Source organism: Micromys minutus (genome assembly GCF_963924665.1).
Source record: "Micromys minutus genome assembly, chromosome: 2".
NCBI lineage: Eukaryota > Metazoa > Chordata > Mammalia > Rodentia > Muridae > Micromys > Micromys minutus.
Genome location: NC_137971.1, coordinates 21,628,599 through 21,700,687, shown reverse-complemented (window position 1 = coordinate 21,700,687; position 72,089 = coordinate 21,628,599). Strand labels below are relative to the sequence as shown.

Below are 72,089 nucleotides of genomic sequence, written 5' to 3'. Positions count from 1 at the left end.
TTCTCCAACATACCAGAAACACAAGATATGGACTTAAAATCATACTTCATAACAGTGATGAAGGTCCTCAAGAAGCACTCGAATTAACATATAAAGGGAGACCAATCAGAACCACATGAAACTTCTCAACAGAGACTATGAAAGCTAGAAGACCAAGGACAGACATCATGCAGATCCTAAGAGAACACAAGTGTCAGCCCAAGCTGCTATACCCAGTAAAACTTTGAATCACCATAGATGGAGAGACCAATATATTCCAAGACAAAACTAAATTTACAGAATATCTGACCACAAACCCAGCAGTACAACAAATTATAGGTGGAAAACCCAATACAAGGAGGGAAACTACATTCTAGTAAAAACAAGAAAATACCTAAGCAAGAACACCAAAAGAAGAAAGACACACAGGCACAATTTTACCTCTAAAAGCAAAAAAGACAGGAAGCATCACCCACTATTTCTCAATATCTGTTAACATAAATGAACTCAATTCCCCAATAAAAAGACATAGGCTGTCAGACTAGATACATAAACAGAATCCAGCATTCTGCTGCATACAGGAAACTCATTTCAGAGACAAAGACAGACTCTTTCTCAGAATAAAAGGTTGGGAAAAAACCTTCCAAGCAAACGCCCCCAAGGAAAAAGGTGGAGTAGCCATTATAATATCAAATAAAGCAGACTTTTAACCAAAAGTCATCAAAAAAGATAAGGAAGGACACTTTTTACTCATTACAGGGAAATTATATCAGGAGAAATGTCGTGCACCCCACTTCCCCCCGGCAGGAAAGGGGTGCAACAACAGGATTCTTCTGCGAACAACCTTTATTGTACAATACTCTGAGCAGGGGACCCACGTGGAAGGAAAATGCACTGCTTAAATATGCCCAGGAGAATCGTGTCGCTACCTGATTGGTGCGCCCTCCAGTAACTCATTGGCATGCCCCAAGAGCAGGCTGTGACATCTGTGGCACATGCGCACTACATTCATCGGGCTGGACAACAGCTCTGATTGCTGAGTCATTGGTGGGAAGCCAGCGCCATGCCATGTTTGGGTGCGGCACAAACGGCTCTCAACATAGAAACTCTCAATCCTTAACATATATGCTCCAAATACAAGGGCATCTATATTCATAAAAGAAACCCTAATAAAGCTCAAAAATACATTGCACCCTACACAATAATAGTGGAAGACCTCAACACCTAACTCTCATCAAGGGACAGATCATGGAAAAAGATTCTGAACAAGGACGCAGTGAAACTAGCAGAGGTTATGAATCAAGTGGAATTAATAGACATCCACAGAACATTTCATCCTAAAACAAAAGAATACATCTTCTTCTCAGCACCTCATGGCACCTTCTCCAAAATTGACCATATAATCGGTCACAAAACAAGCCTCAATAGATATAAGAAGATTGAAATACTTCCATGCATCCTATCAGATCACCATGGTTTATGGCTGGTCTTTAATAACAACAAAGACAACAAAAAGCCCATATACACAAGGAAACTAAACAATGCTCTATTAAATGATAGCATGGTCAAAGAAGAAATAAAGAAATTAAAGATTTTCTAGAATTTAACGAAATGAAAACATAACATACTGAAGGCTATGGGATGCAATGAAAGTGACAATGAGAGGAAAACTCATAGTTCTGAGGGCTTCCAAAAAGACACTGGAGAGCACATACACTTGCAACCTGACAGCACATTTGAAAGCTCTAGAAAAAAAGAAAGTTGGTATACCCAAGAAGAATAGACAGCAAGAAATAATCAAACTCAGAGCAGAAATTGACCAAATATAAACAAAAAGAACCATTCAAAGAATCAAAAAAACCAAGAGCTGGTTCTTTGAGAAAATTAACAAGATTGATAAACCCTTAGCCAGACTAACTAGAGGGCAAAGAAAGAGAGAGTATCCAAATTAACAAATCAGAAAGGAATGTGGAGACAGAACAAGTGAAATTGAGGAAATTCAAGAAATCATCAGATTCTACTACAAAAGCCTATACTCAACAAAGCTGGAAAATCTGGAGGAAATGGACGAATTCCTAGACAGATACCAGATACTAAAGTTAAACCAGGACCATGTAAAACATCTAAATAGTCCCATACCATCTAAAGAAATGGCAACAGTCATCAAAAGCCTGCCTACCAAAAATCCCAGGTCCAGATGGGTTCAGTGCCGAATTCTATCAGATATTTATTGACTACCTATAACCAATACTCTCCAAACTGTTCCACAAAATAGAGTCAGATGGAACACTACCTAACTCATTTTTCGATGCCAAAATATCCTTCATTCCTAAGACACACAAAGACCCTACAAAGAAAGCAAACTTCAGACTAATCTCATCTATGAACGTTGATGTAAAAATACTCAAAAAAAATCCTTGCAAACAGAATCCAAGAACACATCGAAATGATCATTCACCTTAATCAAGTAGGCTTCATCCTGTGGATGCATGGATGGCTTAATATACAGAAATCCATCAATGAAACCCATCGTATAAACAAACTTAAAGAAAAAAATAACATATGGTCATCTCACTAGATGCTGAGAAAGCATTTGACAAAATTCATCACCCCTTCATGTTAAACCTCTTGGAAAGAACAGGAATCCAAAGCCCATATATAAATATAATAAAAGCAATATACAGCAAACCAATAGCCAACATCAAACTTAACGGTGATAAAGTTGAAGCAATCCCACTAATATCAGGGACTATACATGGCAGCCCACTCTTCTTCTACCTATTCAACATAGTACTGGAAGTCCTGGCCAGAGCAATTTGACAGCAAAAGATAATCAAAGGGATAAGAATTGGAAAGGAAGAAGTAAAAATATTACTATTTGCAGATGACCTGATAGTGTACATAAGTGATCCCAAAAATTCTACTGGAGAACTTCTAGAGCTGAGAAACTAGTTAAGCAAAGTGGCTTTATATAAAATTAACTCAAGTAAACCAGGAGCCTTCCTCTACTCGAAGGACAAATATGTAGAGAATAAAATTAGGGAAGAGATACCTTTCACAATAGTCACAAACAATATGAAATACCTTGTTGTGGCTCTAAGCAAGTGAAGGACCTGTATGATAAGAACTTCAATTCTATGAAGAAGGAATTTAGGGGTAGATCTCAGAAATTGGAAAGGTCTACCACACTCATGGATTGGAAGGATCAACATTATAAAAATGGCCATTTTACCAAAAGCAATCTACAGACTCAGTGCAATTCCCATCAAAATTACAACCCAATTCTTCATATAGTTGGAAAGAACAATGTGCAATTTCATCTGGAATAACAAAAAACCTAGAACAGCAAAATCCATTCTCAATGACAAGAAAACATTTCCAGGAATCACTATCCCTGACCTCAAGCTATATTTTAAGGAAATTGTGTTAAAAACTGCATGGTACTGCTAGAAGGATAGGCACGTGAAACAATGGAATAGAATAGAAGTTCCAGTAATGAGCCCTCACATATATGGTCACTTGATTTTTGACAAAGGAGCTGTAAACATTCAATGGAAAAAGGACAGCCTCTTCAACAAATAATGTTGGTTCAACTGTCACTCAGCATGCAGAAGAATGAAAACAGACACTTTCTTATCTACTTGTACAAAGCTCACGTGCAAGTGGATCAAAGATCTCCACATTAAACCAGGTACACTGAAACTATTGGAAGAGAAAGTAGGAAAAACCTTAGAACACATAGGCACAGGGGAAAATTTCTTGAACAGAACACCAATAGCTTGTGCTCTAAGGTTAAAGATTGACAAATGGGACTAAATGAGATTGCAAAGTTTCTGTAAGGTTATCAGAACTATCAAGAAAAGAAAATGGCAGGCAACAGATTGGGGAAAGATCTTTACCAATCCCACATATGATAGAGGCCTAATATCCAAGGTATAAAAAGAACTCAAGAAGTTAGACACCAGGGAATCGAACAATCCTATTAAAAAATCGGATAAAGTGCTAAACAAAAAGTTCTCAATTGAGGAATATCGAATGGCTGAGAAACATCTAAGGAAGTGCTCGACATCCTTAGTTATCAGGAAAATGCAAATCAAAACAACCATGAGATTCCACCTCAAACCAGTCAGAGTGGCTATAATCAAAAATTCAGATTGTAGCGAATGCTAGACAGCATTCGGAGAAAGAGGAACACTTCTCCACTGTTCGTGGGGTTGTAAACTGGTACAACCACTCTGGAAATCAGTCTGGCAGTTCCTCAGAAAATTGGACATCATACTACCTGAAGACCCAGTTATTCCACTTCTGGGCATATACCCTAAAGACACTCTAACATACAACAAAGACACATGCACCACAATGTTCATAGCAGCCCTATTTTTAATAGTCAGAAGTTGGAAAGAACCCAGATATCCTTCAGTAGATGAATGGATACAAAAATTGTGTTATATATTTGCAATGGATTACTCAGCTATCAGAAACAATTACTTTATGAAATTCTTAAGAAAATGGTTTCATCTAGAGAATATCATCCTGAGTGAGGTAACCCAGTCACAAAATAATAGACATAGTATGCATTCACTGACAATTGAATACTAACCTCAGAAAGCTCAGAACACCCCAGAAACAACTCACAGACTATATGAAGCTCAAGAAAACAAAGGCCAAAAAATAAAAAAATAAATAAAAAAGAAAGCCTCTGTCCTTTTATAGAAAAAAAATAAATGAATATCACTCTCAGAGTGTGGTACACCTGGACCTCAAATCATTAATAAGCCAAGAGCTAAGATAATAATATCCTTGTAGCAATTTTTGGTATTCACAGATCATTATGCTTAATTTAGACCGAACAAGTACATGTTCTGTCCTACATTTACTTCATGCTCATGGTAAATAGTGAGATTTCAATGCAAGCAATCAAACCTCTAAAGGAATTAAGTAATGACAATAATTATTCATATAATTTCAATGCAAGCTCTCAATCCTCTAAAGAAAATAAGTACTGAAAAAATATTCATATAATGTTATGCCAAAATGCCTTTAAAAATCTGTATATGTATCCCTCTTTTTTAAAAATAAAGCGGTAAGAAAAAAAATTAACTTGTATTTCCACAAACAAGCATCACTATATCATATTTTTTTTCATATATTTCTTGAGTAATGAACACACTCAAGAGTTTGTGTGAATTTATAAATGTGCATATTGGCATACAGTTCTATTTCTCTATGATGTCTTTGCTGTGATTGGTGTTACAGTAATACTGATGTTTGACATTAAACTCGAAGATATTCTACTTTCTGAAAAAAAGTGCTTTCTGTTTTTTTCACAAGTCTAACATTGCTCTTTCCATTTGACAAAATTCACAAAGATTGCCATATGATCTAGGGGATAATTTTAATTATACAACTTACTTCTCTTACTGTAGCTGCTTGTATTCTCATGCTAATTATGTTCCCCCAAATCCTGTTTGCTGTATGCTGCATACTGCACTAAGATTAAGGGACCCTGACCTCAGTTGGTTCTGATTGGTAAATGAAGATTCTGACAGCAAGTGTTTGGGCAGAGAAGACAGGGGCAGGACTTTTAGAATTCCTGGGAAGAGAACAAGGGAAGAGAAAGAAGAAGAGGTGCATCATGGTGAGAGGAGGTGGAGGAGAGGAGAAACCACTCTTGAGAATTTACTAGACAGATAGCTGCCATATAAGAGCTGGGGAAGAGCTGCTCCAAGAGGGCCCTCATGAGTGGGTGAAGGGCTACAAACATAGAATATAGATGTTAGTAAGTAATAACTTGGAAATACCAGAGGAAGGTAGATTAGCCACATGCAGTTTAGGAAGTGGCTCAGCCTTTGAGATGTTTAAGGCATAGCAAAATACAAAGGCTGTGTGTATAGTTCGATCTTTGGGGAATCCAGAACATTGGAACAGATTGTGAGGAATGTGCCAACTCCACCAGAATCAATTGAGTAGGATAAATGGGTACTGCTACTTCTTATTAGTATGACTTTAAAGATATTCTATTTGGTACTATTTTATTTGTATGATATTTGGTGCACAGTGCATTTTGTGTTCTATCCTAGGTAGAAAAATTGTAGTCTTAGAGATCAGGTTCTCTAAAGTTCCTGTTCTTATGTAATCTCCTTTTATTTATTTTTATTTTTTTTTTAGCCAAGAAACAAATACCACTTTATTATTTTAACTTAATACTCATTTAAAGTATGATAAAAGAATACAGTTCTTTTTCAAAGTAGAATTAATTTCATTAACTGACCAGGAAACAAAATTTTCTAGGAAGATTATAGAAAATGTCATGCAGAATATGTGTTTGTCAAGTGCAATAAACCTTTAGCTTTAAAGAAAACCTTCTCAGAATTTACCCACTGTGAAAGATAAAGACTCTCTCTTACCAATGACAAGAAGTCGAGATAAACATGAAAAACACATTTTAGATGGTAATTGTAGGAAACATATAAGTAAGATAAAGCAATTCAAACCAAAGCATTAAAATAAAAAGGAAATTTCCATGAGAAATTTTGCATTGGATTTACATTAAAGTAAGTGCGCTTTATACATTCTCATGACGTTTATAATTCTTTGTCAATGCCTGTTGTAAAAATACATAAATATTTTTTTTTTCAAGATTTTTTTAACGACTTTATTTTACAAAACAAAGATAAATGTACAGATTTTAAACAGTTTTTGCTTAAAATTATACATTCTTGTCAGTACTGTTTTTTCAGACATTGAAATAAATTTTTACATAAAACCACGTGAATATATTTTTTTAGTCAGTACTTGATTTTTTTCAAGGGCTTGACAGTATGCATTGAAAACCTATTAGTTACAATAAGTGTAAAGTACATGCAAAACAAAACGCAACATGGAAATAGTCTTCTTGTTTTGTAAATATATGTATATTTTTTGTTTTCTTTATTTCTTGGACTTCATACAGTCTGTGAGTTGTTTCTGGGGGAGTGCAAGCCTCTGGGGTTAGCATCCCACTATCAGTGACTGCATATTATGTCTGTTCTTTTGTGACTGGGTTATCTCACTCAGGATGATCTTCTCCAGATGCAGCCATTTTCTTAAGAATTTGGTTAAGTCATTGTTTCTGGTGGCTGAGTAGTATTCCATTGTGTATATGTACCACAATTTTTGTATCCATTCATCTTCTGAAGGACATCTGGGTTCCTTCCAGCTTCTGGCTATTATAAATAGAGCTGCTATGAACATTGTGGTGCATATATCTTTGTTGTGTATTAAAGTGTCTCTGGGGTATATGCCCCGAAGTGGAATAGCTGGGTCTTCAAGTAGTACTATATCCAATTTTCTGAGGTATCGCCAGACAGATTTCCAGAGTGGTTGTATTAGCTTGCAACCCCACCAACAGTGGAGAAGTGTTCCTCTTTCTCCACAGCCTCGCCAGCATCTGCTGTCATCTGAGTTTTGGATCTTGGCCAATCTGACTGGTGTGAGGTGGAATCTCAGGGTTGTTTTGATTTGCATTTCCCTGATGGCTAAGGATGTTGAGCACTTCCTTAGATGATTCTCGGCCATTCTGTGTTCCTCAACTGAAAACATTTTGTTTAGCTCTGTACCCCATTTTTTAATAGGGTTATTTGATTCTCTGGTGTCTAGCTTTTTGAGTTCCTTGTACACCTTGGATATTAGGCCTCTATCTGACGTGGTGTTGGTAAAGATCTTTTCCCATTCTGTTGGTTGCCTTTTTGTTTTCTTGACGATGTCTTTAGCCTTAGAGAAAGTTTGCAATCTCATTAAGTCCCATTTGTTAATCTTTGATCTTAGAGTTTGAGCCATTGGTGTTTTGTTCAGGAAATTTTCTCCTGTACCTATGTGTTCTAAGGTTTTCCCTACTTTCTCATCTAATAGTTTCAGTGTATCTGGTTTAATGTGGAGGTCTTTGATCCACTTACACTTGAGCTTTGTACAAGTAGATAAGAATGGGTCTATTTTCATTCTTTTGCATGCTGAGTGCCAGTTGGACCAGCACCATTTGTTGAATATGCTGTCCTTTTTCCATTGAATGTTTACTGCTCCTTTGTCAAAAATCAGGTGACCATATATGTGAGGGCTCATTTCTGGATCTTCTATTCTATTCCGTTGATCCACATGCCTATTTCTGTACCAGTACCATGCAGTTTTCAGCACAATTGCCTTGTAATATAGCTTGAGGTCAGGGATAGTGATTCCCGCAAATGTTTTTTTGTTGTTGAGGATGGATTTCGCTATTCTAGGTCTTTTGTTATTCCATATAAAATTGCACATTGATCTTTCCAATTCCATGAAGAACTGTGTTGGAATTTTGATGGGGATTGCATTGAATCTGTAGATTTCTTTTGGTAGGATGGCCATTTTTAAGATGTTGATTTTTCCAATCCATGAGCATGGGAGATCTTTCCATTTTCTGAGATCCTCCTCAATTTCTTTCTTTAGAGGTTTGAAGTTCTTGTCATACAGGTCCTTCACTTGCTTAGTTAGAGTCACACCAAGGTATTTCATAGTTTTTGTAACGATTCTGAAGGGTACCTTTTCCCTAATTTCTTTCTCCACATGTTTGTCCTTTGAGTACAGGAAGGCTACTGATTTGTTTGAGTTAATTTTGTATCCAGCCACTTTGCTGAACTTGTTTATCAGCTGTAGGAGTTCTCTGGTGGAATTTTTGGGGTCACTCAAGTACACTAGTATTCTTTCATTACTTTGGGCGCTTGATGTTTTTACTATTATGTGTCGGGAGGTATTTCTTTTCTGGTCCAACCTATTTGGAGTTCTGAAGGCTTCTTTTATGCTCATGGTCATCTCATTCTTGAGGGTAGGGAAGTTTTCTTCTATGATTTTGTTGAACATATTTACTGTGCCCCTTAGTTGATACTCTTCTCCCTCTTCTATTCCTATTATCCTTAGATTCGGTCTTCTCATTGTGTCTTGGATTTCCTGGACATTTTGGGTTAGGAGCTTTTTGTTTTTTGCATCTTCTCTGGCTGTTTTGTCTATGTTTGCAATGTTGTCTTCATCCCCCGAGATTCTCTCTTCGATCTCTTGTAATCTATTGGAAATGCTTGCTTCTGTGACTCCTGATTTACATTTTTGTAAATGTTTTTAGCAATGAAACCAACTTTAAGGGAGAAGCATACAAGCAACAGCCATGGTGGGGTTCAGTCTGCCTTTGTCTTTTTAGAAAAGTTGAACTGTCCCTATCTATCTCTTAATTAATTATTTCATCAGTCATGTCATTCATTTACATCTCAAACCATATCCCAATCCCCAGTTACCCCTCCACAAGCCCCCATCCTACAAACTACCTCTCTTTCTTCCCCTTTGCCTCTTTGAGATTACTCCCACACCAACCCACACTCTCCTGCCTCACCCCTACAGCAGGACTAAGGGTCTCCCCTCCAATTGATGTCAGACAGGCTATCCTTTGTTACATATGCATCTGGATGCATGGATTTGTCTGTTTAAACTCCTTGAATGGTGATCTAGTCCCAGTGACCACTGGGTGTTCTGTCCAGCTGATATTGTTCTCTCTGTGGGGTTGCAATCCTCCTCATCTCATACAGTTCTTCAACTAGATCCCCACATGTGCCCCTGTGCACATTCTGATCCCTGGCTCCAAGCATCTACATTTGCAGTGATCAGCTGCTGGCTGTACTACCCAAGGAACAGCCTCACCAGGTATCTCTTGATAATAGCAACAATGTCAGGTTTGGTGTAGACAATTAAAATGAAGTCCCTGGTTAGCCCTTCCTTTAGTCTCTATTCACTTTTTGCCCCTGTTCTTCTTTGGAAAGGAACATTTTTAAATTAAAGACCTTGAGATGTGTAGGTGGCCTAATTCCTTGACTGGGAGTTGTGCCTATCTACTGGAGGTGTCTCTAGAGGTTATATCTTCCATTTTCTGCTAAAATCATTCTCATTGAGTCCTGGGAGCCTCTCCTTTTAAATCTGTCTGATTTGTTTTGTTGTCTAATACATACCTTTAACTATCTCCTTGTGAATGAATGATTCAGATTACATCAATATTCAGTGAGAATATGTATTTGGATTAGCTATTTCATCACTATTAAGCATTCTTTTGATCTTAATACAATACTTGCTCTAGAATGAGTCACTGGGAACAGGACTGAGCAGCTTCAGCTTTTGTCTTCTTCATTCCCATGACTCAGCTCATGTCTGAAGCTTCCTAGGACCACTGCTTTGCAGTTCCTCATGTCATATGCATGGACAGAAGGGGAAGCTGAAATTCAGTACAATGTTTCCAGCTCATCATCAACTCTCATCTGTTTGACACCAAGGCTCTGCCACAGTTTCCTTGACATCTGACGACTGCTTTATCTAGAATATTTGTGGCTCTGGAAAAGTCTCAGGATTGACACACCCTGGTCTGTTGTTTGTATTATGTGACCCTTTGTTTGTATTATGGATCTTAAGCTAAAAGCAGCTGGAGACTTTCTCAGACTAACACCCTTATGATTCATTCTAGTGCACCTTGCCTCCTCTTTTTCAGTATATTGGTATAGAATATACCCCTCAAGTCCCATGTTGAGAAATTTCCATGACTTTAGGCTTTCTTTCTGTTTCTGTATTCTTTGATTGTTATCTATGTCTTCTATATTGCCTGAATCCATGTTAACAACCAGGTTCTCTTTCCTTGGGGACATTTCTCGGCCTTTGTTCTGCAGCAAGTGCAAACTCTTATACAGCACTAGTGATCATGGTATCTGATTCCATGTTTTGGTTTCTATTATATCTTCCATAGTACCTATTTCAGTTTTTCATGCTCATTCTTTTTATTGACACGTGTTAATTATACATAGTAATATGTTTTATTGTGATATTTTCTTTTCAAAAATTTTTATCACTATTGTGTGCTTGTGTATGTGAATGGTGTGTGCGTGTTATAATGTATGATTCCATGTCAATGTGCATGTCAGTGTCTCTCCTTTCATCTTTTAATTGGCTTCTGGAAATCAATCTCAAGTTTCCAGGTTCTTCGAGTGTTGTACTGTTAGAAACACTTTGCAAGCTCTGACATTTTATACTTGAATTTGGGCATACTCATCCAATGGCCTTTTCTTGTTTCTCTTTCTTGATTGTGAATTAAAGAATCAAAATGATCCCCATGGTGGGTTGTATTTAATTTATCATCTGATAGGATGGAATGAGAAATCAAAGTGCCTTCTGTTATATTCCTGCCCAAATTTCATAAGCAGATGACTTAGTTAGGATTTTATTGATCTGAAGCAACACCATGACAGAATGATGGCAACTATTATAAAGTAGAACATATAACTGGGGTTACCATACAGTTTAAGACTCTTAGTCCACTATCATCAAAATAAGAAGCATGGCAGCATGCATGCAGAACTTGGTGCTGAGGAGCTAAGAGTTGTACATCTTGATTTACATGCAGCGGAAAGAAACTGTGTGCCACATTGTGTATAGCTTGAACAAAGGAGAACTCAAAGCTCACCTAAACATTGAAAAACTTCTTTTAACAAGACCATACAAACTCCAAAAAGGCCACCCTTTCTAATAGTGTCATCTTATGGGACATTCATTCAAACACAGTTTGTGGGAGACATACCTATCCAAACCACTATATCAGAGTCTAAGTATAATGAAATTGGGTAATCTCAAGTCTTAAAACATTTTGTACAATCCTTGGCTCTTTACTGTCAAAGTAGCTAGGTCAAAGAAAGACAGTAGAGTAAGAAGAAATAAGAGTTAGTTGTGAAGAGCATATTAAGATTTACTACTGACATAATAATGTGAATGATAATTAGATGTCCCAATGCATTAATTTTAATTTCTTGATTTTGAGTATTATATTAGAATTATTTATAAAAGTTGATTTTTTGACAAGAATTTTAATAGATATAATATTTTAAATTTAGATTTTTTTGTTTTTTCAATTGAAAAACATTATTTTAAAAACAGAGATAAATGTACACATTTTAAAAGCATTTTTGCATAAAAGTATATAAATATGTTTTTATTAGTACTTGATTTATTAAAGGTTTGATAGTATGAATTAAAGTCTTTCTAGTTACAATGAGCATAAAGTACATGTAAAACAAGATGTAACCTGGAAATTGTCAAAGTTTTCTTGGTGTGTAAAGATTAAACATGATGATTTTTCTTTCTTTTTTTGGCCTTTGTTTTTCTTGAACTTCATATAGTGTGTGAGTTGTTTCTGGGGTGTTCAGAGCTTTCTTTGGTTAGTATTCAATTATCAGGGAATGCATATTGTGTCTGTTCTTTTGTGACTGGGTTATCTAACTCAGGATGATATTCTCTAGATGCATTCATTTTCTTCAGAATTTCATAAAGTCATTGCTTCTGATAGCTGAGTAGTACTCCATTGTGTAAATATACCACCATATTTGTATCCATTCATCTACTGAAGGACATCTGGGTTCTTTCAAGCTTCTGGCTATTGTAAATAGGGCTGCTATAAACATTGTGGTGCATGTGTCTTTGTTGTATGTTAGAGTGTCTTTAGGGTATATGCCCAGAAGTAGAATAACCGGCTCTTCAGGTAGCATTATGTCCAATATTCTGAGTAACTGCCAGACTGATTTTCAGAGTGGTTGTACCAGTTTATACCCAACCAACAGTGGAATGCTTATCTTTCTCTGCATTCTCGCCAGGATCTGCTGTCATCTGAATTTTTGATCTTAGAAATTCTGACTGGTGTGAGGTGGAATCTCATGGTTGTTTTGATTTGCATTTTCCTGATGACTAGAGATTTCGACATTTCCTTAGATGCTTCTCAGCCATTCGGTATTCCTCAATTGGGAACATTTTGTTTAGCTCTGTTCCTCATTTTTTAATAGGATTGTGCATATTTGTGTACCAGTACCATGAAGTTTTTAGCACTATTGCTTTGTAAAATAGCTTGAGGTCAGGGATCATGATTCCTGCAGATGTTTTCTTGTTGTTTAGGATGGATTTCGCTATTCTAGGTTTTTCGTTATTCCAGATGAAATTGCACATTGTTCTTTCCAACACTATGAAGAATAGCGTTAGAATTTTGATGGGGATTGCATTGAATCTGTAGATTGCTTTTGGTAAGATGGCTATTTTTACCATGTTGATCCTTATAATCCTTGAGAATGGGAGATCTTTCCATCTTCTGAGATCTTTCCTGATTTCCTTCTTCAGAGATTTGAAGGTTTTGTCATATAGGTTCTTCACTTGCTTAGTCAGAGTCACACCAAGGTATTTCATATTGTTTGTGACTATTGTGAAAGGTATCTTTTCCTTGATTTTAGTGGGATTGCTTCAAGCTTCCCACCGTTAAGGTTGATGTTGGTTATTGGTTTGCTGTACATTGCTTTTATTATGTTTAAGTATGGGCCTTTGATTCCTGTTCTTTCCATCCAAGACTTTTAACATGAAGGTGTGTTGAATTTTGTCAAATGCTTTCTCAGAATTTAGTGAGATGACCATGTGGCTTTTTTCTTTGAGTTTGTTTTTATGGTGGATTACATTAATGGATTTCCATACATTAAACCATTCCTGAATCCTGGGGATGAAGCCTACTGGATCATGGTGAAATACTTTTTTATTTGTTCTTGGATTCAGTTTGCAAACATTTTGTTGAGTATTCTTACATCAGTGTTCATAGGTGAGATTGGTCTGAAGTTCTCTTTTCTTGTAGGATCTTTGCGTGGTTTAGGAATGAGGGTTATTGTGTCCTTGAAAATGAGTTAGGTAGTGTTCCATCTGAATCTATTTTGTAGAACAGTTGCAGAGTATTTTTATTAGGTCATCAATAAATGTCTGATAGAATTCTGCACTGAACCCACCTGTACCTGGGATTTTTTTGGTTCGGAGGTTTTGATGAATGATACTATTTCTTTAGGTGGTATGGTACTATTTAGATGGCTTACCTGGTCCTGGTTTAGCTTTAGTATCTGGTATCTGTCTAGGAATTCATCCATTTAATCCAGATTTTCCAGTTTTGTTGAGTATAGCATTTTATAGTAGGATCTGATGATTTTTTGAATTTCCGCAGTTTCAGTTGTTATGTCTCCACTTTCCTTTCTGATTTTGTTCATTTGGATACTTTCTCTTTGCCCTCTAGTTAGTCTGGCTAAGGGTTTATTAATCTTGTTAATTTTCTCAAAGAACCAGCTCTTAGGTTTGTTGATTCTTTGAATGGTTCTTTTTGATTCTATTTGGTCATTTCTGCTCTTAGTTTGATTATTTTTTGCTGACTTCTCCTCTTGGGTGTATTTGCTTTTTTTGTTCTAGACCTTTCAACTGTGCTGTGAAGTTGCTAGTGTATGCTCTCTCCAGTTTCTTTTTGGGAGCACTCAGAGATATGAGTTTTTCTCTCAGTACTTATTTCATTGCATAACATAGGTTTGGGTATGTTGGGTTTTCATTTTATTATTTTTTTCTAGATAATCCTTAATATCTTTATTTATTTCTTCTTTGACCATGGTACAGTTTAGTTTCCATTTGTATATCTGCTTCTTGTTGTCTTTGTTGTTATTAAAGACCAGCTTTAGACCATGGTGATCTGATAAAATGCTTAGGAGAATTTCAGTCTTTTTATATTTATTGAGGCTTGTTTTGTGACCAGCTATATTGTTAATTTTAGAGAATATGCTGTGAGGTGCTAAGAAGATGTTGTATTCTTTTATTTTAGGAAGAAGTGTTCTGTAGCTTCCTATTAATTTCAATTGGTTCATAACCTCTGCTAGTTTCTCTGCATTCTTGTTTTGTTTATGTTTCCATGATCTGTTCATTGATGAGAGTGAGGTGTTAAGGTCTCCCACTATTATTGTGTGGAGTGCAAAGTTTTTATTTGAGCTTAGTAGGGTTCCTTTTATGAGTATGGGTGCTTTTGTATTTGGAGCATATATGTTAAGGATTGAGAGTTCCTCCTGATAAATTTTTCTTGTAATGAGTAAAAAAGTGTTCTTTCTTATCTTTTTTGATAACTTCTAGTTGAAAATCTCCTTTATTTGATATAAAAATGTGTACTCTATCTTGTTTCTTTTGACCATTTGCTTGGAAGTTTTTTTTTTTCCCAACATTTTACTCTGAGATAGTGTTTCTCTTTGTTTCTGAGATAAGTTTCCAGTATGCATTAAAATGCTGGATTCTGTTTATGTATCTAGTCTTATAGCCTATGTCTTTTTATTGGGGCATTGAGTCTATTTATGTTCACAGATACTAAGGAACAGTGGTTGGTGTTTCCTGCTATTTTTGCTTTTAGAACTAGAATTGTGCCTGTGTAATTTTTCTTTTGGTTTTCTTGTTTTGGCATTTTCTTTTTTATACTAGGATGTAGTTTCCCTTCTTGTATTGGGTTTTCCACCTATAATTTGTTGTACTGCTGGGTTTGTGAACAGATATTGTGTAAATTTAATTTTTGTCTTGGAATATCTTGGTCTTTTCACCTATGGTGATTGAGAGTTTTGCTAAGTATAGCAGCTTGGGCTGACACATATATTCTCTTAGGGTCTGCATGATGTTTGTCCAGGATCTTCTAGCTTTCATAGTCCCTGTTGAGAAATCCTGTTTGATTCTGTTTGGTCTGCCTTTATATGTTACATGACCCTTTTCTCTTCCTGCTTTTAGTATTCTTTGCTTTGTCCACTTGGCCTTTTGAATATTATGTGTCAAGAAGAATTTCTTTTCTGATCCTCTCTATTTGGAGATTTGTAGGCTTCTTTTATGCTCATGGTCATCTCATTTTTATGGTTAGGGAAGTTTTCTTCTACAATTTTGTTGAAGATATTTACTGTCCCTCTTAGTTGATATTCTTCGCCCTCTTCTATTCCTATTATCCTTAGGTTTGCTCTTCTAATTGTGTCCTGAATCTCATGGACATTTTGTGTTAGGAGCTTTTTGACTTTTGCATCTTCTCTGCCTGTTTTGTTTATGTTTTCAAAGTTGCCTTTGGCTCCTGAGATTCTCTCTTCCTTCTCTTGTAGTCTATCGGAGATGTTTGCATCTGTGACTCCTGATTTCTTTTTTAGGTTTTCTACCTCCAGGGATGTCTCTTTTAGTGTTTTCTTTATTGTGTTTCTTTCCATTTTAAATTCCTTCTTCAATTCCTTCTTCTCTTTGGTTCTGTTTTTCTCTAGATCTTTGATTTTTTTGATTGTTTTTGTATTTTCTCTTTAAATCTTCCATTTCTTCAAGCTTTTCCCACTGTTCTTGTTTAAGTGAGTTATTCATGTTCTTCTCAAAGATCTCCATCATCATTTTGAGGTATAATTTCAGGTCTGAGTCTTCCTTTTTTGGAGTTTTTTGCATCTGGCTCTTTGTTGTGATGGGAGAGCTGGGTTCTGTTGTTGCCAGGTTGTCTTTGTTTCCACTGGGTAACTCCTTTGCTTTCCTCTTTCCATCTTGTTGTCTGTAATTTTATGTGGTCTTGTTGTCAGTAATGGTTCCTATCACTCCTGTGTACCTGGCCTTTGTCCCTGGATCTCTGCTGTTTTAGGTGGCAAATGGCATGAGCATTTGTTCTGCATGCAAGGGCCTCCACAGTTGACCAGAGTCTCTACAGCAGAGTTCCTTCTCCCCTGAACCAATCGGGAGGCCACACTTTCCACTTGCCAGGCCTAGCCCTCTCTACCGCCCTGGCTACACACAGCACAGTGTCACTGGACCTGCGTCCCTGGATCTCCACTGTTCCTGGTGGCAAATATCTTCAAAGTTGCTTTTTAAAACAGGAAATATATGCTTAAATATTTCTGGTTGGGACATGCAGACCTCTAACTTATTCTTAAATATTTAAAAAATTGTATGGTCTTTTACATTTTCCCAATATCTATGGTTGAAAAGAATTACAGAAATAGAAAACAATAAATAGTATTATCTATGCACCTGCATTTATAATACAACCATGAAAACATACATATTGGAGTCTATGAAATGCTTCATAAAAAGTTTCTAGTCTCTGTGTACAAATACACATAGTTTGAATGAAAAAAAATTTCATTTCGACTGCAAATAACCCCCTCAAAGACCATATATTCTCTAACAAAAATCCTAACACCAGACATTAGTGATGTTTAGCGATGTGCCCAAGAGACCATCAAAACATTAATATTGCCTTTAGTTGCCTCTAAGATGTGAGGGCAAGTTTTATTGTAGAACACATAAACTTTGGAAACGGGATACCAAGAATCTGAGCTTGAAATGATCTAAAAGTCTCTTCTTTGAAGATTAGCTTTCATGGTATCTGATGACACTATGCAAGATACTAAGTGCGGGAAATAATAGTCCTAACTAAATCTGATGCCTTCGGATCCCCTTCCCCTAACTGGACTGCCTTGTTGGGCCTCAGTTGGAGGGGATCGGCTCAGATCTGCTTTGACTGTATATCCCAGGACAGGTGGTATACAAAGGGGCCTCCAACTTCTCTGAGAAGGGGAGGAAGTAATGAGGAGTGGGATTTTTAAGGGCAGGGCTGTGAGGAGAGGAAGGAGGGATAAGGATGTAAAGCGAATAAAAATAAATAATTGAAATAAACAAACACAAACAAACAAAAGCCAAAAATGTGAAATTTGCAGGCATATTAATAGAACTAGAAAATATTCTGAGTCAGGTATCCCAGTTACAGAAAGATACATATGGCATGCATTCAGGTACAAGTAGACATTAGCCATAAAGTGCAGGATAACCATGCTGTAATCTACAGACCCAAAAAAGCTAAGTAATAAGAAGGTCCCAAGGGACCAAATGTGAATCTCACTCAGAGGAGAAACCAAATAGTCACAATAGGTGAATGGATAGAGGGACCTGCCTACAATGGATGTTGAGAATAGACATGGGGATCGGGATCATGTATGTTTAGAGTAGGGAAAGAGGCAGGCGAGGGCTGGGAGTGAAAATGAAAATTGGTGTGTTATTGGGGGCATCACTGGGACTAGTTAGAGGCATGAGAGGAGAAGGCTTTTAGTCTATGGGGGTGACCCTAGATACTGAATAGTAGGGGATATGGAGTGGTCACCTCTTGTAGCCAGGCAAGACTTCCAGTGGAAAAAGAGGGACATCAAGCCATCCACAAAACCTTCAACTCAAAATTTTTATTGCCCACATGATACTTAAGGATAAAAATGAAACAGAGTTTGAAGGAACAGTTAACCAATGACTGGTCCAACCTGACTGTACTTTTAAGACCTACACTATGCTCAGTAATGAAAAACTAGACATCTACACTGGAACATGGATCTTGGAAAAAAACACAAAACCATCATTTTTCTAATCTAGCACAATTCATTACTACATTATAAATATTTATAAGTGTATTTGTGTGTGTGTGTGTGTGTGTGTGTGTGTGTGTGTGTGAAAGAGAGAGACAGAGAGAGACAGAGAGAGAAAGAAAAGGAAGGGTCAGAAGGAGTAAAAGAATTTAGTATTCTTGTTTAATATAAAAAATATCAATGTTTTGTATTACTATTTGACATTCCAAAAACTGATTATACTTCTGCAGCTTCATGGAAATGTGAATTTAAACTGGTAATGTATTACATACTCATAAAAGTGGTTAAAATCAAAACAGAACAATGTTCAACATAAATATGCATTAAAATGAAGTGTTACCAGAAAACATTACTTCTGTTTTTTAGAAACACATTGCTTCTTATGTTAACTAAAGAATGACTAAAGAATATCTGTTAGTGGTGTTGCTGTTATTCTGTTATCTTGCACTCACAGAGGGGTGAAAGTTAACCTTTGCCCAAAAAGGCTTTGAAGGATGTTGAATGGCAAAGGTGTGTTTATGAACTGAGATGATTACCACGCCTTACCTGGTGATTAATCAAATCTAATGATACTATAACACACTAAAGCAATTATCCTAGTCCCTAGGAAGCTTTATTGAGTAAACTTTACTTTATATACAAGTATATGATTTACCTTCAATACCATAAATCCCCAGTGATCATGAGTCTAATAATGCATAAATTTGATCAATCTTTGGATAAAATGGTTTGATTCTTAAACCCTTCACTTAGATTGCATGTTGAAACTACTTGAGTTTTTTTTTTTTTTTTTTTTTTTTTTTTTTTTTTTTTTTTAAAGTACATCAGTCCCACCCTGGGCTAGTTACAACAGGTTTTCAGGGTGGAGCAGTTGTAAGAGTGACGAATAGCTTCCATTTGTGTGTTTTAACAGGCCAGAGTCCACAAAGAAGAAAGATTAAAGCGTTTTAGCTTATTGGATATTTAGGCCTCAGAAGCACATGTTGAATTGGCAGCTAGCATTATAAAAGCTCTGGGCTGCAAGCTCACAGGAGTCTCCCTGAGAAGAGAAGGCTGCCATGGATCCAGTCATGGTCCTGGTGCTCACGTTCTCCTGTCTGCTTCTCCTCTCACTGTGGAAACAAAACTCTGGGAGAGGGAATCTCCCTCCTGGCCCCACTCCTCTCCCACTTGTTGGAAACATCTTTCAGATAGACGTGAAGGACATCAGCAAGTCTATTACTAAAGTAAGTGTTTTTTTTTATTAATTTATTATATGTAAGTACACTGTAGCTGTCCTCAGACACACCAGAAGAGGGAATCGGATCTTATTACAGATGGTTTTGAGCCATCATGTGGTTGCCAGGATTTGAACTTAGGACTTCTGGAAGAGCAGTCAGTGCTCTTAACCACTGAGTCAAAAGTAAGTGTTTAAAAAACTTCTTCCTTATGTTAAAAAGGAAAATTAATTACTGCTATTATTAGCTGTTTTATTGTAATGTAAATATTCCCATAGCTTCTTATATTTAGAGTGTCATTGTCAGAAACAGTGGGAATCTATAGTGTATACAAAGTCTTTGAGCTTGTGTTTGTGTGTGTATGTGTGTATGTGTGTGTGTGTGTGTGTGTGTGTGTGTGTGTGTAGGTATTTTCATGTGTGGGTAAAGATGTCACACTTACAAGGTAATATGTTTTGTAAATCTACCCATGTATTCCATATATAGCCCCAGTTCTCATTAAAGAAATTTCTTTTTCCAGTGGATAGTGGTTGTCACAGAAATTCACAACTGGTCAAAATGCAAAGAGTAAGAGACTGTAGGGTGCTCTGCCACAAATGTGACATCTATATCACCTGTGACTGCAGAGAGTAAGAGACTGTAGTGTGCTTTGCCACAAATGTGACATCTATATCATCTGTGACTAGTAGGGGATACCCTTAAAAATTTGCTCTTTCTCTTAGGAGTTACCAGTTGCCAATAGCTCCTTGGATAGGTGCAAACTCTATGCTTGGAACTTCTCTGGCTAGAGACCTGCCCATGCCTTCTTCATGCTGCCACAACTGCTCTCATTTACTATGTTCAACTGCCCTGCTATGTCTGAAAAGCACAGTTTCCCTGTAAATATTGATAGTGTTTGGGTTTTAGAATCTTTCTACAACAGTCCCTAAACTTTGGGAGGAGGGAAGTGTGATATAGATGTCCTATTTCTGGATGAGCACTCCATACTCTCTTATCTTCTTTCACTTCAACCAGCTGTGGGTCTTTGTGTTAATCATCTTGTATTGACAAAAGAAATTTCTCGATAAGGGTTGAAAGATACATTGACTTATGGGTATAAACATAAGTCTTTAAGTGTCAATCAAATTATGTACCCATTTCTCATAATCATAGTAGCCTTTTTTTTTTTTTTTTGCAAATATGTCTTGTCTAGCTACAGATTCATGCTGAGTATGGTAGTTTGTATATGCTTGACCATTGAGAAGTGGCATTACTAGGAGGTGTTATTAGGCATTATAAGGCTCTGCTTAGCATGGAAGAGTCTCCTCCTGGCTGTCTGTTGAAGACAGTTTCTTCCTGGCTGCTTTCAGATCAAGATGTAGAATTCTCAGTTCCTTCAGCAACACCATGTCTGCCTGCCAGCTGTTATGCTTCCTGCATGATGATAATGGATTAACTTCTGAAAGTATAAGTCAGCCCCAATTAAATGTCCTTATAAGAGATGCCTTGGTCAGTAAGCCTATTCACAGGAATAAAACACAAACTAAGACACCAAGATAACAGTATAAGACATGGATTCCGGGTTCTGGATCCAAGCAGAAAGTGGTTGGTTATTCTCATGATGTTTGTGCCACTTTTGCTCCATTGGGCATGTCTTGTAAAACTGATTGCGAATATATCTTGTAAAGTGTAGATTTATGTTGAGTTGATACATAATTGGAGGTAGTCAGAGAAAAGGTAAGAAAAGATATTCAGGAGGAAGCAAAATGGAGCTGGAAAAAGCAGATGCAGATCTAAGTGGACTTAATCAACAAAAGGTAGATATGAATATTTAAAGGGTTTCTGTAGAGTCATATTTTAATTTTAAAAACAAAGATAAATGTACAAATTTTCAGCATTTTTGCATAAAAGTATACAAATACATTTTTAGGGTTGTAATTAAGTATTTGTGGGTACCTATACATACACATATGTATATATGTAACAATAATATAGGAAAAGAGGTTATTAATTTGAGGAGATAGGAGAGAAACTGGGAGGGGCTGTAGGAAGGAAAGGGGGATGTGATACAGTTCTATTTTAATTAAAATATATTCTTTTTATTTGTTGAACTTCAAACAGTTTGTGAGTTGTTCTGGGGTGTTCAGAGCTTTCTGGGGTTAGTCCCCCATTATCAGTGACTGCATATTATGTCTGTTCTTTTGTGATGGGGTTATCTCACTCGGGATGATATTTTTTAGATGCATCCATTTTCTTAAGAATTTTGTTAAGTCATTGTTTCTGATAGCTGAGTAATACTCCATTGTGTAAATGTACCACAATTTCTGTATCCATTCATTTACTGAAGGACATCAGGGTTCTTTCCAGCTTCTGGCTATTATAAATAGAGCTGCAATGAACATTGTGGTCCATGTAACTTTGTTGTATGTTGGAGCGTCTCTGGGGTAAATGCCCAGAAGTGGAATTCTTCAGGTAGTACTATGTCCATTTTTCTGAAGAACTGCCAGACTGATTTCCAGAGTATTTGTATCAGTTTCCAACCCCAGCAGCAGTGAAGAAGTGTTCCTCTTTCTCCACATCCTCTCCAGCATCTGTTGTCATCTGAGTTTTGGATCTTGGCCAATCTGACTGGTGTGAGGTGGAATCTCAGGGTTGTTTTGATTTGCATTTCCCTGATGGCTAAGGATGTTGAGCACTTCCTTAGATGTTTCTCAGCCATTTGATATTCCTCCATTGAGAACTTTTTGTTTAAGTCTGTACCCTAGTTTTTAATAGGGTTGTTTAATTCTCTGGTGTTTAGCTTTTTGAGTTCTTTGTATACCTTGGATATTAGGCCTCTATCTGATGTGGGGCTGGTAAAGATCTTTTCCCACTTTGCTGGCTGCTGTTTTGTTTCCTTGGCAGTGTCTTTAGCCTTACAGAAACTTTGCAATCTCATTAAGTTCCATTTGTCAATCTTTGACCTTAGAGCATGAGCCATTGGTGTTCTGTTCACGAAATTTTCTCCTGTGCCTACATGTTCTAAGGTTTTTCCTAGTTTCTCATTTAATAGTTTCAGTGTACCTGGTTTAATAAGATCTTTGATCCACTTGCACTTGAGCTTTGTACAAGGAGATAAGAAAGGGTCTATTTTCATTCTTCTGTATGCTGAGTGCCAGTTGGACCAACACAATTTATTGAATAGGCTGTCCTTTTCCATTGAATATTACAGCACCTTTGTCAAAAATCAAGTGACCATATCTGTGAGGGCTCATTTCTGGATATTCTATTCTATTCCGTTTATCCACGTGCCTATTTGAGTACCATGCAGTTTTCAGCACAATTGCCTTGTAATATAGCTTGAGGTCAGGGATAGTGATTCCCATAGATGTTTTCTTGTTGTTGAGTATGGATTTCACTATTATAGGTCTTTTGTTATTTCAGATGAAATTGCACATTGCTCTTTCCAACTCAATGAAGAACTGGGTTGGAATTTTATTTTAATGGGGATTGCATTGAATCTGTAGATTGCTTTTGGTAAGATGACCATTTTTAGAATGTTGATCCTTTCAATCTATAAGCATGGGAGATATTTCCATTTTCTGAGATCTTCCTCCATTTCCTTCTTTAGAAGTTTGAAATTCTTGTCATAAAGTTCCTTCACTTGCTTAGTTAGAGTCACACCAAGGTATTTCATAATTTTTGTGACTATTGTGAAGGGTATCTCTTCTCTAATTTTTTTCTCCACATGTTTGTCCTTTGAGTACAGGAAGGCTACTGATTTGTTTGTGTTAATTTTATATCCATCCACTTTGCTGAACTTGTTTATCAGCTGTAGGAGTTCTCCGGTGGAAGTTGTTGGGTCGCTTAAGTACACTATCATGCCATCTGCAAAGAGTTATGTTTTTACTTCTTCCTTTCGGATTTGTATCCCTTTGATGTCTTCTGTAGAGTCATTTTATCTCATACAGAAGGACAGTTTGCATCTTTGTCCATCTGATGTAATCATATGGTATGGAATGTTTGTGGATTGAGAATGTGATATACAAGCCTGCATGAAAAGCTATCAGGCTTGGAGTAATGATTGTGCTAGGCAGTGGAGGAAAAGAAAATGCTGGGGGCAATAACCTCTACCTAAGATAGAAACAACAGGGCAGGCAGAGTGAACTGCCTGGGAAGGGAGTCGTATGGAGAGGGTGGCTTGGACCCTGTGACAGAGTTCATGGATTTGGTTCTATACTAAAGCAGTGCCTGCAGAGTGAGACCATGGGCAACGATAAAGGGATAAGCCATTTCCTTTTAATATTTACTGCAAGAGTAGGGTACCACTTGGGTGAGATTGATGATTTCTTTCCTCTTTCATACTTGTCCATAGTAATTTTCAACACTATAGAGGCCATTATTTATAATGAAATAGATTAATGTTGTTTGTCACCTAGAAAAGCAAAGAACTCATTTTGGAATCTATCTACCAGAGCTATTTAAGATTAGCTTGATTACTTGGAAACATCAAATAAGCTTGCATCAATGCATATTTTTACAAACACTGGGGGGAGGGTATTCTTTTAGTTAATGTTAAAGTCATAGAATTTTGGAAAGTTAGTATGAAGTTATATGACAAATTTTGTAATATGATGATGGATTCTGAACTAAGTGGAGCAAGATGACATCTTTGGGGTTTACTGATAGAACAACATTGAGAATGAGGAACTACCAACGTTATTTCTTTTCCATGCCTGCTTGAGAAATGTTTCATAGGAATGCAACTTTGAATGTGATATGACTAGGAGTTTGAATTTCCTTTCTTAACATACCCATTAGAATGAACTGCAATCTGGGCTAGCCAGAGCTCTCCATTCAGCCTTCCCACTCCTGGATAGAATCAGCCCCTGGGGTAGATCCAGTCCTAACTTCATTCTCAGCTATTTCTTGACTCCTAAGTGGTGACTAGATGTCCAAGAGTCTGAGAACCACACAACTCCTGCCTTGTCAAATGCCCAGGGAACCCTGAATTAGCTCTGGCTTTCCCACATCTCACACTATGCATGCCTTACCACCCTTGGAGCAGTACCTCAGTGTTCTCTTATGGCCCAGCACTCCCTCCCACCCCCACCCCCTCCCTCTTCACACCTCATGGAGGCTTGGGGTAAGTTTAGTTAAACTCTGTGTGTTCTGCCTCTTTAAGTGGTCACAACCTGAGGCAGGGAGGATGTAAGACCACAACCTTATACCTTTGAAGCATTTTTAAATTTATATTTCTAAATTATTTTTCTTGTACCAATCAAGTTTTATTTTTCACATACTCTAACTTTTATCACTTGCATTTGTCAATTTTTCTAGCTCTACAAACATATTTTTAGATCCTCAGACCCTAAATTAATTTTACATCTTTTATTTAATTATTTATTCTGAGACACAGGTCGTGATTTTTGAGAGCAGTCATGTAAATGGAGGAAAAAGTTACATCTTTTAACATAAAGCTTGAGAGCAAGGCAAACTTGCTTTACTTTCTCAGTAAGAGACCTAGTAGCTTTAACAAACTAGAGAACTGACTAATGAACGAACACAATGGTGAATTACCTTGAGGTAAGGAGCTAGTTGCCTGTTGTTTACTAGCTGTTAACCTACAATTATTAGCTCAGCTGTCAGTATGATCAGAGACCTGAGAAGGATAAATCATAATCTAAATAGCTATGTGTCAGTTAAAATAATACAGTACAGAGGGTAGTTCATATATTATTACCTAGACAGCAACACTAGACTTCAGTGTTTCTATGGCACTGTTGGCAAAGGTAGACTTCGCTCATCAGACCCAGAAAATAAGGATTTTTAATTTATATTTGTGTTCATATTTATTTACTTAGTTTAAAAATCTTTAAAAAATTATCTTTAATCTTTTTGAAGAGTCCAGTGGTTATCCTCCTTTCATTTGCCATCTTAGAGTTCCTTATCTCACTCCTCCTCTGTCATCTCCTATAGGAAGTCCCCTTCCCCTGCCAGGCCACCCCATTCTCTGGGGCCTTGTGTATCTCAAGGGTTAGGTGTATTGTCTCTTATAGAGGCCAGACCTAGCAGTCCTCTGGTGTGTATGTGTTGGGGGCCTTGGATCAGCTAGTGTATGCTGCTTGGCTGGTGGCTCAGTGTCTGAGAGATCCCAGGGTTCCTGGTTTGTTGAGAATGCTGGTCTTCCTATGGGGTCACTCTTCTCCTCAGTCTTTTCCAGCATTCCATAAGTCAACCACAGAGTTCCCTGACATCAGACCATTGGTTGAGTGTAAGTATCTGCTTCTGTCTCAGTCAGCTGCTTGTTGGGCCTCTCAGAGGACAGACATGCTAGGTTCCAGTCTGTAAGTACATCATATCATCAGTAATAATGTTGGACCTTGGAGCCTCCCCTTTAGATGTGTCCCATTTTGGCCTGGTCACTTTACCTCATTTCTCTCAGCCTCTTCTCCATTTTTGCACCAGTAGTTCATTTAGACAGGACCAATTTTGGCTGTGGGATGGCAACCCCATTCCTCCACTTGATGTTCTGTCTTTCTAATGGACAAGTTCCCTTTCTCCACTGTTGGACATTTCATCTAAGGTCCCTCCCTTTGGGTCTTGAGATTCTCTGGCTTCACTCCTGGCTGCCTCCTCAACACCTGATCATGTTTTCCTTTCCCAGCCCTTCCACCTTTCCTCTCCCAAACAGGTCCCTCCCTCTCTGTCCTCTGGTTTTCACGCCCTCCCCCAGGAGGATTGAATCATCCTTACTTGTGCTCTATTGTTAACCTTTTAAAGTTCTGTGGACTGTATTCTGGATATTGTGTACTTTTTTGACCAATACCATGCATGTACTTTTGGGTCTGAGTTACCTGCCTCAGGATGATATTTTCTATTTTTATCCATTTGCCTACAAAGCTCATAATGTCTTAATTCTTGTTTTAATAACTGAATAGTATTCCATTGTATAAATTAACATTATATGTATTCATTCTTCTGTTGTGGGCCATCGGGATTGTTTCCTGCTTCTGGCTATCACAAATAAGGCTGCTATGAGCAAAGTGGAGCATGTGCACTTGTGTTATGGTGGGACACCATTGGGTAAACAGGTAGAAGTGGCATAGCTGGGTCTTCGGGTAGATCTATTTCCTATATTCTGTGGAATCTCCTGAATGATTTCCAGAGTAGTTTTTACCACTTTGCAATCCCACCAACACTGGAGGAGTGTTCTTCTTTTTCCACATCCTCGCCAGCATCTGGTGCCACACAAGTGTTTGATTTTTATATGAGTACAGGTTATTATATTTTATAAGGAATGGAATTATACAGGATAATCTGATTTATCTAGATGGGCAAATTATTTCATACCAATTGGATCAGAGTATTTTGGTGTGTTCTTTGATGTGGTGAATTAACTGAGTTCAAAGGAAGGTATTGTGTCAGGATGCACAAAGCCCACTTTGGAGCTGGGATGAGTGTATGTCAGGTGAGAAAACAGCATACTGGGGCAGTCATGGACCATCCTCTTCAGAAGCTGTTAGGGCGAGTGAGCAGACCTCCTGGATCAAAGGAAGCTGGCGTCTTTGTGCGGTTTGTGGCTCAAAGACCCTATGGAGTGGACCACATGGGAACCAGATACTGACTTTTTTATATTTACCACGACACTGAAGGTGTCAGAATAACTGGATAGTTAAGTTTAAACTGAGGTGTGGGCTGTATGGGTTCATATCCAGAGCCATGGCTCTGCTCCAGGCACAGGTGCAAACGGGAAGGTGCCAAGGTATTTTCCTTGTTTGCAGCATAATGATGCATCTTGCTTGTGTATCCAGTGTGTTAGACCAGAAAAGAAAGCAGTCTTGTGACATAATAAATCAAAGAACCAAATGCACAGAACAAAGAAAGAATATTAAAAACTGTATATTAGAGATACATATAGTATAGTAGAATTGAATCTTGATATTGAGAGATACTAAAGACAGATGATTGTTACTTTCTGTTATGTTTGTTATTGTATGTGGTACTACATGTATTTGATACTTTTATTTTGTTTTTGTTATGGGATGATTGATATTTTGTTTTATTTTATTTTTTGCATAAATTTCTTCTTTGTGTTAGTGTTTTTCTTCTAAAATCCTTGGTAGAGCTGTATTGGTAGATAAATATTGTTCAAATTTGGTTTTGTCATGGAATAGTTTGATTTATTCATCTAGAATTATTGAGAGTTTGGCAGGGTATAGAAGCCTTGGTTGGTATTTGTGTTCTTTTAGGGCCTTCGTGACTTCTGTCCAGCCTCATTTGTCTTTTAGGTAGAGTCTCATTTGGGAAGTCTGGTGTAATACTGATAGGTCTGCCTTTATATGTTACCAGACCATTTCCCTTACAGTTTTTAATATTCTTTCTTTGTTCTGTGCATTTGGTTCTTTGATTTATAATTTCACAAGAGTGCTTTCTTTTCTGGTCTAGCTAATAAAATTTTTAAAAAGATTTGCTTTCTGCATGTGAGTATGCTGTTGCAGTCTTCCAAGACAGCATTGAATTCCATTAAAAATTGTTGTAGGTAGTTTCTGGGAATTGCACTGACATGCTGGAAGAGCTTCCAGTAGTCTTAACCTCTGGAACACTCACAGCCTCTCCAGAATTGAAAATAGAACAGGTGTGTGTAAAGAAAAGAGGATTTATTTTAGCTCACAGTAAGAAGGGCTCAATGTCCAAACCACATAGTATAGGTTTGGTGATAAACACAGCTGTAGAAATGACTGTTTTCTACAGCTGCTAGATATCAGGATTATGCAAGTCAGGCACAGTGCAGCTGCTTGTTTTTCTTTTGGATAAAGAATTTAACAAGTCCTGTATTTATTCAAATAATAAATATTATATACTAGAATTATGACAGACATTTGATGTGAAAATGGCTTAGTTTGTAAAGTGTAAACTGTGTAAGCATGAGAACCAGAGTTCAGTGCCTCCAACACTCATGTAAAAACAAAGGTCTGTAGTACATGTTGGTAATCTCAGTGATGGGTGTGATGGTGGCAGATGCAAGAGAAGCCATTACAATCTCTAGGTTCAGTGAAGGATCCTGAGATAGATAGATAGATAGATAGATAGATAGATAGATAGATAGATAGATAGATAGATAGGTAGGTAGGTAGATAGATAGATATAGGTAGAATTGAGAAAGACACAAAAGTTGATCTCTGGCCCCCAAGTGTACAATATCTGGGTCAAGTCTAGCTCCATACTAGTTACGATAATTTTCCAGGCTTGGGGAGTAGAAGGAGAACAATTGTAAAAAACAGTTTCCTTCCTTTCTGATTTGCCAGCAGAACAGAGTCCATTAAGAAGCTAGATAAAACTGCACATGGCTGATTGATCACTTAGGCCTCAGAGGTACATTCTTAGTTGGCAGCTAGCATTATAAAAGCTCAGGACTGCAAGCTCACAGGAGTCTCCCTGAGAAGTGAAGGCTGCCATGAATCCAGTCCTGGTCCTGCTGCTCACTTTCTCCTCTCTGGTTCTCCTCTCAATAGAGACACATAATTCTGAGAGAGAGAGAAGCCCCCTCTTGACCTAACTCCTCTCCCAATAATTGGAAATATCCTTCAGACAGACGTGAAGAACATCAACAAATCCTTTACCAATGTAGGCATCCTTCTTGCTGCACAGTAGCTGAAAAGTACAAATTATTCTCTGCAATAAATACATTTCTGGAGGGAAATGGCTAACCTATGTTATCACATGGCAAATTTGTACTGCTAATTTTTATATTTGGATTCTCATTGTCAGAAATGACTATATGCGATAGCACATTTGTCCAGGATAAACATTTTTACATTGCAAGATAAACTCCACACAACAGAGTCAACAGGTACCTTTTCACTGTATAGTGATTTTTAGCTACAGCTTTTTTTTTTTTCCTACAAGACAAAAGGTATTGGAATTAACAATATGCTGCCAAAGTTGTCTATGTACATGTTATGCATCATCTTTAGGTTTGCAAAGCAAAATAAGTAAATTTCTTCAAAGAAACAAGTTATGTCTGATATCAAGTAGTCTGAGTCAACACTAAACATTTGCTAAGAACATAAAAATAGTAAGGTCGAGTGGGGCCTCAGTGTTTCTTTGCAAAGCTGCTGCCGTACATACAGAAAGACAGCATGGAAGAGATTTCTTTTGTGGGATGCTGTAGGTGCTCCTGCTTGCTGTCTGTTCCTCAGATAACAGGACTGCAGACAGCCTGCCATCACACTCATCTAGAGAGAGTTTATTTTTAGCAATATGATAATTTATACTTTTATTAATTTTAACATCCCAAATGATACCCCTCCTGATCCCTGCTTACAAAATTCCTCCCTCCTGGTCCCCTCCCCTTTGTCTCTGAAAGGATGTCCCTCCTTGGTATCCCTCCACTTTGCTGCAGTTTTAGTGACAACCTGTACCACTGAGACCAGACAATTCAGCACTCTGTTAAATACGTGTTGGGGTCTTAGACTGGCTTTTTTATTGGTGGCTCAGTCTCTGGGAGCATTCAGGGCTCCAGGTTAGTTGACAGGGATGGTTTTCTGTGGGGCTGCTCCCCTTTAAGGCCTTTAATCTTCCCCGTCACTCTTGCATAAAAGGTCCCCAACCTCAGTCCGGTGCTTGTCTGTGAGTATGTGCTTTTGTTTCAATTAGCTGCTGGGTAGAGCCTCTCAGAGGACAGCTATGCTAGCCTCATGTCTGCACACCATAGTATCACGAATAGTGGAGATTTATTGCTTGCACAGGAGAAGGGTCTCAAGTTTGGCCAGTTGCTGGTAGGCTATTTCTTCAGTTTCTGTCCATTTTGTCTCTAATTTTTTAGACAGGACCAACGTTGAGTTAAAAGTTTTGTAGGTAGTTTGGTGTCTGCATTCCTCCACTGGGAGTCCTCTATGGCCACAGGAGGTGTCCTCTTCAGGTTCTATATCCCCACTGTTTGGCATTTGGACTAATGTTACCCAAAACGATTCTTGGGAGCTTCCTAGGGAGAATTTTCAATGATAAGTTTCCAGGATTTATCACAGGGTGACTGAGTGACCATGTGAAAAAAATCTCAGCAGAATCCTGCATAGTTGAATATTTGTTTCAGTGTGTGAACACCAGGTGTTTGTTCACTACCCAAATATCAGAGGTCTTCTGAGAAGGGTTCACATCTGAGTCTTGAATTTTGACCCATTGGAAAGTAAAATAAAATTGAGTTTCTTTCAACCTTATTTATCTGTAAACACTTCAAAGTGTCAAAGTTCTGACAGTTTGCATACTGATTTTTCTGGGAATCTTCTAGTTAACAAGACACTTGCAGCACATGAATGCCCTAGCAAACAGCATTATATGTATTGAATCTAAATTTGAAGTTGTGGTTTGCAGACTACATATGTGGACAGTAAGATGTTCATATCAGCCTGGATCCTTCTTCTGCTACTTATAATTTGTTTTTTATTTCCAGTTCTCAAAAATCTATGGCCCTGTGTTCACTCTGTACTTTGGTTCAAAGCCTACTGTGGTGGTCCATGGATATGAAGCTGTAAAAGAAACCCTTGATGACCTTGGAGAGGAGTTTTCTGGACGAGGTGTCTTCCCAATTGTCAAAAAAGTAAATAGTGACCTTGGTAAGTATGCACATGTACACTTTTATGTGCATATATGTGCATGTGTATGTCTGTGTATGGTAGGCATAGATCAGGGGGATGAGACATGAAAAGTTTCTTTATGTAGGGAACCCAGTGGTAGTCACAGGCCATTCGCTTTCTTCTTTGAATTCTCCCTTCTAGTTTCTGTTTCCTGTTCTGGTAGGGATCATTTTCAGCAATGGAAGAAAATGAAAGGAGCTTCGGCGCTTCTCACTTATGACCTTGAGGAATTTTGGGATGGGGAAGAGGAGCATTGAGGATCGTATTCAAGAGGAAGCATCCTGTCTTGTGGAAGAGCTAAGAAAAACAAATGGTGTGTATGTGTTTTCCTGGCTCGTCGTCAACAAGCCCTTTTCAGCACTGCAATTGTAGCCAGCTACTCTGGTCAGTGGTTGTTAGTTCTCATGCTAGTGCCCAAGGACAGAGCTTTGCTTGTCTGTCGTCATGTCTGTCCATGCTGATGGTACACACAGTGTGTACACAGAACTCATAGAATCCCATTCTGATAGAGCATGATTTTAGAACAGAACATCATGAAGTTAGAATGTGTTAAGCATCATTAAAAATTCACATAGCATAATATTTTCCTGTAGTGTCATTGTGGCTTTATTATTTAGAATTTTTGAAGAATATTTGTCAAGTGCACATGGTATGATTGACTCATCATACTTTCGTGAAAGAAGAGAAAGTGACATGTTTTGTCATTGAGGTGTTCTATATCTGTTTGGTCAGCTTTAGTGACACAGTGACACATATATTTGCTTCAAGACCCGTGCCTGTAACTTCAACCAGAAATAAAAATAAAATATATTTTATTTCCTTCTGCTCAGGTAGTTTTGAGTGCTGCTTTCATCAATTGTATTTACGCTGTAAACAAAGGGCTGTTTGGAAGCTGTCATCCGGTTACTTGATTTTAATAACTGTTATGCTTTTTCATATCTCCTGAGTAAATATGTACTATGATAAAATTTGCTAATATAGAACATGTATGCCATGATTTATTTAACTGTGTTTCTGCTATTAATGCTATCATCTCTTTCCCTAATTGTTAATTTTCTTTCAGTCTATTGTTATTTGCTTATTAGCCATGTTTTAAATTTCTATATTTTACAATTGTTATTATTATTTTTATTAGATATTCTCAGTATTTACATTGCAAATGTTATCTCCCTTCCCCCCTCTCACATACCAGTTTTTATTCCCCTTGCTTTCATTAAGATGCTTTTATTCCCAAACAGCCACGCCCACCTCTGCACCTTGGCATTCTCCTACTTTGGGAAAATGAGCCTTCACTGGACCATTGAACTTCTCCTCTCATTGATGCCAGACAATGCCATCCTCTGCTATGTATGCAACTGGAGCCATTGGTCTCTTCATGTGTACTCACTGGTTGGTGTTTTAGTCTCTAGGAGCTCTGGGAGTTTAGTTGGTTGATATTGTTCTTACCATGGGGTTTCAAACTTTCAACTTCTTCAGACCTTTCCCTAGCTCCTCAGTTAGGGTCCCTACATGCAGTCTGATGGTTAGCTGCAAGCATCCTCATCTGTATCAGTATGGCTGTGCCAGAGCCTCTGGGGAATTCATATCAGTTTTTTGTGAGTTAGTACTTCTTGGCATCAACTATATTGACTGAGGTTGGTGGCTGAATTTGGGATGGATTCTATGGTGAGGCAGTCTCTGGATGATCTTTTCTTCAGTCCCCACTCCTCTGTTTGTGCTTGTATTTTTCCCATGAGTTTTTTATTCTCCCTTTGAAGAAGGACCGAGACATCCACATTTTGGCTTTACTTTCTTCCTTCCTCCCTCTCACCATGCCTCTCATCCTTCCCCTTCTATTCCTCTCTGTCTTACAATAAAATGCTGAATATCTTGTTTAATCTGAAAATGAGGCTGAGGTCAGATCTGACAACTATACAGCTTTCTATAGTTTGAATCTTCTTTCATTTCTTTACATACCTTTAATAAGAACTGTTATGTATAAAGTTTACTGGTGATTCAATTAAAAATGTTTTTGAGGTCTTGAGAGAAGGCTCAGTGTTTAAAAGCACTCACTGTTCTTTAAGAGGTTCTGAGCTAAATTCCCTAGCCACATGGTGGCTCACAACCATGTGTCCAAAGACAGGGACAGTGTATTCATATATACAAGTAAATAAATAAATGAATAATAAATAAATCTTTGAAAAATGTTTCTGATACAAGAGTTTCATTTTAGTCCAATTCCCCAAGATACTTTCTTCTCCTTGATGGGGCAGGGACTCCAGATTCATAAAAAGTAGTGGCTGAATCATCATCATTTTATTTAAATATGCCAATGTAAAATTAATATTTCTTCTGCTTTTATTTCTTAAATGACTTTACCATTTTAAAAATATATACAATCTGTTGATGGCTACATAGTTCATTAACTCAGGATTCCTTGTGGGGGTGAATTTTATATGAATAAGTTAAATTGGTAGACCTTTTAACTAGGGATACTTGTTTCTAAAAACAAAATTCTATATACTTTCTTTTTCAATGTTGAAATGAGGAAGTTAAAGCACTCCTTTAAATGTAAACTCAAGTATAGTTTCATGTCATCTGAAACTAGTGATATTTTTACTTCTTCCTTTCTGATTTGCATCCCTTTGATTTTCTTTTGCTGTCTAATTGCTCTGGCCTGGACTTACAGTACTATGTAATAGTGTAGAATAGGTAGGAGGAGTGTGGGCAGCCTTGTCTACTCTCTGATTGTAGTGGGATTGCTTCAAGTTTCTCACCTTTATTTTGATTTTGGCTATTGGTTTGCTGTATATTGCTTTTATTATGTTTAGGTATGGGCCTTGGATTCCTGCTTTTTCCAAGACTTTTTACATGAAGGGGTGCTGAATTTTGTCAAATGCTTTCTCTGCATCTAGCGAGATGATCATGTGGTTTTTTTTCTTTGAGTTAGTTTATATGGTGGATTATGTCGATACATTTCCGTATATTAAACTGTCCCTGCATCCCAGGGATAAAGCTTACTTGATCATGGTGAATGATCGTTTTGATATGTCCTTGCATTTTGTTTGCAAGAATTTTATTGAGTATTTTTGCATCAATGTTCATAAGGGAGATTGGTCTGAAGTTCTCTTTCCTTTTAGGGTCTTTGTGTGGTTTAGAAATGAGAGTTATTGTGGCTTTGAAGAATGAGTGGGGTAGTGTTCCATCTGACTATATTTTGTGGAATAGTTTGGAGAGAATTTGTATTAGGTCGTCAATAAGTGTTTGATAGAATTTTGCACTGAACCCATTTGGTCCTGGGCTTTTTTTTTTTTTTTTTTTTTTTTTTTTTGGGAGGCTTGTATTCTTAAGTGACCCCAAAAATTCCACCAGAGAACTTTTAGAGCTGATAAACAACTTCACCAAGTGGCTGGATATAAAATTAACTCAAACAAATCAGTAGCCTTCCTCTACTCAAAGGACAAACATGCTGAGAAAGAAATTAAGGAAAAGTTACCCTTCACAATAGTCACAAACAACATGAAATACATTGGTGTGACCCTAACTAAGCAAGTGAAGGACCTGTATCACAAGAACTTCAAACCTCTGACGAAGGAAATTGAAGAAGTTCTCAGAAGATGGAAAGATCTCCCATGCTCATGGATTGGAAGGATCAACATTGTTAAAATGGCCATCTTACCTAAAGCAATCTATAGATTCAATGCAATCCCCATCAATATTCCAACTCAATTATTCATAGATTTAGAAAGAGCAAATTGCAAATTCATCGGGAATAACAAAAAACCCCCAGAATATTGAAATCTATTCTCAATAACAAGTAATCTTGTGTGGGACTCACCGTTCCTGACCTCAAGCTATATTACAAAGCAATTGTGTTAAAAACCGCATGGTAAAGGCAGGCAGGTAGATCAATGGAATAAAATAGAAGATCCAGAAATAAACTCTCACACATATGATCACTTGAAGTTTGACAAAGGAACTGAAAACATTTAATAGAAAAAGGACAGACTGTTCAACAAATGGTGTTGTCTCAACTGGCACTCAGCATGCAGAAGAATGAAAATAGATCCTTTCTTTTCTCCTTGTACATAGCTCAAGTGCACGTGGATCAAAGATCTCCACATAAAACCAGGTACACCAAAACTATTAAAAGAGAAAGTGGGGAAAACCTTAGAATACATAGGTACAGGGGAAAATTTTCTGAACAGAACACCAATGGCTTGTGCTCTAAGATCAAGAATCGATAAGTGGAACTTAATGAGATTGCAACGTTTCTGTAAGGCTAAGGACACTGTCAAGAAAACAAACAGCAGCCAACAGATTGGGTAAAGATCTTTACCAATCCCACATCTGATAGAGGTCTAATATTCAATATATACAAAGAACTACAGAAGTTAGACTCCAGAGAATCAGACAATCCTATTAAAAATGGGTTACAGAGCTAATCAAAGAATTCTCAATTGAGGAATATTAAATGGCTGAGAAGCACCTAAGGACCCAGATGTCCTTCAGTAGATGCATAGATACAGAAATTGTCATATATTTACATAATGGAGTAGTACTCAATCCTTAATGAGATAACCCAGTCACAAAAGAATAGACGTAATATGCAGTCAGTGATAATTGAATACTAGCCCCAGAAAGCTCTGTATACCTAAGAAAGAACTCACAGATCGTATGAAGCTTAAAAAAAATAGGAAAGGACGAAAAGTGGAAGCCTCAGTCTTTCTTAGAAAATAAAAAAAAAAAATAAGTGTATAGCAACCTCTCAGAGTGGGGTACACCCCAACCTTAAATCATTAATAACTCAAAACCTAAGAAGATAGCCTTGTGGCAATTTTTGGTAGTTAAAATCTGTATGTTTAATCATTAGACATAAAGAAAACTTTGACTATTTCCATGTTACATTTTGTTTTGCATACACTTTTTGATTATTATAAATAGTAAGATTCCAATGCATACTATCAAAACTTTAAAAAAATAAGTACAGACAAAAATATATTCATATATTTTTACTCTAGAATAATAAATGTAAACTCTGTATTTGTCCTATTGTAAATGACTTTAATTTCACCTTCATTTTAGGCAAACTAATCTCTAAGAATTGGTGCTTTTATTTTTTTTTAAATATTTCACTACAAGTTATTTTAAGTGTAATACTTATGTGAACACATATTTATACAGTGTAAATCACTCATGTTATAAAGGAATCATTTCTTCAACTAGAGTGTGAGAGAAATATAAATATTGGTAAACAGGAAACAGGAAATTTAGATACCTCAGTGTTTGCCTCTGGTAGTTTGCAATGACTGAGACATCATACTATATCTTCAAGTGCAACTTTGTGCATGTCTGATATGTATATGTTGAGTACATAGAGTGGATTGAGAGGACATCTTCAGGCACTGGTCCTTACCTCCTAACTTTGGAAAGTCTCTTGTTTGCTGCTGAATACATCAAGTTAGCTGAGCTGTGTCAACCTTTCTTTTTGTACTAAAAATTTACATCAGCAATGGGATAAATCTTACGTAGCAGTATATTCAGACACACTGTGTAGAACAATAAAAAGGTCCAGTGATGTGTTCTCTTTCTAAAGACACACTGTCCTTCTGGGGACGTAGGATCTGCTTCTACTCTGACACCATGTCTAGTTTCATTTTATAAAATTAGCCTTTACAGAGATCTACATCAACATCTAAGAGATCCACCAATCAGTGATTAGGAAAATTGTATTTGCTCTTCTTGCTTCCTGACTGGGGCATTTCCTTTTCTTTTCTTTTTTAACAACTTTATTTTACAAAACAAAGATAAATGTATAGATTTTAAGCATTTTTTGCATAAAATTATACAATACATTTTTGTCAGTACTTTTTTTTTTTTTTTAAAGGTTTGATAGTGTGATAAAGATCCCATCAGTAACAATGAGCATAAAGTACATGTAAAAGATGCAACCTGGAAATTGTCAAAGTTTTCTTGGTGTGTAAAGATTTTTTTTTTTTTTTTTTTACAATGAGCAGACAGTACATGTAATACAGGGTATAACCTGGAATTTGTCAATGTATTCTTGGTGGGTAAGGATTGAGCATGACTATTTTTTTTGTTTTGTTTTCTTTATTTCTTGGACTTCATACAGTCTGTGAGTTGTTTCTGGGGCAGTGTGAGCCTCTGGGGTTAGCATCCCACTATCAGTGACTGCATAGTATGTCTGTTCTTTTGTGACTGGGTTATCTCACTCAGGATGATATTCTCTAGATGCAGCCAGTTTCTTAAGAATTTGGTTAAGTCATTGTTTCTGGTGGCTGAGTAGTATGCCATTGTGTATATGTACCACAATTTTTGTATCCATTCATCTTCTGAAGGACATCTGGGTTCTTTCCAGCTTCTGGCTATTATAAATAGAGCTGCTATGAACATTGTGGTGCATATATCTTTGTTGTATACTAAGGTGTCTCTGGGGTATATGCCCAGAAGTGGAATAGCTGGGTCTTCAGGTAGTATTATGTCCAATTTTCTGAGGTATCGACAGACTGATTTCCAGAGTGGTTGTATTAGTTTGCAACCCCACCAACAGTGGAGAAGTGTTTCTCTTTCTCTGCAACCTCACCAGCATCTGTTGTCATCTGAGTTTTGGATCTTGGCCAATCTGACTGGTGTGAGGTGGAATCTCAGGGTTGTTTTGATTTGCATTTCCCTGAAGGCTAAGGATGTCGAGCACTTCCTCAGATATTTCTCAGCCATTCCATATTCCTCAGCTGAGAACATTTTGTTTAGCTCTGTACTCCATTTTTTAATAGGGTTGTTTGATTCTCTGGTGTCTAGCTTTGTGAGTTCTTTGTATACCTTGGATATTAGGCCTCTATCTGATGTGGTGTTGGTAAAGATGTTTTTCCATTCTGTTGGTTGCCGTTTTGTTTTCTTGACAATGTCCTTAGCCTTACAGAAACTTTGCAGTCTCATTAAGTCCTATTTGTAAATCTTTGACCTTAGAGCTTGAGCCATTGGTGTTTTGTTCAGAAAATTTTCTCCTGTGCCTATGTGTTCTAAGGTTTTCCCTACTTTCTCATCTAATAGTTTCAGTGTGTCTGGTTTAATGTGGAGATCTTTGATTCACTTACACTTGAGCTTTGTACAAGGAAATAAGAAAGGGTCTTTTTTCATTCTTTTGCATGCTGAGTGCAAGTTGGACCAGCACCATTTGTTGAATAGGCTGTCCTTTTTCCATTGAATGTTTACAGCTCCTTTGTCAAAAATTAGGTGACTATATACATGAGGGCTGCATTTTCTATTCTATTTCATTGATACACATGCCTATTTCTGTACCAGTACCATGCAGTTTTCAGCACAATTGCCTTGTAATATAGCTTGAGGTCAGGGATAGTGATTCCCGCAGATGTTTTCTTGTTGTTGAGGGTGGATTTCGCTATTCTAGGGACATTTTCTTAAGCTACATTATCATGGGCTACCTGGAGAACAAACAAAATGAAAGTGAAGGTGAACACTTGTTTACATAGTGAGGCACCATTTGAAGGTGTCTAGAAGAAAACCTGATAAAATCTTTTTGTTTTTGTTTTTTTTTCAGACATTCTTTAAAAAGGCATCTGAGGACTGATAGACAAAGTTTATACTTACTTCCTAAGCAGCAAGGGTTAAACTGCAGAACCCTATACCAGCATCACTTAAATGGGAAAATAGTTAAGTTTATCTTAAATCCAGAGTCTAATTTACAAACTAATCCTCTCATGATACATTGAAAATCACCCAGTAATTTATTTGTTATATACCAGAGATATAATGAACATATCAAAAGAAAAATGTTTTTATACCAACAAATTTTTATTCTGTTTCTCTTTTTAGACTCTTCCATTTAGAAAACAGGAATCACTTTTTCATTAACTGTGGCTCCTTATTTTTAACCTAAGCTTAGTTTATGGAAAACTTCGCCTGTACAATTATGTAACTAACTTTAATCTATACATAGTAATTAATTATCCAAAGCCCCAGTGCAGTAGGTAACTTTTTGGAAATGACTTAACACAAACAACATACTTTGCAAAGTAAAAAATATTTTGTATGGACAATTACCTTCTTTGAAAATTTCTCTATGCAAGTATTAGAACAGACTTACTTATCTTTTTATTTTTATTTTATAATTTTGTGTATGCCTTAGAAAAGTAAAACTATATACAAACCTTGTCAGCTAGTATAATTCTAAAGTTAAGCTGATGGATTATCTCCTCTAAATATTTAATTTCTGCAATGAATAATTTTAAAACTCAAAATTGCTACCCATGAAATTTGAAAACTGCAATGTAAGATGCCTTTTTATGGTTTGCACCAACTTAAAGGATGAAACAAATGTATAGAACATGGAAGTATAAAATGGTATGGCTCCACAAATACAAAAATAGCCATATTCTGTTTGAGTCCACATGCAGACTAACAATCTGTATGTTCGGTGAGAAGCCTCAAATGCAGCCGGATGATGAATATAAAGGTGTGTGCTGAACTAGGACTGACTTCAGCACACACAGTAGTCACATGCTGACAAAAACACTCACAGGTCAGAAATGGAGCATCACGAATGGCAAGGCAGTCTCTTAACAGTGCACACGCTGTGCCCTAAGTTCAGTTATATGCATAAGCACAAAGTGTCAACATGTCACTTTAAGATAACTCAACATCTTTGGTTTACAAAGGAATATAATACTTCAAAAATAAAATTCATCAATTTGTGTTAACAAGTCATACACATGCCAAATGAAGCTTTATTTAACAGCTGAAGGTCAAGATCCCAGTTGTGTAGAGCTTCAGAGAACTTAGAATGTAACATGCTTAGGTCAGGTTAGATATCGTCAATGTCTTCATCATCATCTCCAATATCATCAAATTGGATTTCATCATCATCCCCAGGACCAAATGTGTCCGTTTCATTGATTGTAGCATGCTCTGGAAGCTCTCCATATGACTTGCTTCATCTGCTTTATACTTTAAGGTTACATCAGCTTTGTTATCTTGATAGTCTTGCAGACCAATCAGTATAATGTCTGAGGTATTTATCCAAACCTTTTTCCTAAACTTTCCTCTTATGTGGCACAGCCTCCTCATGCCGTCAAAACACATTGCTTCCAACCGTCCGTTTCCCAGCATCTTGATTACCTGGCAAACTCTTGCCCATCCTCCTTAAACACCAACTCTCTCTTCTCAGACTCGTTCTCATTCTTACATCTGTGGTTGTTTTTGCCTCCTTTGCCTTTATTCTTTGGCATGATGGAGAGGACAACCACAGGAGTGGGGTGAGGATTCCTGCTGACAGTGACTGTGACTCCTTTCCAAGAGCTACCACACTACTAGGATGGACGGCAGGAAGTATCTAACTGTTGGATCTGAAGCGACCGTGAGGCTGTCCTGTCAGTACAGAAGATCCACGGCAGCAAACACCGTTCCCGATTCCTGGCTCCTGACAGCTACAAAATAATATGACCATTTCTGGCCTGGTTCTCAGGAAGGTGCAGTCTCTCCACTGGTGACAAAATGCAACAGAACCCCTTTACTATCACAGCCCAGCGAGCAGCAAGAAGATGTGCCCTTCCTAGGCAACGGCCAGCCACGCCCCTTCCCCGGTGCTTCTGTTTTGTTTTTTTTTTTTTGTTTTTGTTTTTTGTTTTTTTGATATGATTATGCTCTTTAAACTTTGTTCTGATGAATGTATACATTTCTTGTAACATTTTTCTTTTTAGTCAAGTTCTCTGCTGGCTGTGGTAGATACGACTCCTTCAGCTATTCACTGGGCATAAAACGTTTCCAGATTGCTATTTTCCTCTTTAGTTGTGTAGTAACTTCAAAGAGAGATGAGGTTCTACACTGAAAATTGAAGTTTTATATATTCTTGAAAGTGGAGATGTATTTTCTTAGAACTTAACTTAGAATATGTGCTCAAAGAATGATGTTCACATAGGAAGCAGGTGCTAAAGATTTAGCTGATGATTTTTAAGCAGGCTAGGACTAAAGAAACAGAGCCGTGCTGATTGGAAGCTTGTGGAAGTTCTTGCCAACAAGGTTATTTCTGTGCTAGTACTTCCTTAGGGGTTCTAAAATTACTAATGTCTTTCAGTCTAAAGATAAAGACGTTTACATGGATGCTTTAATGGTATTTTAAACTGCTGATTCTTTTACATGCACATTTTAATGGTACTTTAATCTGCTTTGAATCCTTCAGGCTCACTCTGTGATCCCACATTCATCCTGAGCTGTGCTCCCTCCAATGTGATCTGCTCAGTTATTTTCCACAATCGTTTTGATTATAAAGATGAGAATTTCCTTAACTTGATGGAGAAATTCAATGAAAACTTTAAAATCTTGAACTCCCCATGGATGCAGGTGAGTCAAAGATATTCTCTTCACAGGAAAGCATTCATTTCTCTAACAAGTCAAAATATTTATTTCAGTGCAATGTATCTATTTTCCAGACTTTTACAAAATCTTGACCCTTGTAATAAAGAACTTTGTTTGGAAAGCAGAATCAGTTTCTCTTATCCTCCCTCCCTCCCTCCCTCCCTCCCTCCCTCCCTCCCTCCCTCCCTCCCTCCCTCTTTCCCTCCCTCCCTCTTTCCCTCCCTCCCTCCCTCACTCCTTCCCTAAATGAAAAGGTGAGGATGAACACAAATCTTAGTTTGGAGAGCTTGTGTAGTTTATACATGGCCCTGGGTTTGATTTTAGTACAGCAATAACAAAGGGAGGCCACATACTAGTTATAAGGTGCCATTGCCAAAGCCATTGTCAAGCCTAGAAGACAGAAGAGACAAGGTCAGATAAGGTACAACAAAGCCTTTCTACCTTTCTCCCTGAATGCATATGTTTGTTCTACCTGTATGTGTTTCTGAGCACCACACAGGGAGTGGACATCAGATCCCCTCAAACTGGTGGGTGGTAGGAATCTAACCATGGTTCTTTGGAAGAACAAGTGCTCTTAACCCCAGAGCATTTCTATAACCCTTTTCTTATCATTAAAGCTCACTTCCTCTGTTTTATTGACTCTGCATCCACATGGTTAAACTTGATTATTTTTCAGAGTTGTGGAAAAGTTGAATCTGAAGGTTTTATTCTCTTTGCCCCTGCCACCCTCTCCCCTTTTCGTTTAAAAAGTCTTCATAGTAGAATTAAGTACCTGGCCCTGAAATGAGTGTTTCTACACCACGATCCTGTCGAGATCTGACACAGTGACATAGATTTCTCAAAAAACAAAAATCTAGCTTAGTTTTCAGACCCCATGGTCAGTAGTCTTCAAGCCTACTCAGTGGGGGTTTTCCCACTGATTATCTTTTCTATATTGATTTTCTGGTGACAATCTGCAAGCCTGTTCAAACTCTGAGAGGACACCTAGGTTTTTATCGAAAATATTCCATTACTAACGGTCTTGTCTTTCAGTCCAGTTGAATACATTTTCATCATTTTATATGGCTAAAATTTCTACTAGGAGATTAACAAGGAGTGGTACTTAGAAACACCAATGGAAAAATTGACTGGGCTTTAGACAGTATTGTAGAATTCCAGTCTGCTCACTGGCATGTCCTGAATTCTGAGTGGAAGATAAATGTGTGCTTATATATAAATTCTTTAACTGCTCTTGTACATAACTATAAATTGATAAAATTCTGAGTTGGATTTCATGATATTATTTATAAAATACAATTCTCTATTTGTGCATATATAATAGACTGTTTAGGAAAAATATTTACTATGGGATCAATAGTTAAGTCTCTTAATTTGAGTTTCTAATTGTTTTATTATTTTAAAAATAATACTTGAGCTTATTATCTTAAATTAATAATTTAAACAAATTTAGACCCAATTATGAAATAAATAGTTCAATACCAGCTATATAGTAGATATAGGACACAGCAAAAGATGTGTTACTCAGAATAAAGAGCCAGTTAAAGAACAGTAGAATGAAGATGGACATTTATATTTTCTATGTCTGTAGGACCCTATACTAGCAAAATGCTGTGTGTTACATCAATTATTACCAATGCATTGCATGCTTGGTAATGCCTGCATACCTGTAATGATCAATACATTATTATGACCACTGAAGTGAATATGCAACTCTAAAGATCAAGCTTCAATATTTTCATCTTCAAACATATTAGAACACATGCTCGCCTACAGAACCTCAAATCATCTTACTTTTGCTCAGACTCAAGCATGTACACATAGGGGAGAGATATATAGGTAGATAAGTAGAGAGACAGAGAAACAGGGAGACAGAGGGAGAGAACGTGTGTATCTCAACACACTAGACTGGCATTGAGTACACTATGTAGGTGAGGAATACTTTAATCTGCCTCTGCTTCGTGAGTGTTGAAATATAGTCATGAATCACCACATCTGGAATTTTTTGTTCTAGAGATGGAACTCAGTCCTTTACACATGCTAGACAAATGTTCTATAAACCAAGATACATATCTAGTCTTATATTTTGTTTTTAGTATTTATTTTTAAATTTTATTATTCTTATATTATTTTTTGACAATTTTGTTTAACATTTCTACAACTCCCACTTTCCCTTTCATCATGTCAAATCTTTTTCTCATACAATATAATTTAAAATAGTTTAAATATAAATGTAAAATATTATCTTTCAATAGATGTCCTGATCTTGTTGTTACAATTTTTTTCTGCTCCCTCTTCATGAAGTTCCCTAATCTTTAGGCATAGAAATTGATTTGTAGATTTATTAATTGGCATTGGACACCAAACAGTCAGTTGTTCTTTGCATTTTGACCACTTGTAGATTTCTGTAAGAGTATCCATCTGGTTTAAAAAGAAGTTTCTTTGGTAAGGGGTGGGAACTACACTTGACTGTGTATGTAGGTTAAGTATCTAGAATGTTTTTAGGAATTATCCTGATTTTGGATAGTAGTAGTAGTAACAGGTGTTCCTCTAGGGTCTGTAACCTTACCAGCCATACTTGGCTATATTTATAGTACCACTCATCATTCTCCTCAACTAAGCAAAAGTTAAGTTCTAGTAGACAGTTATTTGTTATTCTCAAGATATACATGCCACTACTGCATCATCTGGAATAGCTTTTTCTGGTCACTCTTGTGGTTCTGTAGTTGCATAAAGATTTACAATAGCTTTTCTCTCTTGAGAACTTACATATTGCCTCTGAATTTCAGTGAGAGCTAGTCCTCAGTGAAGAGATTTCCAGATTAGTTTCAGCTGGATTCTTTTAAATTCTGTGTGTCCAAAATGTGTTGCCTTTGGCAGTAGGGTCTTAGCTTCCCATTCTGGGAGGTAATCAGGGGCAATGGCAACCATCTATACAGTTTTAAGAGCTTCTTGAATGTTCCAAAATACCAACTTGAAGGGAGATTTTTCCATGCCTCTTTCCATGAACTTTTTGTAAGATAGTCCATGGTTCATGAGGGGATCATTATCATAATAAATGAAGTGATGAAACTTCACTTACTATGAATGTATATTAAACTTCAAATATATCACCTAAAATATATCATTTTTGTATGATGTGTGTACATACATGTGTATATACACACAACTATATATTTTATGTAAATTTTTAGATAAACATAAAAGAAAGTTTTTTTCCTATGGTCTTTTCAAGTATACTTAGAGTTATTAACCTTCTTCACACAATCTCCTATATTAATCTTCCTCCATATTTAAAGTATCCTTCTCTATTTTATACTTCTGGAAGTTCATCCTTCATGATCTTTGCATATTTTCCAGTTTTAAAGTCAGGGTTCCATTCTGGTTGAGTAATATTTGTAAAAATAGCAGGAGTGGCTTTGTGTTCTATAGCACACTGTGTTAAATTCCTAATGTCTATTCTCAGTAATAACACATGACACATAGAAATTCATAAAATCTGAATGGTTAAAGAATTTAAATCAGCACATGAAGTGATGTGCTTCATTATGATGCATGCTTATGTATGTTTAAAATTATAGTTTGTTCTTATTTATCCCCCCCACTACTTACATCATCCCTCTTTTCCCCAGCCTTTTGTTTTTAAATGAAGAACATTATTTAATTGGGGCTGGCTTACAGGGTCAGAGGTCCAGTCCATTATCATTATGGTGGGAAGCATGGCAGCATCCAAGCAGTCATGGCTCTGTAGGAGCCAAGAGTTCTACATCTTGTTCAGAAGACAAACTGAAAACTGTCTTCTAGGCAGCTAGGAGGAGAGTCTCAATGCCCACCCTTATGATGACACAAGGCCACACTCACTGTAAAAGGCCACACCTCCTAAGAGTGCCCCTTTCTAGGCCAAGAATATTCAAACCACCACTAGACTATATTCTGCAATGCCTACAAAAGCCCTCAAAGTCACACAAGTTTTACATAAAACAGTCAAATATGATAGAAGCACATTGAGTGACCTTTGTTTCCTCAACAACATCCTGTGAGTACAACTATCAAACCTTCATTTTTTCAGGCTCCTCTTTTATGACTGTTAGTGCTAGATTTTCTCTTAAGATTTTTCCCCACTGTTGCTGGTTCTCTTTGTTCCCCCAACCAGTACTCTCTTCTGATTTTCTGTCATATGAATTTGCCCCCCTTATCTTCCTACCCTTCCTTCTTCTGCTGCTAATTTTCTTTCTTCTCATTGTTCCCTTTCTACTTTCATTACTCTTACACATATCTCCAGATCCATGCATTTTCCTGAAAATGTCATTATTTTATTATTTATGACTGAAACAACATTCCATTTTGTGGCTGTCAGACACACACACACACACACACACACACACACACACATTAGTTCATCTTTTGCCTGATATCTAAGCTGGTTTTATTTCCTTGCTATTGTGAATAGTCCAGCAGTAGACATTAAAAAACTCAACCTAGCATCTTATGGACAAATTCTCATACACAAGTATGGTTAAATGATTTGTGTACACACGTACAATTATATTCCAGGCAGGATTCAGCATATATTGCTTTGAACCTACAACTCTCAGTGAGAGGAAGTCTTAGAAAGGAGAAAGAGCAAACTCAGATGGTAGACTGCATGGCTGAATGCAGGCAGTAGAGGTCCATTGTACATAGAATGGAAGTTATTAAAGTAAGGAAGGTCTTGTGACCTAGCTGCATACTCAATATAGGCTCAATATCAGCGCTAACTGTAGGAAAGATAAAAGTCCATATGGTTATGTGGTCTGCAACTACCAACACTCCCTGTTTCCAAGCTGCAAGAATTCAGAATGGAGTTACTTCAGTATATCTTTCTTCTTCCTCCTCCATCCCCTGTGCTACTCCCATTTTCTTTTAGAAATATTTTTGGTTTATTATGTTTCATTTTATTTACTTTAGTTTTTTGATGCATGGTTTCTCTGTGAAGCCTTTGCTATCTAGAGACTAACTACGTAGAACAGGCTGTTCTCAAACACACAGTATCGTCTAGTTTCTGCTTACCAAGTGCTAGTATTAAAGGTTTGTAGTGAAATCACCTAGTACTTTTTCATATTTTGAAGTTGTTTTATTAATTTACTTTTGAGTTTTTGTGTGCATGTGTGGTAGCACATGCATATATGTTATGTATGCATGCATGTGGAGTCCAGAGGACAAGCTTTCTTAAGAGCTCTCCACCTTCTTTCCGGGACAGAGTCTGTTTCTGCTCTGTAGCTCACTTACAGGTTAGACCAGGTGGCCATTGAAGCCTAAGAATCTGCCTGTCTCTGCCTCTCAACTCTGGAATTACTAGCATAAACCCTGCATGCTTGGGTTACTCACATAGGTTTTAAGACCTGAACTTAGATTGTTCGTGGGGCAAATGTTTACTATAAATATAAATTGAACTCTTTATCATCTTGTATTGATGCATTTTTCTGTTTGCTTTTCTGTTTTTTACTCTTTTTAAAGGCAGTTTTAGGTCAATAGCAAAATCTAGTACACTACATCTAAGTATAGAGGTATTCTTAGAACTTCTAGAGAGCTCCCTGATTTTTGATTGTTTTCTGCTCTCAGTCCTCAGGGGTAGTTTAGGGATTTATTTTTATCCTAACATTTATTTGATTATTTTTATTATTTTTGTAATATAGCTTCATAAATGAGTACTGTAGTTACTTAATTTCCACTATATACCCTCCCTCTCTACCTCATCTCCCATCTCCTCATTTCCTCTCAATTTTATGACCTCTCCTTTAACAATTTCTTAAATATAAATATTATATATGCCTGATTAAGTAAATATATGCATTTCCCATATATATATATATATATATATATATATATATATATATATATATATATATCCATTTATGTTTGGCTAACCTAGCAAAGGTCTCCTCTCTGGACAAGACTGATTCCCCCCACTTTCAGCAGTCATTAATTGCCTATAGTTCTTCATCTAAGGGTGGAGTCTTATGAGGTTTCTCACATCCATGTTGGTCTTTTGGAGGTGTCATTGTTCAGGTCTTGTATTGATGGCTAAATTGTAAAGATTTCATGTGTATAAGTCCATATCATATATTAAAGATATTGTTTCATGTATAACCTGACATAACCACAGAAACCAGGGAATTAAAAAGAGTAACTCAGCTTTAAATAACCATATCTGCTTCAAGACCATGCCAGGCAGGTGTCCTCCTAGATCTGTCTGTAAGAGGAGTCACTCTCATGACATTCCACAGCTGAGTTTGACCACTACATATCTAGAACACCTTTGATTATCTTTGTCAACATAGAGAAATTGTTCTTGGTCAAACAAGGACCATATTTTACTCACTGTGTCTTTCCATTATTGCTTAGTGGGTGCTGAATATAACTTCAATACACATTAATAATGTAGTACTTTCATTTTTTTTTTTTTTTTTGAGATGGCGTCTCACTATGCCATAATGGAGTTCCTCAAAACTCTTAGGCTCTGATGATTCACTCTCATAGGCCTTCTAGATAACTGAATTACAAGTGTAAGTGAGCAAATTCAAGTTAATAAACACATATTTTAAAAATCTTTAAGGTGTGCAATGCTATCCCTGCCTTCATCGACTATCTCCCAGGAAGCCATAAAAAAGTAATTAAAAATTTTACTGAAATAAAATGTTTCATTTTGAGACAAGTAAAAGAACATCAAGAAACACTGGATATTGACAACCCCCGGGACTTCATTGACTGTTTTCTGATCAAAATGAAACAGGTAAAGTGTTATTTGTCTGCTTACATTTTGTTTTATCAACTGTTTCTCTTCTTACTGGGGAAATTCAACATCTCAGTAAAACACACTTGTTATGCAAATTAGGTTTCCATTATGGGCATGAAATGGACTAACATCATTTAAGAGTTAAGACTGAATTGTTATGCAATCAGAATTATTTATTAAATTATATGAGAAAAGGGAATATAAACTTTAGGTGAGTTATACATAAACAGCTTAAAATGCAAGCTATTGAACATTAATGTAAAAAGTGGACTTAATCATATAGAAAAATGACAAACATGTTATTAATGTGGCAGTCTTCTCCAGTGACTTGGGCTTGGTACTAATCTTTGAGTGTTTGGAGTGATGCATCAGGGGTGAGAATTTTTAACATGTGTACTGTGAAGTGATGAGAGACTCCAGTGTGTGCAGTGACACAGAGGAGGGTAAGAACCTTAGCTGGTCTAACCAGAATCTATTCTGGACAGATAAGCAGGTAAAAATGTCTTTGAAGTACTCTGAAAATGTAGGCATTGGCATGAAAAAAACAGGAATGCAATGCTCTTGCAACCCAGAGGGTATCACTGAGTTCAGTAGAGTGAAATCTGAGATCAGAATGGAGTTCAAGAACCAGCTACAAGGCCTTTCCCTTCTTTGGACTGTCTTAAGGGTAGTTTGCATTATGGAAAGATAGATTCTGAAACAATGTTATTAATCTTGGCTTATTCTCAGCCATCATGAAAAATTAAATTATTTTTGCATTTTGTGTTTGTGAGTGTTTTGTACACCAGAGGAGGCATCAGATCTCATAGGACTAGAGTTATAGGTGGTTGTGGGCCACCATGAAGTTGCTTGGAATTGAACTTAAGACCTATAGAAGAGCAGCCAGTGCTCTTAATCACTGAGCTACCACTCCAGCCCCACCATCTTGCATTTTAACCTATCTCGTATTTTAAAGTTCTGCCAATTTGTTCATAGGTACCTTGATTGTTCCTAGTTGATAATGCTGGAGATAACTGGAGAGCAGACATCTCTGTTACCTACTAATTTCAATTTTTTCTTAGGATGTATAATAATGAGTGAAATAGCTCAGTCAAGTTCATTTAATTTTTACTCTTCTGAGGAACTGCCTTTGCATTTGCCAAAACAACTGTAATAATTTACATTAGAATAGGAATATGCAGTGTTCCCTTTGTTTGCTTCCTCACATGTACTTTTCAGTGTGGAAATAATCTCCCCAGTGACTAGCACTGTTAGGGGTCCTTGCAGAACTGTATACAGCAATCATTACCCCCATGGTTTAGAGAACCACATGCATGTTTAATTCCCTCTGGCCTAGAGTCACTGACTTAAGAGTCAATTTACCATGAACCTTTGAAATAGTGTTTCACTCATGGTCTTGTCCTTCTTTTACTCAGAAAATTCTGTATGTTGGGGCTTTTAAAGAATTTTATGATAGTGTCTTTGGAGTGTCACTATTGGACTAATATACCTTTAACCTTTACTTTTCATTTTGTGTAAAAGTATGAATAATTTATTAGTTGAGAAGTATACTAGTTCCTATACTCATTTTTGTTGGGATCCATGCCCATTCCCCTTCAAGGGTTAGCTGAAGGGTATCAATATATATTAATGAATAAAATTATATAAATATACATACATTTCTATATTAAACAAAATATATTTAAATATATTACATATAAACATGTGAATAAATACTTACTGATTTATACATACATACATACATACATACACACACATATATATATATATATATATATATATACATACACACACAAACACACACACACACACACACAAACACACACACACACACACACACATATATATATATATATTGATGTATCAGTTGGGAGAGGGAGAATCAGGAGTGTCTTATCTTTGTATCGCACTCTAAAATACTTATTAGGTAAAGTGATGCATGCCTTCCATTTCCATGTTTGCACTTAGTGTATGAGTATTCACGTTGACAATAAAGATTTATTAGTATTATTATTCTAAATTAATGCACAAGTGTGTGTTAGTTTGTGGGTTTGTACACCTGTGTCAAAGGCCAGTTTTGACATCATAAGTAAACTGAGAAAGGCCGCATCATGTCCATAGACAATTGGGGTCAGTGCTAACAGCAGCCAAAGGGGACCCTGCTGACAGTGGCAATTTACAGTGTCAACATTGGTAGTGTTTATAGGGGCAAAACTTATTTAGCTGTGCAAAAAACTCTAAAATCTTAACTGTTAATGGAGCTGGAGCTGATTGCTTCTGGAAATTAACTGGTGCTCATAGCAACAGGGGATCAGTAAAATGGACTTAACTATTTGGGCAGGAAGCTAGAAGGTCTTAGTTCTTTAACTCAGGGGCCAGCATCAGAAAAAGGCTCTTTGTGATATGGTAATAAAGAAAATGAAAGTAATGCATACACTCATCCACACTGGCTGAAGCAGAAAGGGCCTCCAAACTGCAATTTTCACCAGTTTCAGATGTATATACACCCACACATACACGCACACCCACATAAACACCCTCCTCACATGCACGCATGCACACATGCATGCACAAACACATATTTACATATAAATATAAAAACATACATACATCTATATGCATGCAGTTGGTGGATACAGTAAAGCACCAACCCCACATTCTTAATGTTACACATATATACACGTTTGATGGGTGGAGAGAAGCTCCCATAAGCTGGTTCCCACACTTTATCTTTTTCTACCTGGATTTTTATATCTTCTCAGAAAAAAGTTCTTTATGTAAAAATTTACCTAGCAGATCAAAAATACTACACAAGTAGAAGTCAGAGCACGATAATTGATTACACAATTTTTCTAACACTTTGACATTCCATAAATTCGTAGTAAGTTCAAAGCAATAGCTCATGTCATAGGTTGATAAGTTTACAACAGAATCACTTATGTGAAGAGTCTTACATCACTAAACATTTATTTATTTTTTAGCTCCACATGTTTATTATAAGTTTAAAGCAATATTCTTATGACATAACTTAGTAATATTTTTGTTTGACAAATCATGTCTTATATCTTATTGTTTTGAATCTTGTATAGATAAACTTGTCAGTCATTTATTTTTTTGTTCTTGAATTCATAATAAATTGTCCATTCCTAGTTTATGACCACAGTTAGCAAGATTAGTGGCCGCATTTTTAACCTACAAGAAGTGGTTCCTTTTATCATAAAGTTTTTAGAAGTGAAGCCTCATCCCAGTGCAATTTGCTCAGGACACCTGAAAGTTTGCATAATTTTAGTTGCAAGCTTTTATTTTTATTTTTTTTTGTCTTCAGGGGGCTTAAAAGTACCCGAATCAATGCAGGAGTTCTATACATTTTTTATCAGGACTTATAAAATCACCAGTTTATCTAAACATCATTATTATATGAACATACATCTTCATATTGATTCTGCAGAAAATATGCCCAACAGAATGGGTGAAATATCAGAAAATGATAAGGAGGGATATAGGTATGGCCGGAAATGCATAACAGGAAGCCATCCTAGGACACAGTCTCTTGGGGGTGTACCTCTTCAGAGTACACTCATCGCAACCATGTAAAACAGTGGGCCATCTCATAAAGTGCTTGCCACAGCCTTTCTTGCATAGCTCCTACCACAAATGGGGGCAGGTGACTCATGTTCCAGGTGATGTATATACCACTTCCATTGCCATATGTGTTTTAAGGAAGAATGAAAATTTTATCAGGGGTTCTTTTAAAAAAGTTTTATTGGTGTTTCATGGTCTGAGAAATTGAATTTTGGTCCAAGGAAGAAATAAGGGCTGAGTAATGAAGATTGAGTCAGTTAATTTACAGTCTTTGCCATACTGTACACATGCTGTAATATTTTTACTCTGTCCATCATGTTCTAAATTTGCTTATCTGTAGACCAGCTTGTATTATTCAGAATTTGTTTAAATTTAATATAATGGTCAATTTCTAACAATGAAATAAAAATTCCCAGGAACAACACAATCCCCATTCCGAGTTTACCATTGAAAGCTTGGTGGCTACTGTGACTGATGTGTTTGTAGCTGGATCAGAAACCACAAGCACTACCCTGAGATATGGACTCTTGCTCCTACTGAAACACAAAGAGGTCACAGGTATGACTGTGAGATTTGTCAAGCAAACTTAGTATTCTTCAGATAGCCCAAAAGAAGTTTTAATGTTGATGTTTTTGTGGCACCAGATGCCATTTGTACATATATGATGAGATACAGATGAGACCACTTTTAACAGTAGAGGAAAATGAATAAAAGAAATAAAATTACTGTAAACAGTAGTAAAACACCAGGGCTCTAAATTCAATAAAATATAGTCTGGGTAGTTGGTCTCACTCTCTCTGTCTCTCCCTTCTCTTCCCTTCTCTTTCCTTCACTTCCCTTTTCTTCCCTTTTCTTCCCTTTTTTTCCCTTCCCTTCCCTTCCCTTCCCTTCACTTCCCTTTTCTTCCCCTCTCTTCCCTTCCCTTCCTTTCTCTTCCATCCCCTTTTCTTTTCTTCCTTTCGTTTTCCTTCTCTCCCCTTTCTTCCCTTCCATTTCCTTTTCTTCCATTCCCTTCCCTTACAAAACTTCTAGAGTGTTTCAAAGTGAATGCTTTAGTTAATGTAAGGATGAATAAGAGGTTAATAAGTTGAGAAACTTATTTAAAATCTTTATCATTTATTTTATGTGTTTGGGAGTGCACATGTGTGTTTGTGGACAGTGTGCATGCTTGGTGCCCATAGGAACCAGAAGAGGGCATCAAATCTCCTGAGACTGAAGTTACAGACATTTGAGAGCCACCTGTGCTTTCTAGGCATTAAATCTGGACCTTTGGAAGGGAAACCAATGCTCTTACCCGTTGGAATAGTCTTTCAGCTCCACGTTTCAGCACATTTCATCATTTCTTTGTGTTGCTTATTCTTTACAATAATGTACTTATTTTCACAGATTAATCTTATTGCCTTAGTTGTGGGGGGAATTTGTATGTTATAAAATAACAATTGTCTAAATCTAAATATTCATGTGGCATGATACTGTTATCACACTTCATATAGTGTGACAAATGTACCCTTTCTTAATTGTGTCCTATTAGCTAAAGTCCAGGAAGAGATTGATCATGTGATTGGCAGACACAGGAGTCCCTGCATGCAGGACAGGACCCGCATGCCCTACACAGATGCAGTGGTGCACGAGATCCAGAGATACATTAACCTTATCCCCAACAATGTGCCCCATGCAGCTACCTGTAATGTTAGATTCAGAAATTATCTAATTCCCAAGGTAAGCTTATTTTTCTGACACTGTCCTTCAATTACCTTTTAGTTTCTGAATTAAAATGTGATTCTAGTCCTCCACCAACACAGAACGAGAGAATCAAAATTAAATTTTTACTATTATATAATGACCTTCTTCATCCCCTTTTTAATGATTATGGCTTAAAGTATATTTTTTCTAATACTTTTGCTTAATTGGATTCCACTGCCTGTATCATCTTATTGCATTTCTTTCAGTTTGTATGCATTTATATATGTGAAATAAGCTAAAATGGCTATTATATTTGTTTGTCTGTCTGTCTTTTGGTTGGTTGTTGTTGTTATTTATTTATTTTTTCTTATAACTTTATTTAAAGAAGAGAGATACATGTAAATATTTTTAAAAGCATTTTGGAAATTCTTTTAGAGATTTGATAGCATGCATTGAAATCCCACTAGTTACCATAAGCATAAAGTACATGTAGGACAGAATGTAACATGGAAACAGTCAGAGTTTTCTTGGTGTGTATAGATTAAACATAATGACCTTGAATACTGAAAATTGCCACAAGGCTATATTCCTAGCTCTTAGATTATTAATGATTTAAAGTCTAGGTGTACCACACTCTGAGAGGGTGCTATACATTTATTTATTTTTTTTTCGAAGAAGGACTGAGGGTTTCACTATTTGGCATTTGTTATTCTTGAGCTTCATATGGCCTGTGTGTTGTTTCTGGGGGGATATTCAAAGAGTTCTGTGGCTACTATCCAATAATCAGTGACTGCATATTATGTCTTCTGTTTTGTGACTCACTCAGGATGATATTCTCTAGATGCATCCATTTTCCTAGGAATTTCATAAAGTCATTTTTTTTTCTAATAGCTGAGTAGTATTTTATTGTGTAAATATACCATAATTTTTGTATCCATTCATCTACGGAAGGTTTTCTGGGTTCTTTCCAGCTTCTTGCCATTATAAATAGGGCTGCAAAGAACATTGTAGTATGTGTCCTTATTGTATGTTGGAGCATCTTTGGGGTATATGCCCAAAAGTGGGACAACTGGGTCTTCAGGTAGGACTATGTCCAATTTTCTGAGGAACAACCAGACTGATTTCTAGAGTGGTTGTACTAGCTTACAACCCCACCAAATCTTCCTTTGCATCCTCACCAGCATCTGCTGTCATCTGAATTTTTGATCTTAACCCTTCTGAATATTGTGAGGTGGAATCTCAGGGTTGTTTTAATTTGCATTTCCCTGATGAATAGGGATGTAGAGCACTTACTTAGAAGCTTCTCAGCCATTCAATATTTCTCAGTTGAGAATTTTTTGTTTAGCTCTGTACCCCATCTTTTAATAAGATTGTTTCATTCTCTGGAGTCTAACTTCTTGAATTCTTTGTATATAGTAGATAGTAGATGTCTATCAGATGTGGGATTGGTAAAGATCTTTTCCCAATCTGTCGGCTGCCATTTCTTTTCTTGACAGTGTCCTTAGCCTCATAGAAACTTTGCAATATCATTAAGTCCCATTTTTCTATCCTTGGTCTTAGAGCACACACCATTGGTGTTCTGTTCAGGAAAAATTTTCCCTGTGACTATATATTCTAAGGCTTTCCTCACGTTTTCTTCTAATAGTTTCTGTGTACCTGGTTTAATGTGGAGATATTTGATCCACTTGCACCTTAACTTTGTAAAGGCGATAAGAAAGGGTCTATTTTCATTCTTCTGCATGCTGAGTGCCAGTTGAGCAAATGCCATTGTTGAAGAGGCTCTCCTTTTTCCATTGAATGTTTACAGCACCTTTGTACAAAATCAAGTGACCATATGTGAAAGGGTTCATTTCTGGATCTTCTGTTTTGTTCCATTGATCAACCTGCCTATCTCTGTACCAGTATCATGTTGTTGTTTATAAAACAAATGCCTTGTAATATAGCTTGAGGTTAGGGATGGTGATTAAGGCAGATGTTTTCTTGTTGTTGAGGATGGATTTCAATATTCTAGGTTTTTTGTTATTCCAGATAAATTTGCTAATTGCTCTTTCCAACTCTATGAAGAATTGGGTTGAAATTTTGATGGGGATTGCATTGAATCTGTAGATTTACTTTTGGTAAGATAGCCATTTTTGCAATGTTGATCCTTCCAATCTATGAGCAAGGGAGATCTTTCCATCTTCTTAGATCTTTTTCAATTTCCTTCTTTAGAGACTTGAAGTTCTTGTCATACAGGTTGTTCACTTGCTTAGTTAGATTCACACCAAGTTATTTCATATTCTTTGTGACTATTGTGAAGGGTATCTTTTTGCTAATTTCTTTCTCAGCTTGTTTGTCCTTTGAGGAGAGGAAGGCTACTGATTTGTTTGAGTTAATTTTATATTATTCACTTTACTGAACTTGTTTATCAGCTGTAAAAGTTCTCTGGTGAAATTCTTGTGGCCACTTAAGTATACTATCATGTCATCTGCAAATAGTGATCTTTTTATCTTCCTTTCTGATTAGTATCCCTTTGATTTTTCTTTTGCTGTCTAATTGCTCTGGCCATGACTTACAGTACAATGTTGAAAAGATAAGGGGATAGTGGCTAGCTTTGTCTAGTCCCTGATTTTAGTGGGATTGCTTAAAGTTTCTCACCATTTAGTTTGATGTTGGCTATTGGTTTGCTGTATATTGTTTTTATTATGTTTAGGTATGTGCCTTGGATTCCCGTTCTTTCCAAGACTTTTAACATGAAAGGGTGTTGAATTTTTTCAAATGCTTTATCAGCATCTAGTGATATGACCTTGTGGTTTTTTTTCTTTTAATTTGTTCCTATGGTGGGTTACATTGATGGATTTCCATATATTAAACCATCCCTGCATGCCAGGGATGAAACCTATTTGATCATGGTGAATGAGCGTTTTGATGTGTTCTTGGATTTGGTTCGCAAAAATTTTGTTGAGTATTTTTGTATCAATATTTATAAGGGTGATTGGTCTGATGTTCTATTTCCATGTAGGGTCTTTGTGTGGTTTAGGAATGAGGGTTATTGTGGCCTCGAAAAATGAGTTGGATAGTTTTTCGTCTGACTCTATTTATTTTGTGGAATAGTTTGGAGAGTATTGGTATTATGTCAGATAGAATTGATCCCATATGGTCCTGGGCTTTTTTTTTTTTTTTTTTTGGTTGGGAGTCTTTTGATGACTGCTTTTATTTCTTTAGATGTTATGGGATTATTATTTAGATGGTTTACCCAGTACTTGTTTAACCTTAGTATCTGGTATCTGTCTAGGAATTCATCCATTTCTTCCAGATTTTCTAGTTTTGTTGAGTATAGCCTTTTGCATTAGGCACTGATGATTTATTGAAATTCATCAGTTTTAGTTGTTATATCTCCACTTTCCTTTCTGATTTTGTTAATTTGGATACTCTCTCTTTGTCCTTTAGTTAGTCTGGTCAAGAGTTTATTAATCTTGCTAATTTTCTCAATGAATCAGCTCTTGGTTTTATTGATATTTTGGTTCTTTTTGATTCTATTTGGTCAATTTCTGCTCTGAGGTTGATTATTTCTTGCCCTCTACTCCTCTTGGGTGTATCTGCTTCTTTTTGTTCTAAAGCTTTCAGCTGTGCTGTCAAGTTGCTAGTGCATGCCTCTCTCCAGTTTCTTTTTGGAGGCACTCAGAGCCTTGAGTTCGCCTTAATACTGCTTTCATTGCATCCCATACATAGGTTTGGGTATGTTGTGTTTTCATTTTTGTTAAATTATAGAAAATCCTTAATTGCTTTCTTTATTTCTTCTTTGACCATGCTATTGTTGAGTAGAGCACTGTACAGCCTCAATGTGAATATTTGCTTTTTGTAGTTTTTGTTGTTATTAAAGACTAACCTTTTTCCATCGTGTTCTGATAGGATATATGTGAGTATTTCAATCTTCTTATATATATTGAGGCTTGTTTTGTGACCAACTATATGTTCAATTTTGGAGAAGGTGCCATGAGGTGCTGAGAAGAAGGTGTATTCTTTTGTTTTAGGGTGAAATGTTGGGTAGATGTTTATTAATTCCAATTGGTTCATAACCTCTGGTATTTTTACTGTGTCCTTATTGAGTTTCTGCATCCATGATCTGTCCCTTGATGAGAGTGGGGTGTTGTGCTACGTGCCCAGGGTGTTTGGTCCAGGTATAAGAGGGTTTGTAGAGCTGAACTTCAAGCATTGCCTTTCCATGGCAGTTCCTGGCTTCCATTGACAAGAGCCTGTGCCTTGCTGTGGGCTTCTGTGTCTAGTCTGTGAGGCCCGGCTTTCTGGGCAGATCCCGAGTCCCTATGCCATTGGTCTGGCCCCATTGTAAGTCACCAGGGCGTGTTTTCTGCATGTTCCGCCTAGCCCTCTCTGTGCTTTGGTTACTCACAGCACAGTATCACCAGGCCTGTGTCCCTATATCTTCTGTTTCATGTGGCAAAGGGCATGAGTGTTTGGTCCTCACCCACGAACTTTCTGGGCAGATCCAGACTCCTTATGCCAGAGGTCCGTCCCAACTGTGGGCCGCAGGGGCGTTTTTTTTTTTCTGCGTGACTGGCCTTGCCCTCTCTCTGCTTTGGTTACAGTGCAGTATCACCAGGCCTGTGTCCCCGGACCTCTTGTTGATTTTATTTTAACGTTCAATCTCTTGTGTTTACTTTTTAACTTGAGAACTTCATCTTTTTATAATTAGGTAATCATTGATAAGCATTGCTCTCCAAGTGTCCTTTTTGGTCTAATTATAACTTCTTTATTTCACTCTCTTTCAGCTCTTCTATGGCAACATGATTTGCTCAAAAACTGTGTTTTGATTCCTCACTGAATTTTTTATGAATGTAGATTTTTTTATGTACTATAGATTTTTTGCCTTGTATAAGAAAACATCCTTGATTTCCTCAAGCTAGGTTAAAATAGCAACTTCACATGCTGATAAAATTTAAAGAAACATAAATAACATGAAAGAGGAGAAAGTAAATAATAAAATCTGTGTATCTATATGCTTTCCTATTTTTAAAATTTGAGTCAATGTCTCACTGTTTTTCTGATATGTATCACAGTCTTTTGAATTCAAATAATTCTTATTTCTGCTTTCCAGTGCTGGGCTACAGGCATGTGCCACCATACTCATGTATATTTAAAAAATTTAGCCTCTCTGCATTTTTAAAAAAAATTTTAATGCTAGGAATTGAAGCTAGCACCTTGCACAAGTCAGACATATTTTATTCCACTAAATTATGGCTTCATGATTTGATTTTGTTGCTATGTCTTCCATTTTCTTCTGTTGACTATATTTGAGCACACATAAACAGTTATTATTTTTACTCCTTTTAGGCCATTCATAATAAAGAGATGAATGAGTTTTGTTTTATTATCTTACTATGTTAGAATCTGGGTCCTTGTGTTCAGTCTGATGGTTAGCTGCAAGCATCCTGTTCTGTATCAGTATGGCTCTGGCAGAGCCTCTGAGGAGGCATCCATATCAGGTTGTTGCCAGGAAGCACTACTTGGAATCAGCAATAGTGCTTGAGTTTATTGGGTTCATATGGAGTATATCCCCAGGTGAGGAAGTCTCTAGATAATCTTTTCTCTAATCCCTGCTCCTCTATTTGTTCCTTTATTTCTCCCCATGAACGTTTTCTTCTTCCTTCTAAGAAAGACTGAGATGTCCACTTTCTGCCCTTCCTTCTCTTTGAGATTCATAAGTCCTGTTAATGTTTTTTTGGGTATTCCCAGCTTTTTGGGCTGTTATCAACTTATAAATGAGTACATATGAGGCACAGGAATCGCTCTGCAGTCTGGGGTCTGATTGGTCTGGCCTCCATCTCTGCCCAGAGCCACAGGAAGATCAGGCACACTTCCATCAGGACTGGCAGCCTGCTCGCTGAGAGCTGAGCATCACTCTCCCTACACCACTTGTCTTTGTTTCTATTTCATAGATTTTTGGACTTGCCTCTTGCCATCTTGTTATCTGCGATTCTAGGTGATCTTGTTATCTTTCACTGGAGCTTGTTTCTCCTGTAGATCTCCAGAGGGAGATTGTTCCTGGGTGTTTGGCTCTCTGGGTAGGCTGTGAGTTCCAAAGATAGTGCCCAGTCCTGATGCAACTAGGCTGGCTCTGACCTTGGGCCGGAAGTGTCTGTTTCCAGGCAGCACAGCTCCCTGCACCCTGAGAGGTGCTGGTGGCCTTTCCCAGGATAGACAGTATGAAGGGAATGTAGACAAGCCCCTGTGCTCAGGAGTGAGAGCCTTTCTGTGGTGCTTCCAGGTGTCCAGCAAACTGCAGGCAGGCCACCAGTCCTGATGAAACTGGGTCAAATCTGGTTCTGGGCCAAAGTGTGCACTCTCAGGCAGCACCTCCACCTTCACCCTGTGAGTTCCAGGCAGCCTTTCCTTAGATAGACAGTGGGGAGCAAAAATGTGGACTCACCCTTGTGCTGCTCAGGAGTGATAGGCTCCTGTGGCTCTTCAGAGTGCCCAGACCGAGTGGAGACTGCCAGTCCTGGTGGCAGTGTGCCTGATCTTCCTGTGGCTCTGGGAAGAGATGGAAGCTGGACTGATCTCTCACTAAGTTCATGAATGAAGAATTTCTAAGATAGTTAAAAAGCAGACATGATTGTACCACGTTTCTTTCATTGCTAATTTTACAATTACATTTATTTAGTGTGTGTGTGTGTGTGTGTGTGTGTGTGTGTGTGTGTGTCTGTATGTAGGTCAGAGTACCACATGTTTGAGTTAGTTTTCTCCTGCTACCTACTGGGATCTGGTAATCAGACTATCAGACTCAGGTTGTCATGCTTCTATGCAAGTGCCTTTAGCCTGAGTCAACTTGCCAACCCCTTTCATTCATTAAATCAAACACATTTACTTGTTATTTTCAGGGCACAGAGTTAATCACATCACTGACTTCTGTGCTACATGACGACAAAGAATTTCCCAACCCAGAAGTATTTGATCCTGGTCATTTTCTGGATGAGCAAGGGAACTTTAAGAAGAGTGACTATTTTATGCCTTTCTCAGCAGGTAAATAAAATGTATTTCTATTTGTATTTCAGGTATAGGGTAAACTTTTTTGGGCACTATGTTGGTTTTGCCTGACCAAGGACTCCTGAACTCAAGATTTTTTGTCCCAGATTTTTGAATATTTGGCACTACAGACATTTGCCATCAGGCCTGATTTTACAAAACAAAACTTTGAGATACAATGGATCACCTACCCTGTCATTAAAGATGGGTGTGTTTGCTCTTTGTGCTTCTTCAGGAGTAATTGTCACAATTTCCTTGCATGTCACCTGATTGTGACATATCCTCATTTTTTTACCACTTTAGTGGAACTTGGAAAATATCCAGCTATTTTTTAAATTTGGAAAACTAGGATATAGCTAATTTGAATTTTGCTTCTGCATATGCTTCTATAATTTCTATGTGGTACTCATAGAAGTGAACCTCATTTAGACTTTTCCCAGCTGCATGAGAAATGTATCTCAATTTATTCTTAGACAGCTCTGAGAACCCAAGTGCTATAATAATATAATAGAGAATATGTACCATCTGAAGAGACTCACTTCTGAGTAAGGGAAGTTAGAAGTCATTAGGGCACTGTAAGACAATTGGATTGGTGCTGTGAGAGAGACAAGCTTGAGTTTCTAGGGAGGTCAGGAGAGAGGTTACTTGCCTTTTGCTCTTTCATAAACACAGGAGTATTCTGGCAGGGCAGAGGATAGTTGACTAGCTTATAGGGAACAAAGAAATAAGACAAGAAGAGAAGAAGAATGCAGGGAACTGTACTGAGAAACAAAGTACAGGAGCAGACATTTTCTGCTGTCAGAACTTGATAAGAGTGAAAGCTGAGAAAGACCTTGGGCATGTGGAAAGATACCCTGTGGTGATCCCATAGTCTCTAGTGTTTCCTTAACTTATGATCCTCTACATTAGATGTTCAGTCTCACTGCTCCACTCAGTGTGTTAAAGCTCTGCACCTAGAGCCACATTCATTTTTGCCATGTGTTTTTATGACTTTGATGTGGGTTCAAATTGTACATTCCAATATGTGACATAATGAGCCCTTCCTTTTTGTGAACTCATTTTTGGGGAGAGAGGCAAAAAATGACACAGTATGATAATCAGGGGTGTTGTATTCTGTTGAAGGCTTTTACAGTATATAATGAGATGATCATTATTTTTTCTTTGAGTTTGTTTATATATTTTATTAATTGATGGTTTCTGTATATTGAACCATCCCTACATTCCTGGGATGAAGCCTACTTGATTGTGGTGCACATATGTAGCAGAGCTCTTCACTATATGGCCTCAGTGGTAGATTTACTTAATCCTCAATAGCCTTTAGGTCCCAGGGAAGGAGGAGACTTGGTAAGGTGGGCATTCTTTTGCAGAATGAGGAATGTGATGAGGAATTGTCATAGGGGAAACTGAGGGGTGGCTCATTTCTCTGTGGCACTGGAGCAAGGAAAAATAAGCTCTGAATGGAGCTTAGGAGGGTTAAACCTGGCATTGAACATCAGACAGGGAAGAAAATGTGAATGTCCAGGCCAAGCCATTTTAATCATGTCTCATAGGGCAGATGCAGATGCATTTAAACCAAAGAAGTTATAGATATAGACATGTAAGTTTAAAACACTCTGAGTATAAAAGTATTTTGTGGATATTTATTATCCCATAAGCACAAATGAAATATCAGATCTGAATCACCTTAATTCCTTCCCTTAAGCCACTAAAGCAGTGAAATAAATGTTTCTAGAAGATTGGTGTCAACTTAAAAGCTCAAAGAGAATCTATATTGTAAGAATTGTTAGTAGAGCTTATGATATTGAATAATGAGGGGTACCTGTCAAAACCAGACAGTAAGTATATATCATTTGTATACAAGGTTGTGTGCATCTCTGTTTAAAAATACTTGTAGTTATTATGTATTTGATCCATACACCATTTAAGAATCAAACTTACTGTCTAACTTTATAACTGTTCAGAGCTTACTGTAAGGATAGAAACCTCTGTGTTGCTTTTGTTTTCCAGGAAAACGAATGTGCGTGGGAGAGGCCCTGGCTCGCATGGAACTGTTTTTGCTTCTCACCACCCTTGTACAGAATTTTAACCTGAAACCTCTTGTTGATACAAAGGACATTGACACTACTCCATTGACCAATACCTTTGGCTGTGTTCCACCTTTATACCAACTATACTTCATTCCTCGTTAAAGCAGAATGCACTGGCTGTTGCTATGCTGGCATCCGTGACTTCTCAGGGGGCATTTTTCACATCCTTTTTACTACTGGGAACATTTCTTTCATTTCTTCTATCACATCTCTTCATTATCCCACAATCCAGTGAGCTTTTACCTTTCTTAAGAATGTTTTTCTGGGTTATCATGCAAATCTGTCAACTGCTTCATTCTGTAACACTCGCATTGACCATGAATTGGATTAAGACATGTGCTGACTTATTAATATTAGTGTAATACAGAAGAGTTCAACTGAGAGCCATCTCTGCTCTAGTTGATTCAAAAGAAATGGATTATTCATTAAAGGGTCTTGTCATTGTTTTGGTTCAAGTTTTCTCTTTCTGACAATAACAGCCAACTGCCAAGACTAATCTCTAATGTCCTGCTGTTGCCCAGAGATATGGTAATCTTGTAGCTCTGGTTCTGCCAGACCAGCTTCTTCAAACACTGTAACAGCTTATAGATGGAGTAGATGTTGAGGTCAACAGACTCAAAGCTCTGGGTCTGGGCTCAGATGCTATCTGAGTTGGCTTTCCTTTGACTGAAAAATATGGACTACTTTATGAATTTGTGTGTCATATTTGTGCAGGTGCCATTCTAATCTTCTGTGCATTGATTGTTCCAATTTTAACATATATATTGCCTAAGAAAGCATGAGAAATATTTTATTTTCTATTAACTATTTATTCGCTTTACATCCCAATTCCAGACCCATTTTCCTACCAGTCTCCCTTTCTCACAGCCCCTCCCTTCCACTCCTCCCTTTTGCCTGAAATTCAACTAACCCTGGGACCAAATTAATTGCATCACTAGGCAAATCTTCTCCCAGTGAAGCCAGATGAAACAGTCCATTTAGGGGAATAGGATCCACAGGCAGGCAACGGAGTCAGGCTAAGAATCTCCTCCAGTTGTTAGATGACCCACATGAAGACCAAGTTGAACACCTGGTACAAATGAGCAAGGAGGGAAGAGACAAGTTCCAGTTATCGTATGCTCATTGGTTGGTGGTTCAAACTCTGGAAAGCCCCAAGCTTACAGGTTAATTGACTTGATGGTCTTTTTGTGGAGTTCCTCTCCCTTCCATGTTCCTCAGTCCTCTCTCAACTCCTAGAAAGACTTCCAGGGCTTGGTCTACTGTTTGGATATAGGTCTCTGCAATTGTTTAAGTCATCTGGCTGCCTAAAGCCTCTCAGGACTATTATGCTTAGCTTCTGTCTGTGATTCCAGACTCACAGATACAAACATAACCTGAAGCTTCAAGATAGTTGAAGCATGATGGCAGAATTGCAATGTGTCCCTATTAATTTTCTGAGGATGGCACATTCCCCACACCTCCCTCCAAATTGACAGCCGTTGCTACTGTATCACACAAGACACCTGAGTATCCAGGTCATCAGTGACAAATATGTCTGTCAACAGTGTCTTCACATGTTGTATCATTGTGACAAAGCTTTAACCAATGATGAGGCATCAAGATCTCATAGTATGTCTCTGGGAATGAAAGATCTGTGCAGACTTAGTGGTTGTTTTCTCCATATGCACATAGACCTCCATGGAGATGTGGCTGACTGACACATCATCAAAGTTGAGATCACAGTGGTCTGCAAAAATCTTAGTGCAGAGTCAGAGAGGTATGCCCCAAGAATATCCTGACACATGACACAGTGTATTCATGGCTTTATCACTTTCCAACTCACAATTCACATTAGAATACTTGTGACAGATACAGGTGTATCCTCCTATCTCATGGAGGCATAGAGGCTCATCCAAGTAAGGAGTAGACATACTTTCATTCACTTCCATGTCATAATGCTTGTTTTGGTATCCAGGCACACAGAAGCAGGAATAGCCAGCAACTGATTCCATCTTGGAATATAGCCCCACTGTGGCAAGTGCTGAAAGCACACTCATTGTGATCTTTCACAGGCCCTTCCAGCATATTCAGCAGGGCATATATAGATAGGGTGCTCATGGTCTTTTTTGGGATGACAAATCATGCTAAGAAGTTTGGTAGGTAGAGTGGGTCAGTGGGTAGATCCCTGAAATTTCTCCCCATTCCCTGTCCGACTCCTGTCCTGGAACATATCATGCTTTTTACATATAGAAATGTGATTTACAGTCATGTCGGCCCAGAACAGAATTTCCCATGCTAATGAGGTACCTAGAGATCCAGACAGTTTATCCAATAAGCTTTCATTCTTGGATATTCCACTCTGCAAAAGGTACTTAATTTTGGGTTCAACCTGAGAAGTTGGTATACATTTGTTTTCCATGATGAACATTCAATAAAGAGTTTAGAGCCATGGACCGTATCTTTCATTAAGAATTGCAGTAGAGTGTGTGGAGGGGAATTGTCTACCAAGAACTGTAGCTTAAGCCTTTTGAGAAGGTGTCTCTGTGCTGCCAGCAACAACCACAGCCAAGCTATGGGTAATGAGCAAAGCTAAAGCTCTCTCCCCACCCTTGTCCTGCTCTTGGCAAGATGCCATCTTCAGCCTTCTGGCCTCTGACATCGATGAACCCCTACTTTTTCATTCTCCACTTCTCTATGTGGCCTCACAGGGTTGGCTGGGTGTCTTTTTTCTCGAAACCCCAATACAGCCTCCTTCCTCTCAGATGGCATTTTTCCAGTCACAGAGTAGTGTCTTTGTGCTTTCCTAAAGTCTAGCAACCACCCTGCAATGTTGGAGAAACAAAGTCAAACTACCCACATTTTGCTACCCCAGTGGCCAAGTCCAGTAGCAGGGCAAAACACAGAATGCAGTCTTTATAGCAGGTGCCTTCATGTTGGTAGGTTTTCACACTGTAGAAATTAGTGGCAAGTTTACAGTTTAGCCTTATGCACCCAGGAGGACATTGGCACAGAAAGTGTCCTTTTTTTTTCTAGGGCATTCATACAAGTGGTAATTCCTTGGCAGGGACTGGAGAAGCAAGGGTCTTATAAATCTTCACAATCTTTATCCAAATTATTGGCTGTGTCTAATCAATAATAGTCTTGTGGAAAACCATTATGCATAGAACTGCTCTGGCAAGAGTTTAACAGACATCTGGTATAGTTTTTATGGTACAATGCATCCTGACATCTTAAGTCATTGAAGGAGTAGGTAAATCCTCTCCCACTAAGGCCAGTAAGGACAGCCCTGTTAGGGGAGCAGGATCCACAGGCAGGGAACAGAGTCATGGTAAGCCCCCCTCACCAGTTGTTGGGGAACCTCTTGAAGACAGTACTACATACCTGCTATGTATGTACATGTGTATGTGTGTGTGTGTGTGTGTGTGTGTGTGTGTGTGTGTGTGTGTGTGTGACTGTGTGTGTTGGTCCAACCTTTGTATCCTCTTTGGTTTGCTCTGGGAGCCTCCATGGGTACAGATTAGTTCAATCTGATGGTCTGTTTTTGGAGTCCCTATCTTCTTCAGGCTTCTCAACCCACACTCACCTCTTCAATAAGAATTCCTAAACTTCCTATGGGATTGCAAAACTAAAGCTTGGAGGAAGCAAAAAAATAAATAAAATAAAAGCTTGAAGGAAGGGTAGGTGGGAGGGTAGGTGAGCACTCTAATAGAGGCAGGGGATGATGGTATAGGAGAGTTCCAGAGGGGAAATGAGGAAAAAGGGTAACAATTGAAATATAAGTAAAGAAAATATCTAATAATTAAAAAATTCCCAAACTTAGTGTAGTGTTTGGCTGTTGCTCTCTCCTTCTGTTTTGGTCTGGAACCTCTCTGAAGACAGTTATGCTAGACTCCTGTCTGCAAGTATAACTGTATATCATTGACAGTGGCAGGGATTGTTTCTTGCCCATAGGATTGATCTTAAGTTGAGCCCGTCATTGGTTGGCCATTTCCTCAGTCTCTATGATATCTTTGTCTCTACACTTCTTATATACAGACCAAATTTTGGGTAAAAGATTTTGTGGGTGGGTTGTTATTTTTATCCCTCCACCAGGAGTCCTGCATGGCTACAGAAGTTGGTCACTTCTGGCTACATATTCCTCACTACTAGAAGTGTCAGCTAAAGTCACTCTCCTAGACACCATGGAGCCTCCCCCATCTAAGGTCTCTGGAAATGCCACCATATCTCCCTTGCCAATTTGTGTTCATTCTCCTGGCCCTCTCTCCTTGGGCTTACTTACTTCTGATCCACCCCAACATGTCCTCATAACATCTTCTTTCCTGTCAAGTTCCTTCACTTTATCCACTCAAGATGACTATTTTACTTTCCCATCTAAAACATCAGATACACACAAAGTTGCACTTGAGAATATGGAATCATTTCCGTCATTGCTAACCATCAGAGGCAAGCACTGAGGTAATTTAATTTTCTGTTTCATACTTACCAATATCTATATTTTTTTTCACATTCTAGTTGAAGAAATGATTTCTTTATAACATGAGTGATTTATGCTGTATAAATATATGTTGACATAAGTATTAGAATTAAAATGACTTGTAGTGAAATATTAAAATAAAAAACAAAAGCACCAATTCTTAGAGAATTGTTTGCCTAAAATGAAGGTGAAATTAAAAAGTCATTTCAAATAGGACAAACATAGAGTTTACATTTATAAAGGAGTGCTTTAAATTCCTCATTTCAACACTGAAAAAGAAAGTATATAGAATTTTGTTTTTATAAACAAGTATTCCTAGTTAAATGGTCTACCAGTTTACACATTTATATAAAGTCTACCCCCAAAAGGAATCATGAGATATGGAACTATGCAGCCATCAACAGATTGTACATATATATAAATGTACATATAAAAATATATGTATATATATTTAAAATGTTAAAATTATTTAAGAAATAAAAACAAAAGAAATATTAATTTTTTTATAGATTTATTTATTTATTTTATATACGTGAGTACACTGTAGCTGTCTTAAGACACACCAGAAGAGGGCATCAGATCCCATTACAAATGGTTGTGAGCCACCATGTGGTTGCTGGGATTTGAACTCATGACCTCTGGAAGAGCAGTCAGTGCTCTTAACCACCAAACCATCTCTCCAGGCTGACATATTAATTTTACATTGGCATATTTAGATAAAATGATGAAGATTCAGCCACTAGTTTGTAGAAATCTGGAGTCCCTAGAGAAGCTGGCAAGCTTGGAGAACTGAACTAGAGTGAGATTCTGTCTCAAAAACATTTTTCAAAGATAATTTATTTATTTATTGATTTATTTATTTATTTATTTATTTATTTATTTATTTATTTATTTGTATATATGAATTCACTGTCACTGTCTTTGGACCGATGGTTGTGAGCCACCATGTAGTTACAGGGAATTGAACTCAGGACCTCTTTAAGAACAGTGAGTGCTTTTATTCATTGAGCCTTCTCTCAAGACCTCAAAAACATTTTAAATTGAATCACCAGTAAACATTATAAATAACAGTTCTTATTAAAGGTATATAAGGAAATGAAAGAGGATTCAAACTATAGAAAGCTGTATAGTTGACAGATCTTACATCAGACTCATTTTCAGGTAAAACATAAAGATATTCAGCATTTTCTTGAAAGAGAGGGAGGAAGGGAGAATGGGAGGGAGAGAGGGAGGGAGGAAGGAAGGCAGGCCAGAATGTGGATGCCTCAGTCCTTCTTGGAAGGGAGAACAAAACACTCATGGAAGAAAATAAAAGGACAAACAGAGGAGCGGGGACTGAAGAAAAGATCATCCAGAGACTGCCTCACCTTAGGATCTATCCCATATGCAGCCACTAACCACAATCACTATTGCTGATGCCAAGAAGTGCTTACTGGCAGGAACCTGATATGAATGCCTCCTCAGAGGCTCTGTGAGAGCCATACTGATACAGATGAGGATGCTTGCACCTAACCATCAGACTGAGTGCAGGGACCCAAATGGAAGAGCTAGAGAAAGGTCTGAAGGAGTTGGAAGAGTTTGAAACCCCATGGGAAGAACAACAATATCAACCAACTAACCCCCAGAGCTCCCAGAGACTAAAACACCAACCAGTGTGTACACATGGAGAAACCCATGGCTCCAGTTGCATATGTAGCAGAGAATGGCATTGTCTGGCATCAATGGGAAGAGAAGACTTTGGCCCAGTGAAGGCTCATTTTCCCAAAGTTGGGGAATGCCAAGCCACAGAGGTGGAAGTGGGTGTTTGGGAGTAAGAACATTTTAATGAAAGCAAGGGGAGAGAGAAAGAGTATGTGAGAGGGGGAAAAACAGAGGGATAGCATTTGAAATGTAAATACTGAAAATATCCAACAAAAATGAGAGTAAAAATTGTAAAATATAAAAAATTAAAACATGGCTAATAAGCAAATAAAGAATAGACTGAAATAAAATTAACAATTAAGGGGAAGATATGGTAGAGTTAATAGTTGAAAAACAGTTAAATAAATCATGTCATACATGTTCTATATTAGCAAAATTTATCACAGTACATATTTACTCAAGATATATGAAAACAATAACAAGTAGTTATTAAAATCAAGTAACCAGATGACAGCTTCCAAACAGCCCTTTGTTTACAGTGTAAGTACAACTGATGAAACAGCACTCAAAACTGCTTGAGCAGTAGGAAATAAAATAATATATTTTATTTTCATTTTTGGCTGAAGTTACAGGCATGGGTCTTGAAGCAAATATGTGTGCCACTGTGTCACTAAAGCTGACCAAACAGATATAGAACACCTCAATGACAAAACATGTCACTTTCTCTTCTTTCATGAAAGTATGATGAGTTCAATCATACCATGTGCACTTGACAAATATTCTTCAAAAATTCTAAATAATAAAGCCACAATGACACTACAGGAAAATATTATGCTATGTGAATATTTAATGATGGTTAACACATTCTAGCTTCATGATGTTCTGTTCTAAAATCATGCTCAGTCAGAATGGGATTTTATGAGTTCTGTGTACACAATGTGTGCACCATTAGCATGGACAGACATGAGGATAGACAAGCAAAGCTCTGTCCTTGGGCACTAGCGTGAGAACTAACCACCACTGACCAAAAGTAGCTGGCTACAATTGCAGTGTTGAAAAGGGATTGTTGAGGAAGAGCCAGGTAAACACATACCCACTGTTTGTTTTTCTTAGCTCTTCCACAAGACAGTTTGGTTCATCTTGAATATGATCCTCAATGCTCCTCTTCTCCATCCCAAAATTCCCCAAGGTCATAAGTGAGAAGCACCGAAGCTCCTTCCATTTTGTTCCATTGCTGAAAATGATCCCTACCAGAACAGGAAACAGAAACTAGAAGGGAGAATTCAGACAAGAAAGGGAATGGCCCTTGACTAACACTGGATTCCCTACATAAAGAAACTTTTCATGTCTCATCCCTCTGATCCATGCCTAGCATACACAGACATACACATGCATGCACATATATGCACATATATATGTACATGTGCACACTTGTCCAGGATATTATTTACTTTTTCAACAATTGGGAAGATACCCTGTCCTGAAAACTTTTTTCCAAGGTCATCTACAGCTTCATATACACGGACCACCACAGTAGGCTTTGAACCAAAGTACAGAGTGAACACAGGGCCATAGATTTTTGAGAACTGGAAATATAAAATAAAATATAAGTAGCAGAAGAAGGATCCAGGCTGATATGAACATCTTACTGTCCACATCTGTAGTCTGCCAACCACAACTTCAAATTTAGATTCAATACATATAGTGCTGTTTGCTATAGCTTTCATATGCTGCAAGCGTCTTGTTAACTAGAAGATTCCCAGAAAAATCAGTATGCAAACAGTCAGACCTCTGACATTTTGAAGTAAGTTTACAGATAAAGAGAATAAGGTAGAAAGAATCTCCATTTTATTTTACTTTCCTATGGATCAAAATTCAAGACTCAGATGTGAACCCTTCTTAGAAAACCTCTGATTCTTGGGCAGCGAACAAACACCTGGTGTTCACACACTGAAACAAATATTCAACTATGTAGGACTCTACTCCAGGATTTGCTGAGATCTTTTCACATGGTCACTCAGTCACCCGTGATAAATCCTGAAACCTTAATTCAAAATTCTCCCTAGGAAGCTCCCAAGAATTGATGTGGGTAACATTACTCCAAATGCCAAACTGTGGGGATGTGGAACCTTAAAAGACTACTCCCATGGCCACAGAGGACTCCCAGTGGAGGAATGGAAAAACCAAACTTCCTACAAAAAGTTCAACTCAAAGTTGGTCCTGTCTAAAGAAATTCAGAGCCAAGATGGACAGAAGCTGAAGAAATGGCCTACCAACAACTGGCCCAACTTGAGACCCTTCTCATAGGCAGGCAATCAGTCTCTGACTCTATTAGTAATACTATGGTTTGCAGACAGAACCCTAACATAGCTGTTCTCTGAAAGGCTCTACACATCAGCTGATTGAGACAAATGCAGATACTCAGAGAAGATCACTGGACTGAGGTTTTGAACCCTTAATGAAGAGTGAGGGGGAAGCTTAAAGGCCCTGAATGAGGTTGCAACCCCACAGGAAGCCCAACAGTATCAACTAATTTGGACCCCTCAGTGCTCACAGAGGTTGAGCCATCAACAAAAAAGCCAGCCCAAGGCCTCAGCATGTATATAACAGAATGCTGGATTGTCTGGCCTCAGTAATACAAGATGCACCTAATCTTGCAAATTCTTGATACAGCAAAGTAGGGGGATATCTAGGAGACACACCCTTTCAGTAACAAAGGGGTGGGGACCTGGAGAAAAATTATTCTGTGAGCAGGGACCAGGAAGGGTATCATTTGAGATGTTAAAATTAATAAATATACAAATTATCATATTACTAAAAGAAATATCTTTCTAGATAAGTGTGATGGCAGGCTGTCTGCCATCCTGGTAACTGAGGAACAGACAGCAAGCAGGAGCACCTACAGCATCCCACAAAAGAAATCTCTTCCATGCTGTCTTTCTATATGTACGGTAGCAGTTTTGCAAAGAAACGGTGAGGCCCTACTCGACCTTACTACTTTTATGTTCTTTACATATGTTTAATGTTGACTCAGACTCTTTGATATCAGACACAAAAATTGGTTCTTTGAAGAAATTTACTTATTTTGCTTGGCAAACCTTAAAAATAATGCATAATATGTACATTGACAACTTCTGCAGCACATTGTTAATTCTGATACTTTTTGTCTTGTGCAAAAAGCTGTAGCTAAAAGTCATGAAACAATGAAAAGGTACATGTTTTTTCTGTTATATGGAGTTTATCTTACAATGTAAAAATGTTTATCCTGGACAAATGTGCTATCGCATATAGTCATTTCTGACAATGAGAATCCAAATATGAAAATTAACAGTACAAATTTGCCATGTGATAACATAGTTTAGCCATTTCCCTCCAGAAATGTATTTACTGCAGGGAATAATTTGTATTTTTCAGCTACTGTGCAGCAATAAGG

General features: G+C 37.4%; 1 protein-coding gene and 1 pseudogene across 2 annotated transcripts; one reads left to right on the top strand and one right to left on the bottom strand.

Moving 5' to 3' along the window:
• Positions 1-19,291: 19,291 nt before the first annotated feature.
• On the top strand, positions 19,292-62,664 carry LOC308417127 (cytochrome P450 2C55-like; the record flags this gene model as incomplete). The annotated part of the gene is given in 10 exon segments (XM_080912254.1): positions 19,292-19,459; positions 30,861-31,023; positions 31,208-31,233; positions 31,237-31,357; positions 41,240-41,400; positions 48,008-48,184; positions 52,186-52,327; positions 53,301-53,488; positions 60,331-60,472; positions 62,483-62,664. Coding segments are annotated over 10 exon segments (1,470 nt in total).
• On the bottom strand, positions 39,866-40,289 carry LOC308417130 (eukaryotic translation initiation factor 1A-like; annotated as a pseudogene). The gene has a single exon. The product of its transcript is annotated as a eukaryotic translation initiation factor 1A-like (transcript).
• Positions 62,665-72,089: the final 9,425 nt, after the last annotated feature.